We start from the raw sequence: 72,089 nt of genomic DNA, 5'->3' as shown, positions 1-72,089 counted from the left end.
TTTTGTTTCTATATCCTGGAGGTCCTTTCAATTAGCTTCATACTATATGGCCTTATGTATCTAGATTTTGCTCTATTGTAAATCTCTGCTAGGAGAGCCCAAGGTTTTACTGATTATGACAAATGAGGGAAACCATTGAGCCTATGATCCTTTGAGTCTGGCTTACTACAGTTAATATGATTTTTTCTAATTCTTTCCATTTCCTTACAAATGGGGAGATGTCATTCTTTCTGACAGCAGCATAGAATTCCATGATGTATAAATACTACATCTTGTTGATCCACTCATCAACTGAGGGGCCTCTGGATGGTTCTAAGGGATGATCTTTGATAGTCAATGTATTAAGCATTTGTCTGATATATTATTGGTAAATATCTTTTCCCAATTGGAAGTGCAATTCTTTTAGAACCATGTCTCCCCTTCTTTCATTCTCTCCCAGTTTTCCCTCCCATTCTACCCACAAAATGTTTGGTTCACTTTCAACATAGTTTCCAGTGAGTACCACTGTTGTATTTGTTCATCGTTGTTTCACCTTTTCTGTGCCCTCTTACCTTTCCAAATACAAACACACTAACAAACAAGAGAAAATAAAAGTTAAAACAGTAACAATGGCAACTAAAAATGTCTTGTTTCCTTTCCTTGAAGCTCATTTCATAAAATATTATTTTATATAACCATATGTATATAGCTACTTACTGAGCCTTTGTCAACCACTCCTATGCATATCCTCTTTTGACCTCAGTGTATGAATGAAATTCTACTCATTGTCCCATTCCTAAGGAAATGGAAAGACTTGGGAAAAATATATATCAGGTGAAGTAAGAAAGAGGAAAAGAAACATAGGCTGCACGGTTTCCCTCATTTGTGGTAACTAGAATGTGCCTTTAAAGCTACAAGTAAGCATACTGATATATGCCCCCCCACACACACACACACGGATATGATAAATTACATAGTAAAGTTTCATTTTAGAAGTCTATTTTTACAGGACTCTGGTGGTTTACATTTTTAATCCTAGATACTCAGGAGGCTGAAATCTAAGGATCACAGTTCAAAACCAGCCCAGCACAAAAAAAAAATATATATATATATATAACAAAAAACAAGAGAATTAATGAAAAATCTAAAGATATGTCAAGTGATAGAGTAACAAACTTGAGCAAATAACAGCTCAAGGCTCATATGATGGGTACAGGTTAAATATTTATAAAACTACAGAACTGCTTTCCATCTGTTTGCACTTGGCATCCCTCAGGCAATTCAGGAGCCCTCCAGGTGCTCTATAACGGTGCTTGTATTTGGTATGAATAGCCTTTACTTTTAGCCATTTTAAGAAGTATAAAATGGTGTCTCATGATGATTCCAAGTCTCATTTTCGTCATTTGCAGTTTATTATTGTGACATCAATTTGCAATTGCAATTTCCTTTTTTGTATCTTTACTTGCTGCTCATTTATCTCTTAGAAAATATGTGTTAAAATATTATCTTTATTTTCAAGTTAGGGCGTTTGTCTTTCATTACTGATTTCTTTATAGGTTTAGGATATAAATGCTGTTTTACATGTGTTGAAAGCATTTAAAGCCTGGGGTTTGCTTTCTTGTTTTCTTAGCAGCGTTTATAAAAAATAAGACATTTAAATTATCATAAGCAGTCTATATTCTAAGAGCAGAAATTAGCTCTGAACTAGCATCCAAGTTAATGAGCGATTGTAAAACCTCCCACTGCCCAAGAAAGGCTTCTGCTCTGGTGTTCTCAGGGGCAAGAGCATGAAAGACAAAACCCTTTTTGGGGCACAGAAAAGCACATGGGCAAGGGAATCCCTAGGAATTTTCCATTTTCTCCCTTATCTCCTCAGCCTGCAAGACTCTTCTCATTTTCCAATTCTTCCCTTTGTAATTACTATGCTGCCATTAGCCCCACAAGAATAATATCTGAGCCAACCAGTGATTCCCCATCTTGTTAACTAGGGATATTACAGTCTCTAATTAATAGACCTTTTCCCAGCAAACAGTATTAACTTCACAATGAGGAATTAAAACATTGAGCTCTTGTGATTATATAGGATCAGGTAACCAATCCACCGGGCATTTATTTCAGATTTTATAATCAGACACACAACTCATTTCCCTAAGAAGCTATGTGTTAGTCTCACTGGGAAGTTAACCACTTATAAACTGACAAGTAATTAGACCCATGGAAAATAAGATAACTGGTAAGTTTCCTAAGGATTCTGACTTAGTTTCCGTTAGAATGGGATCAGGAGATGATGCAATAATAACCATAAAGAAATATGTAACTATGATGTGAAGACATCACAGGAACAGCACATCCTGTGTCTAGCTCCCAATCCTAGAAACTAGCTTTCTTACAAGTTTAACACAAACAAAAACAACAGAACACTTTTAACAGCGGTCACGAGCATCAACCAATAAGGATGATGCCATCTAACAATTCATAAAATATCAAAATCAGTTTGCTTTATGTCCATAATAATGAAGTAACATTTTAAAATAATATACTTTCATCACTATTTCTGGGCAGAGACAAGAACAATAGTACTGACAACTAACGATATCCTTTTGACTATTATGAGTAACTACTGTTATCAAGCAAAGCTTTAGTTCTACTCCCTTCCCCAATTGAAAAATGAAAATACTCAATAACTGATTCATCCTCTCTCTTTGAAAGCAATGGTTTCTAAACATCACCAACAAAACAAGGCCCGATTCATTATCAGGCTCTTCCTCACAGTCCCTTAACTGGAGTCACCACCATTTCATCAGCACACAGTCTCCCTTCCTGCGGCCAGTCAAGCCCGAGAGCCAAAAAGGAAGAGAAGGAAGACAGCAGAAGATATAATGGCACTTGTCATAAGTCTTATGTGAAATAAGACCTAATCACTGACCAGGTCAGGGGCAGAATGTTCCTGGAAATTTCCCTCACACATCTATTTCAGCTGATGCAACGACAAAGAGGAGTTTCTTTCGCTTTAATAGAAACTTTACTAGTTTCTCTCTGGCACCAGGAGACTTTATGACTAATCACTCACCTCTGCACACTCACAAACACTTTATGAACATCTCTTGAGACACACTGCTGCTCCTTTGAAACCATTTACATACACATTTTAAAACTGGATACTCCATTGTTGTATGCCAAAGGAAAGAATTTTGGTAAGTCTTTGCAGTATGTGCTCAGGATTGTAATTTGGATTTGCAAAAATTAAGAACTAGATACTGTAGAGGGAAAATTATAGCCTACAAAATTAAGAGGAGTGAGGGAAGGGGTGGGGAAGCAATGGTGAGAATGTTAATAGAGATATGTTATATTCATAAACTGCTTTGTTAAATGGCAACTCCTTTGCACAACAACTTAAAGACACATTAAAAAAATAGTTTCACAAAGTTATCAAGAAATAAATGCTAGAGACTTAAAAATGGAACAAAATAGCATTAATGGTTTAGAGAGAGCTATGGGAGAAATAATTTGGAAAATTTGTTAGGCAGGAGACCTACACTGACTATTTTATGCGCTTAATTATTTTTCAGGGAGTGGCTCACATTGTTTTCCTACAGCCAACCTAAAATTGACTTTTCTCCTTAAAATTTTTTGTGTACCTAGAGTCTCAGTTATGTACCACCAAGCTTGGCTTATTTATTGATATAGATAGGGGTTCTTTTAGGTTGTTTTGGCCAAAACTGATCTCAAATCCATCCCTCCCATCTCTGTTTCTATTGGCAGTAGAGTTGCAATGACTGGGAAATACTATGCACAGTTGTATATAAAATTTTATACGAATAGGACGTTGAATGATGTAGCTTACCTAAGGTCAGAAAACTGGGAACAGATTCAAAACTCCACCCATGCCACAGTGCCAGTAGCAATTAATATCCTCTGCTTTTGTTCATTTGTCTATACGTACCTATTTTGAGTATGTATGCACAAAGTGAAAAAACAATAGTAGGCAAAGGACAGAATAATGATTTTGAACTCTGTACTTGGAGTGACATATCCTGCACATTTACTCTGGTATGAGAAAGGACACCATGTGGCTATCACTACTGATTCATCATTCTTCATATTTCAGAAGGATCAAAATGAACTCAAACTTCATTATCTAGAGACTTGCATATACAATATAATCCAGAGAGGTCACGATGAGGCATGGGGTTAAAAAATGAACAGTGACATTGTTTCTCTCTGTGGGTCTGGCTTACTCAAGGAGAAAAAGACAGATGAATAAAGAGGAGACAAACAAGAGAATGCAGTCACGAATCCAGTATATATCCTACAAAATTAAGACAAATGAGGGAAGGTTATAGTAAAAGAAAAATAAATGAAAATAGATAATGGTCAGAAAAAAGCTTCCTATAGAATGATGGGGGGAAATAACAGTAATAAATAACTGAATATGAATGAGCAAAGGTCCGGTAAAGAATTTGGCTGTGCCCGAAGAGTGATGTACCTTTTATTCTTTTGGATTCTGGAAGATCATCTCCATCATTTCTGTGAGAAGCGTCATTATTAGATATATCAGATCATAGGCTAGGGGCTGGTCATGTCATGAAGACCCAAGAATGAAACTGGAGTGAAGGAAGGCTTTTGGTTATGTGGCATCATTCTACCTGGAGACTTCATTGAGCCATGTGGGCAATCAAATAAGTATAAGGAAATCCCAACCAAAGTTCTGCATACTACTGCTTGGGTGAGCTTCAGTAGTTGATAATATCCCTTTGAGCATATTGCCATGTCTTAATGTCAGGGGCTAATATATCCTGACCCTACAGGAGGACACTGTGCTATCTGTAGTTGGAAACCTCACAAGTTCCCGATCATCTTGCTAATATTTTTTGTCATTGGTTTGTGTTTGGGGTCTAAATTTATTCAGTATCCTTTCCCTATAAGATATGATAATCATAAGGTTTTTTAATGGATCTTATTTTATTGTTAGAGTGATATATAGAGGGGTTACAGTTACATTCATAATGTAGTGACTTCTTGAACCCTTCCCATGTTTTCCTCACAGTTCCCTCCCCCCACTCTCTCCCAGATTGTAAAGTTCATTTCCAAGTAACTGAACTAGAGGCCATTTTGGAAATTTTCTGAGACTGCAGATATGTCGCATGTGAAAGCTGTCCCCTAATCTGTAACCATAAACTTGTCAATCTAGCTACCTCCAGGTAGCATATCAGATTAGGTGCAATCATTAAATAGTCCACCGCTTCACAATTCAGTAATGTTTTGCATGAGAACATCACATCAGGAATAAACATCTTTGGTTATCCCTTGCCCACCCCCCTTTTGGGGGGCCAACATCTGAAATTCTCACCTTGACATACCTTAATTTTGGATACCTGGCACATATACAATGTATAGATATGCTTTTAAACTCTGAATTCTGCCCACCACATTTTTCTATTCTTTATCTTTACGTTTAAGTATAATACATTGTTAGAATTATCTCACCATTATCAAAAGTCTCAAAATCTGCTACTGTAAATCCAGAAGATTTTTTGGAAAGATTTTTTTTTGTCCTTAAGGAAGTTTTATCTACTCAAGATATTCTTTCATTCCTTGTACTTTTTCTCTTTCTCTTTCCTTTCATGATTTCCATTGGCAACTATTATAAAGACAAATCCAAATTAATATCACATAGCCTTGTTAATGTCAAGGTATGATTTTTCTGTTTATTTGTTTTGTAAACAACAGAAAGTTTATTAACTTAGCAAAAACACTCTTCCATTAAAATGAATACACCAACGGAATTTGTGTCAGAGAATTATGCACATAATTAAATAAAATCCACGTAAACTATTATAGGAGCCATATCTTTAAAATAGTTGATGTGAAATTAATAGCAGTTGTTCTTATGGCTCTAAGATCATTTTTCTTTACTCCTCATCATGTATATTTCTTGACGAAGTAGACATGTCTATAAGACACTTCTAATGCCTAATTTCATTTCTAAACACTTCTAACAAACATTTCTTAGGTATCGTTCCTTAATCTGAAACAGTATTGCCTTTTGTTTGGCTGTTCAGCTACTCATATTTTTGGTTAATCGAGGGGTGTTATGAGACTCAAAAGCAGAAAGAAAGGAAGATTTGAAGGCCTTTAGAGAAACTTGTTCTTTTTTTGTTTTTTTTTCCTTTTTTTATTGTAATGTATAGAGGGTTCACAGTTACATTCACCCCCCATACCCCTTCCCAATTATCTTATATTCCCCCCTTCCCTTTCCTATTTCAAATAAACAAATAAACATATATACAATATACCAGGTAACAAATTCAGATACTGTAACAATTTGAGATTAACCAAAGGGCAACAAAAGAGAAGAGAAATAACATAGTTTGTTAAGAAAACAATGACATAATATAAGCTCTTGTTCCCATATCCTGGAGATCCTTTCATTTAACTTCGTCCTATATGGTCTTGTGTATCTAGGTTTTGAGCTATTGTAACCCTCTGTTAGGAAATTCCTAGGGGTGTACTAATTATTACAAATGAGGGAAACTATGGAGCCTATGTTCCTTTGGGTCTGGCTTACTAGCACAACGATGATCATTGCAGCACTATTTACCATAGCAAAGATATGGAACCAAACCAGATGCCCCCCAGTAGATGAGTGGATCATGAAGATGTGGTATTTATACACCATGAATTCTATGCTGCCATCAGAATGAATGATATTGCCCCATTTGTAAGGAAATGGAAAGACTTGGAGAAACATTCTTACTGTCAATTCTTTGTTTGAAGACTCTTCATTTTTAATTTCTGTAGCTCTCAATTGAGTCTGGATGAATTGCTCAATGACAACTGGCAGCTGGTTTTAATCGCACAACCACCATTAGCCAGCAGAGCAATGTCTTCTCCCAATGTCTCTGAGCTCCATCCTTCTTCCTTCCTGTTGCTGGGGATTCCAGGATTAGAGGCTGCACAGCGCTGGCTAGGCTTTCCCTTCTGTGTCCTGTACCTGACTGCTCTCCTTGGAAACATGATGATTCTGTTTGTGATTTGGACTGATCATAGCCTCCATCAACCCATGTTCTACTTTCTGGCTATGCTGTCTGTGGTGGACCTGAGCCTCTCCACAGCTTCTATCCCCAAGATGCTGGGCATCTTCTGGTTCAGCCTTCGGGAGCTGTGCTTTGGGTGCTGTGTCACTCAGGTCTTTTTCATTCACTTTTTCACAGTCATGGAAAGCATCATCCTCCTGGCCATGGGCTTTGATTGCTACGTGGCTATTTGCAACCCACTCCGGTACACCATGATCCTCACCAATCGACTCATCCGTGTGATTGCCATGGCAGTGGTTGTGAGAAGCTTCTGCATGATCTCTCCTATTGTTTTTCTCCTCCTAAGGCTGCCTTACTGTGGGCATAGAATCATCCCTCACACCTACTGTGAACACATGGGTGTGGCAAGGCTAGCTTGTGCCAGCATCCGTGCCAATGTATACTTTGGCCTTGGGAACATTTCTATCTTGTGTCTGGATATTCTTCTTATCATCATTTCCTATGCTAAGATATTATGCACTGTTTTCCACCTTCCTTCCCAGGATGCTCGCCTGAAAGCTCTTAATACATGTAGCTCCCATGTCTGTGTCATCTTAGCTTTCTTTGGGCCACTTCTTTTCTCTGTCCTCACTCATAGGTTTGGACATAATATCCCCCAGTATATCCATATCCTGCTGGCTAATCTCTATGTAGTCATCCCTCCTGCTCTCAACCCAGTCATTTATGGCATCAGAACCAAGCAGATACAGCAGCAGGTGAGGAGGCTGTTTGCTAAAAAACCCTGAGAAGTCATTCATTCTGATGATGAAAGTATAAAGTCTAAACAGACTAAAGTTTATGATGGAAAAAAACAAAAAGTTGATTTTTAGAATGTTATTGTTATTGCAGAGGTAATATACAGAGGAGTCACAGTTACTTGAGTCAGGTAATGAGTACAATTCCTTTTGAACCATGTCTCCCTTCCCTCCCAGTTTTTCCCTTTCCTTCCTACCCACAAGATATACAGCTCATTTTCCACATTGTTCTAGTGAGTACCACTGCTGTATTTATTCATCCTTTGTTCCACTTTTTATGTGCCCCTCTTACCCTCCCAAATAAAAACTAACGAACAAGATAAATAAAAGGACAAGATAAAAACAGTAACAATAGCGACTAAGATGAAATCTGCTTGTTTTCTGGAGTTCATTTTATAAAATATTATTTTACATAGCTATCTATTGAGCCTTTGTTATCCACTCCTATGCATATCCTCCTGTGGCCTCAATGTGTGAATATCTAGAGACCTATGTAATTTATCGTGTCTCATTGTGTTTGTATAGATATAAGTTATTTGCTTATAAGTTGATTTTTATCAATATTAATTGTTGGATTTTTTTTTTCTTTTCACTTGTTGAGACAGAATCTTTCAGGGTAGCCTAGGCTAGGTTCAAGCTTGATCTCTTCCTACCACCAATTGTTAGAAGTATGTGTTTCTATGCATATGTGAGTATGGATTTTCTATTGAACACTAACATAGACTATGGCACTGAAGAGTACAGTCCAGGGAAAAGCATTTTGACTCATTAAAGGAATAACTTACTGTTTAAACTATCTAGTTCTACAACTTTTTCAGGTAGTAGTTTCACTCATTAGAGATATTCAAGTAGAGGTCATATACAATGGACAGAAAAACTAGGGTTTGGGAAGTAGTCATATAAATAAAGGAATATTCTAGCTGTCAGTTAAGAGAGAAACATAAAGCCAGATATGGCCATACAATTAGAGAGACAACAAAGTGGGTAAATATTTAATTTTTAACAGGATAATTTTGACACAATGCAATGTATATGCAGAAAACAATGAGAATTATTCATTTCATGCACTTCAAAAGAGAAAATGTAGAAAAGGGAAAAAGGAACAAAATTCGTGTGGTAAAAGTATTTTGGAGTTGATAAATGTAAGGACCTCCAGGATAAGGAAACAAAAGCCATATAATGAATGACTGTTGTTCTTAATGTACTATGTTATCTCTCACCTTTTTGGCATCCCTTGGTTATCTCATATTGTTATAATATTTCAAATTGTTATCTGACATATTTTATATGTGCTTAATTGATTATTTGAAATTGAATAGGGAAGGAAGGAAATCAAGATAAGCAGGGGGAGGGAGGGAGGGAAATGGGGAACATGTCATAAGAAAGGGTATCAATGTTTGTGAAGTTATGCACCTTCTATCTGGGGAATATAATGTAACCCTTCTATTAATCACAACAAAAAAGTATTTTGGAGTTGAAAAAATTAATTTAATCAGAATATAAAAAATGGCCAAAATAGGTATGCAATACATAGATGGTTCTTTAATGTAGCAAAAAAGAAAGAGAAAGGGAGAGAGAGAGAGAGAGAGAGAGAGAGAGAGAGAGAGAGAGAGAGAGAGGGAGAGAGAGAGAGAGAGAGAGAGAGAGAGAGGGCGCAGTGGTTCACACCTGTAATCCTAGCTCCTCAGGAGGCTGATATCTCAGGATCAACGTTCAAAGCCAGCCCAAGTACAAAAGGACCTGAGATTCTTATCTCCAATTAACTACTAAAAAACTAGAAGTGGTGCTGTGGCTCAAGGTGTAGGGTAGTAGCCTTGAGCTGAAGAGCATGGACAGTGCCCAGGCCAAGTTCAAGCCCCATGACGCCCCCCCCAAAAAAAACCCCACATTTTAAAGGACTAAATGACCCAAGAAAATGTTATAAAAAAAAAGATCAACTTAATTTAACTTGCAAAGTTGCCACAGTGGCCATTTCACCAAATTCCATAGCATTTCTAATTTTTATGACATTTTAGTAGTTTATAATATGGAATAAGTATTTTCAAAGTTTGTCATTTAATTTCGAGAGAAGGCTTAGTGTTGAAAGAACTGTATATACTGAAGAATTAGAAATATTCCAAAAATTATTACAGCCACCAACTTAATTGTACCTATATTATCTATATTAAAATAATATTAAAAAGCAGTATTGTGAGAATAAATGATGAGAACCCTTCCTCAAGGTTGCTTGGAGATAAGTCCAGGGAATATATCTGATCTCTAAGAAGTATTTAAGAGATATAGTATTCTTAGGGAACACATACGTTTCTGTCTCAAAAGAAAAATAGATTATCAAACATGCTTTAAAAGAACATAATAAACTGGGTGTAGTGGCTCACAATTGTAATTCTAGCTACTCAGGAAGAAGAGATCTGAGAACACTGGTTCAGAATCAGTCTGGTAGGAAAGTCTGAGGGACTTTTATGTCTAACTGATCAGCAAAAAGCCAGAAGTGGAGCTACTGTAGCTCAAGTGGTAGAATGCTAATCTTGGGGAAAAAAAATTCTCAGGGACATTACCCAGCTCCTGAGTTCAAGCCCCAGGACCAGAAAAAAAAATGAAAGGAAATTCTGTTTTCTTCTATTTTGTTGCTGTTTGTTTCTTTTTTTCATTTTTTCTTTTCTTTCTTAAATTGGTATCATAGAAATCTCGTATATCAACCTCTCTCGTTTCTCTATATATTCTCCTTATTACTCTTCCTATTTTCATAAGTTTTATCGAAGTTCATCTAACCTTTCTACACAAATACTCTACCTGTCTACCACCTTTGGTCAGTTATCCTTACACGATACCCTTTCTTCATTACTATAATATTCTTATACTCCTGTATTATTCTTTTCGTACTTCCCTGGTTGCCTTTAATATAATTTTTCTATCTCTGGTCCTCTGTTCATCCTTCAACTCTTATAATGCATGGATCTACATTTGATGGTGGTTGAGCAATGCTGTGTATCTAGGTTCCAATTATACTCTAGGTCCAGGGAGACCTAAATAAAATAAAGATAGGATTGAGGGGCTTATTGTGTTGGTCATAAATTGGTCATCTGTGATTGTATTAGATTTGTATGTAAGTGTACAAAAAGAAAGAGTGTTAGTACCTATCTAAAAGAGCTAATATCTATTGTCAGCCAACTAAAAAGGTCTATGTTGGTTATATCTGAAAAATTATAATCTTGTTTAGTATTAATCTTGCTCCCATCCTCAAATGGGCAAAACAAGAAACTCAAGAAAAATGTCAAATCAAGGAATAGCATCTCCCACACAACATAAACAGGCAGTGGAGCAGTCAGTGGCAAATCTAGACGAGAGCCTTCTAAGTGCTGTACAAATGCAATTGATAAACATCATTAATGAAAAATTTGAGAACATAAAGAAAGAGATAAGGGAGGAAGCCACAGCTAAACAAGAGGAAACCATAAACAAGGTGATATGTGAAAAGGGGGAAGCCATAAAAAGGCCATAATAAAGGTTTTTCAAAGAAAAATGGACGAATTCATAGAATCCACAAACAAAAAGGTGACTGAACTCCAAAAAATGTCCAAAGAGAATAAAATTGCTGAGCTAACCACTCAAATGGAAATCAAGGAGCTAAAGAAATCCATACATGATCTAAAACAAGAGATGCAAGGCATCAAAAATGAGCAATTAGAAGCAAGGGAGATGAAGAATAAAGTAGATAGCTTTGATAGCAGGTTAGACAATGCAGAAGAGAGAATTTCCAGGGTTGAAGATAATTTAGTTGTTATAGAAAACGAACAGAAATTGAGTCAATTCAAATCTAGGAAATATGAGAAAAGGCTCAGGAGGTTCAAGATACAATTAGGAAGCCTAATTTAAGGCTAATTGGTATTGAGGAGGGTCTAGAGAAAGAGGTCAATGGTATTAGAAATATAATTCAGGGAATCATCTCAGAGAAATTCCCAAATATCCAGAAGGGCAGGCCCATCCAGATATAAGAAGCTTTTAGAACCCCAAACAGACCTGACCAGAAAAGGACATCCCACGGCCACATTATACTCCAAACTGGATCAATAGAGGCCAAAGATAGGATCCTAAAAGCAGCCAGGGAGAAGAGAACAATCACCTATAAAGGCAAACCGATCAGAAGAACCCCAGATTTCTCAGCAGAGACCATGCAGGCAGGAAGAGACTGGAACGATATATACCATGCCCTGAAGTCAAATAACTACCAACCAAGAATACTGTACCCAGCTAAGCTCTCATTCATAGCTGAGGGAACAATAAAAACATTCCATTCCAAGGAAAAGCTTCAACATTATGTAGCAACAAAACCAACACTACAGAAAACTCTCAAAGATGTTCTACACATGGAAAATCAACACAAATGTAATACAGAGAAAGACATGGCACGTAAAACTCATAACATCTAAGTACCACAAAAATTATCAAGACACAGGCCCTAATGAAAGCTTGTAAAAATGGCAGGAACTAATAAATATATCTCAATCCTGACTCTCAATATCAATGGACTTAACTCTCCAATTAAATGGCATAGATTATCTAGATTGGATCAAAAAACAGGATCCATCGTTCTGCTGTCTTCAAGAGACACATCTTACCCAAAAAAACAAAAACCTTTTGAAAATGAGAGGTTGGAATAAACTCTATCAAGCTAATGGTCCCCATAAAAAGGCTGGAGTTGCCATCCTCATATCAGATAAAATGGACTTCAAACTAAAATTAGTGAGAAAAGACAAAGAAGGTTACTACATACTATTAAAGGGATCTTTCCTCCAGGAGGACATAACCATCCTAAATACCTACACACTGAATCACGGAGCTCTGAACATCATCAAGCAAACTTCACTTTCACTGAAACCATAAATAGATCGAAACACAGTGATTGTTGGTGACTTTAACACACCACTCTCACCTTTGGACAGATCAACAAGGCAAAAACTCAACAGAGAAACCTTAGAATTGAAAAACCATATAGACCAACAACATCTAACAGACATCTGCAGATTATTCCACCCAGCAACAACACAATATACGTTTTTCTCAGCAGCACATGGAACATTTTCCAAAATAGACCACATTTTAGGCCATAAAACAAACCTGGACAGATTCAGAAACACTGAAATTATTCCCTGCACTCTCTCAGACCACAAGGGCATCAAATTGGAACTGAACACACATCTCCACCAACGAAAACCCTGTAACTCATGGAGATTGAACAACAGATTGTTGAATCACCAATGGGTCATCGAAGAGATCAGAACAGAAATCCAACAGTTTATGAAATTTAACAAAAAGGAGCACACAAAATACCAGCTCCTTTGGGACATGGCAAAGGCAGTACTCAGAGGAAAATTTATAGCTCGGACTGCCTACAACTCAAAGTGGATCAAAGACCTCATCGTCAGACCGGAAACCATAAAACTGCTACATGAATGATAAAGTAGGAGAGACACTGGAATTCATAGGCATAGGCAAAAGATTCCTGAACAGAATCCCAGGGTCACAACAAATTGGAGAGAGACTCGATAAATGGGACTACCTAAAAATAAAAAGTTTCTCTACAGATAAAAACATAGTCGCAAAAGTAGAGAGACAGCCAACCAACTGGGAAAAGATATTCACCAACAATACATCTGATAAATGCTTAATATCCAGTATCTACAGGGAACTCAAGAAACTAATCCCCCCCAAACCCAATAAACCATTCACTAAATGGGCAAGGGAACTAAAGAGAGACTTATCAGAAGAAGAGATTAAAATGGCAGAAAAGCATATGAGAAAATGTTCATCATCTATGGTCATAAAGGAAATGCAAATAAAAACAACCCTAAGATACCACCTTACCCCAACAAGAATGGCCAAGATTTTGAACTCAGACAATGACAGTTGCTGGTGGGGTTGTGGAGAAAAAGGAACCCTACTGCACTGCTGGTGGGAATGTAGACTAGTTCAGCCACTCTGGAAAGCAGTGTGGAGGTTTCTCAAAGAACTGAAAATAGACCTTCCCTACGATCCCACCATACCACTTCTGGGCATCTATCCTAAACATCATGACCCAAGATATGATAAGGACACCTGCTCAGCTATGTTCATCTCTGCACTATTCACAATAGCCAGGCTCTGGAAACAATGCATATGCCCTACAGAATACAGGATACAAAAAATGTGGTATATATACACAGTGGAATTCTACATAGCCAACAGACAAGATAAAATAATGGCATTCGCAGGAAAATGGATGAATCTAGAGTGAATCATGTTGAGTGAGACAAGTCAAGACCTAAGGAACAAAAGGCGCATGGTATCCTTAATATGTGGCTATTAAATCCAAAGAGTACAAGAGTGAGGACTCAATAACTGCATACCCAAAGCTATGGACATGGTAATGGAAATATAAACATAACTATATAGACATAAAAACCTATGACTGTATAGACATAATGTTTTATTTCTTAAATTAATATGTTCCTATGACATACAAACCCTTAGCCTAATTTTGAGTAAGTTCTAAATACTAAGTCCCAGTGATTGTAAATAGAGATTCCCTCCTTGAAGACTTGTTTGTTAAACTTGTCATTTAAAATATGATGTAAAAATCAACATTAATAAATTCTTTAAAAAAAATAAAATACACAAAGCCGTCAAAAAAGCTATGTGTTGTGAAGTCATGGAGTAAAACTAAATTTTAGAAATTGGATTGGATTCTGGGTAGAGGAGTTTGATATTGAGTAAGGACTTTGGCAGCAGCAGTTTGTATTTCTCAAATAAAGAAATTACTGTACTGTAGAGAATACAAGGACCAGAGGAAAAAGTTGTAAGAAGGATCTAGAGAAGTAAGCTTGATTTGAGAAATTAAATGTGGGTACATTGGAGAAATAGGGCCCCAAGGGAACAGATAGAAACCAGAGATCCTCTTATCAATCAAAGGAAAAATAATGAACACGAAATGTAGCAAACCAAACTATTATCTCTTGGGGACCACAGACAACATTGCTAACCACTAAAATAGTCTGGCTTTAGAAATCAGCTGGTTGTCTAATGTTGCCATTTGTCCCCCAGCCTCTTCTCATTACAATCAGGAAAACCAGGGCTCTGGCATGCTTTGATAGCACTTCTGGGCCTATCTTGTCATCCTCTAGGAAGGGAGAGTCAGCGAGCACCACATGTGTTGACTAGAAAGGACAACACATTTTCTCATGAAAATGTAGAGTATTCTCTAAGCATTAAACAAAAGTTAGGCACATCTCTCTCCAATGACTTTACCTTTCCACCATTGTATGTTATAAATTGAAGGACACTCAGGTTGGGTTAAAGTAAGCTGACGACTTTTTCTGCAGGCATGCACAGTGCCAATAAACAGAATCTAATGTTTGTATCTCGACAGTTTTTAGCTTGTTCCATTTCTAATCCTAAATCAGGATGAGTACATTTCAATTAAACAAAATAGAAGGTTTTCTAAGCATAGTTTTCAAAGGAATCACGCTTTGGTGATTTGCTGGCATGTATGCAATGTTCACAAGATTTCTGAAGAAGACTAACTCAATATCATCTCCCAGCTGGAACACGTTCCTCTTTTGTATTTCATGCTGCATCTCAAGGGAGAGCTGGGGGTTATGTTTGGGGCTGTGTTTCTCTGCAGATGCATTAGAGAAAAACTACGAAAGAGACTTAATGACCACTGGGCCAGGTTTATGCCCAGAGGATTCTGAAGACTAAACTCAGAGATTTTAGGAAAAGCCTGGCATGATTATAAAGTTTATCTACTATATATCAATGAGGCTTAGAGCCCAGAGGCTTAAAGGAGCCATGTACCGTCTTTAAGAACCTGGCATACAGATGTGCTTCTGCTACAACTAAGGGCTGGTTGGAAGAAGAAACAGAGAGATCATATACTTGGGCAGGATAGGTAAGAACCTACAGAGATGCAAATGCAAAGAAGTAAGAAGAATCAAAAGAGCTCTCTCTTGGCTGAGCATTCCTCCTGAGCATTGTCTCTTCACAGAGTCAAGAGCACACGGGACTGGTACAACACACCCAAGGTGAGGAATGTGGTATACCTCCAAATCACATGCACAATGTCTAGGGTTTTTTTTTTCTCTTTTGCAAGCCTCCATCATTTCTTTGTCTTTCTCTCTACCATATAATCACAGGTGCATACGTACATGTGCACTCATGAACACTTTATACATATACACTGTACACAGTATATTGATGTAGCCAGAACTTCACACATACAGTCATAAAGTCACATTATACTTGCTATCAACAAGAGTGAGGTTGTTCACATACTGACCCAGTACAAGGCCAGACTCATCTAAGACAGAAGGCACTGTCATGCATTTAGGACAGATGTGGAAATATGACTATAAATATGAAATTATTCTATATGGAACCAAGATGGAATTATTACTTTGAGCTCTAGGGATGGTCTTCAGATTATTGGTTGCACACTGGCTGTCCATGCTGATGTACACGGCTACAGCCAAAAGACAAACACTCAGACCAAAATAGTGAAGGGCTAGTTGTCCTGGTGGTTGGGCACTCTACTGTGAAAGACTAGTCCCCTCTGCTTGTCCCCAGGAAATATTTTTCTCTGCTAGTAAAGAATCTTGTTGAAAAGAGTGATGCCACCCTGTGGATAAGTCTCAGCCTGGACTTAAATCCCATGACACTTTTCATAGTGGTTCTTAAAGATATTCCCAAACAACATGGCATAAAAAATATCTCTGGGCCTAGGAGTTTGGCCCAGTGGAAGAGTGTTTGCTTAGCATGCACAAGGACCCAGGTTCAATTCCTCAGTACACATACAGAGAAAAAAGCCAGAAATGGTACTGTGGCTCAAATGGTAGAGCTCAAGCCTTGAGAAAGCCCATGGACAATGCCCAGACCCTGAGTTCAAGGCCCAAGACTGGCAAAAAAAAAATGCCTCTGACTTCTTAGTCTAGCATCTGACCTCAACATTTTCTGTTGTGTAGATAGTTTTTTCTCTAGATTCCATAGGGTAAAATATACTACTTTTTAAAATCTAGGACAGTAGATTATTAACTCCCTGGATATTTTACTGTGCAAGAACTACTTGGCAGAATTGCAGGACAACTGATATGTGCAACAAGATGCATATTAAACATCGTCTTCTCTGTTTCTGTCTCTGTCTCTCTGTCTCTCTCTCTGTCTCTCTGTCTCTCTCTCTCTGTCTCTCTCTCTGTCTCTCTGTCTCTCTGTCTCTCTCTCTGCCTCTCTCTGTGTCTCTCTCTCTGTCTTTCTCTCACCTACACACACCACACAATTAGGAATCAAATCTTCATATGTCAGCTGGACATACGACAATAAAATCTCCTTCTTTTTGTTCTGAGTAGCAGTTGTTATGCTGGCAGAGAATAATGTAATCAGACTACATTAGTAACTATAGAATTGTACTTTTATCATTCTCAAAATGCTAGGCTTCTAGTTCCATCTTCCAGAGATCAGTTTGAGAGCTGTCTTACATAGATACTCTTCATATTTATGGAAATGAAGACCATTCACTGGTGAGGGGGAGCACAAGTTTTTTAAAAGACTTGAAATGAGGTCATTTTCTTTGTAATTGTCAACAAATCCAGGAAGATCTCTTCCTGGCTTTTTAACAATAACAATTTAATTTGTCTCATTAAAATGTATTCTATATTTTGATTTGTACATACCCAAGCTAGCCATGATTTTAGGGCACAAATAAAATGGGGCATGTTATTAATTGATGTTGTTTCTAGTAGTGTAGGTAAAAAATAATTTAATGAGCAAAGGTATTTTTATAAATATTGTGGAATTATAGAATAAATAATAGGTGAAGATGTGGATTTGAAAACTAAGGCCTTTGCATAGGATTAAAGAAACAATACAACCTAGTAATGTTCTCATTGAATAAACAATCTGATCAGAGGAGCAGAGTTAAGATGAGGGTTACGCTAAGATATAAGCCTCACATGAATGTTAACTCTAAGACACTTCATATCATGTTTACTGAATCAAACCCAGGAGGCAATTGCCATAATTTGTATCAAATCAAAACACTGATGACAGCACAAAACCACAATTATTTTCCTGGATTTTAGTTTTAATGTCTTTTTTTAAGAGTTATAAAAGGGGGGTTCAATTTAACATGCCAGTTTAAAAGCAACCATTCTTATGTGGATTAAGAGCATTCTAATACTACAACACTAGGAATATTAGACAGAATAATTGTCCCCAAAGTAATGGCTGAAAAACGAATACCATTAGATAGGAGCTTACACTACATCAATTTGTAATATTTTCAACCTTCAAAGATCTCCTGAATTCCCAGAAGAAAAATGAAACTATGAACAATATTGCCTACAATAGATCCCAGAACAAAAGCCTATATGTAATTACTTGCTCAATATTTAGTATGTGTGTGTGTGTGTACGTACATGTGGGCACACGTGCACATGTGCATGTTTGTGTACATGCGTATGTGATCTGTACATGCCGGTACTAGGGCTTGAACTCAGAGCCTAAGGACCATCCTGTCAGGGGTTTTGTTTGTTTTTTGATTTTGTTTTTGTTTTTTCTCAAGGTTGGTGCTCTACCACTTGAGCCCCGGCCCTACTTCTGATTTTTTCTGCTAATTTATCTGGGCTGGCTTTGAATGTTAGTCCTCAGATCTCAGCTTCCTTAATAACCAAGAATACAGGTGCCAACCATAACTGCTGGATTTCATTTACCTTTTTAAAGAAGAAAAGACTTTTGAGTGCCAGTGGCTCACACTTGTAATCCTAGCTATTCAAGGAGCTGAGATCTAAGGATCTTGATTCAAAGCCAGCCTGGGCAGGAAAATCCATGAGACTCTCATTTCCAATTAACCAGCAAAAAAGTAGGAAGTGGCACGGTAGTTCAAGTAGTAGTGAGCTACCCTTGAGTAAAATCACTCAAGGACAATGCCCAAGCCCTGAGCGTAAGCCCCAGGACTGGCCAAAAATGTTAAATAAAATAAAAAAAATCCTTAATGTTTATGAATTAACTACATCTATCATTACATCCACCAAAGTGACATGTCACTATCTCTCCAGGGCCGGGATAAGAGAAGATCTGGATGAAAATTACTCAACAGAAAGTCACTGACACTTGCTAGGACAATGTCTTCTATCAATAACACCCACTTCCATCCCCCTTTCTTTATCCTGCTAGGAATTCCAGGACTGGAAAGTCTACATATCTGGATCGCTTTTCCCTTCTGTATGGTGTACCTCACTTCCCTCGTGGGGAACATCACCATTCTCTTTATGATCAAGACCGAACACACCCTCCATCAACCCATGTTCTACTTCCTGGCCACATTGTCTGTGATCGATCTCGGCCTCGCCACCTACACCATCCCCAAAATGTTGGGCATCTTCTGGTTCCATCTCCAAGAGATCAGCTTTAGGGGCTGCCTTACCCAGATGTTCTTCATTCACATGTTCACGGGCATGGAGACTGTTTTACTGGTAGTCATGGCTTATGACCGTTTTGTGGCCATCTGCAGTCCTCTCCAGTACATCACCATCCTCACCAATAAGACCGTCACCCTCCTACTCTCTATTGTGGTCGGGAGAAATTTCATTCTTGTGACTCCATTTGTGTTTCTCATTCTGCGACTGCCATTCTGCGGGCACCACGTCATGCCTCACACCTACTGTGAGCACATGGGCCTTGCCCGATTGGCCTGTGCCCCCATCAAGGTGAAAGTCATCTATGGGCTCATGGTGATTTCTAACATCATCATGGATGTCATCCTCATTGCCTCTTCCTATGTGCTCATCCTTCGTGCTGTGTTCCGCCTTCCTTCTCAAGAGGCCCGGCTAAAGGCTCTCAATACATGTGGTTCCCATGTCTGTGTCATGCTGTGCTTTTACACACCAGCATTTTTTTCTTTTATGACGCACCGCTTTGGCAGAAACATTCCTCACTATATCCATATTCTTTTGGCTAATCTGTATGTGGTTATCCCGCCTTCCCTTAACCCTGTGATTTATGGCATCAGAACCAAGCAGATCCGAGAGCGGATTGTGAAGATATTTGTGCCCAAAGAATAATTCTGTATAAAGTTTAGGTAACAACCCAATAATAATATGAGCTTTCCTTTAAAAACATCTATAGAACAAGGGGCTGTTGGCTCATACCTGTAATCATAGCTACTCAGGAGGCTAGGATCTGAGGATCTTGGTTCAAAGCCAGCCTGGGCACAAAAGTCCCGAGACTCTTATCTCCAAATAACCACCAGAATACCAGAAGTGGCACCATGGCACAAGGAGTAAGGCACTATCCTTGAGCTGAAGAGATCAGGGACAATGGCCAGGCCCAGATTTCAAGCCCCAAAACCAACAAAAATAAAAAAAAAATCTATAGCATTAGGTTATGACTCCCAGATTTTTCATCTAGGTGAAAGAGATTTAGTGAAGTATGAAGAACACTCAATGAACACTTAATATTGGTGGATATACTAAATCATGTTTACTGCTTAGTCTTACCTAACCTCACCTCACTCCAATTGCCGCTAACTTATTAAAAGCCTCAGCATAGGGGTAAACAAATAACTAATATGCTCAGAGTATCCCCTTGTATCTTGTTCAATAAGATGTATATATGTATTTTGAAAAATCTTTGATATTTATAAATTTACTACTATTATAGTTCAAAACATCAATATGATTTTTTTTTGCCAGTTGTGGGCTTGAGCTCAGGGCCTGAGCATTGTCCTTGGACTTTCTCAAGGCTAGAGCTCTACCACTTGAGCCTCAGCACCACTTCTGGCTTTTTTCTATATGTGGTACCGAGGAATCGTACCATGCTAGGCAAGCACTTTAACCACTAGGCCAAACTCCCGGCCACCAATATGATATTTTATGATAAGATATACCAAACTTCATAGAGAATATTAGTGGTCAAGGAAAGAAACCTGTGAAACACATCACATCAGGGAAATGGAAATCTATGCTGTAAATGGAGGCCTAACTCATGGCCCAATGCTCATTCCCTGGTCTTAGGACCGCACCTGGCTGAGATGGTTCCTGTCTCAGGGTTGGAAGGCATGGCTGTGATTAAGGCCACCTCTGGGATGGAAACTTTCCAACCTCTTGGACAGCATACTGAGAGTACCTCCCCCGCCCTGCCAACCTTTGTGATGATAGGCTCCTGCATCCTTTCTTAGCTGAATGGACTTCCTCAATAAATGAGTTCCTGCCTTGATTGGTCTCCCTGACCTGCCTAATTGTCCTCTGGAGAGGGAGGGTTGGGTGCGGTGGTCAGTGGGACCTCTCCTTCCTCAGTTAGTCTTAGTCAGGGCATGTTCTCCCTATCCCGCCTGCAGGTCCGGAGGGACCGAGTACTAAAACCTCCCTGACAGAAACCAACTTTGTATATGGGAAAGAGGGACTTTTACAAACTGCTGGTGGGAATCTGAATTTGTTCAATCACTGTGGGAACCAGTATTAGGTTTGCACATACAAAAAGAAATAAAAATGAATTTACCATATGATTGAGCTGTACTATTTTTTCAGTATGTTCCCAAAGGAATCAAAATCATCATCCAGTAGAGATGTCTGCACATTGGTATTTGTTGCTGCACTAGTTACAATAGTTAAGTCATACAATTAGCCCAGATGGCCATCAATAAATGAATGGACAAGGCCAGGAGTTTGGCCTAGTGGTAGAGTGCTTGCCTAGCATGCACGAAGACCCGGGTTTGATTCCTTGGTACCACATACATAGAAAAAGCCAGAAGTGGTGCTGAGGCTCAAGTGGTAAAGCTAAAGCCTTGAGAAAATCCAAGGACAGTGCTCAGGCCCTGAGCTCAAGCCCAGGGCTGGCAAAAAAAATAATAGATAGATAGATAGATAGATAGATAGATAGATAGACAGACAGATAAAGAAAGTGGTGTATAAAAGTAATGGAGTATGGTTCAGTCATAATGATGAAAAAAGTCATATACTTTTCAGGACAAAGTGTAGAAATGCATACCATCTCATTAAGGGAAAGTATCGCATATTTTTTCTCACATTTGAAATCCAGGGGGTAGGGAGAGGAAAGATAATGAAAGCAGAAGGCAATCTAACAAAGAGTAATGAATGGGTAATAAATGGAGGTAATGGTGGTGAATGTAATTGTTATTGAAAATACCAATAAATTATATTTCAAATAGAGGAAAATAATTTTAATGATCATTTGGATCTATTGTTAAACACAGTGATATGTTATGAAAAGTTATGAAAAAAGGACAATTCTTTCACTTAACTGGAAGGGAAACGTGAGGCCTGTGCATGGTCTTTTTTTCTTTTTTATCCCTGTCAGTCTATCTATAAGCAGAAGAATGAGACTCAGAGGTTAAAGAAATGCTTAATCAGCTACCAAGCCAGAAGTGAGTTTAACGTTAAGTTGCCTGACTCCAAAGTGTTAACTCTAGCAATAAGGTTACTAAAACTTATAAGAATGTCCAGTGCTTATTCATCCACTAGTTTCTAATAAATAGTTCCTAAACACTTTCAGGCAATATCTTTTTTATTGTTGGGGTGATGAGCAGAAGGGTTACAGTTACATTCATCAAGTACTGGGTACATTACTTATTGAACATTGTTACCCCTTCCCATGATTTTCTCCCACCCCCTCCCACTCATCTTGTTTTTCCCTTTTCTCCACTTTTTTAAGTAAACAAATAAACATATATACTATATACCAGGTTCAAAAGTCAGATGTAGTACCAACATGAGACAGACCTTAAGGGGAAAAGAAGAGAAAAGAAATAGCTTCACCTTCAAAGCAGAGCTCACACCAATACTCCTCAAGCTCTTCAACAAAATTGAAAATGAAGGTTCTTTAGCAAAGTCATTCTATAAAGCCAGTATAACCCTCATCCCCAAACCAGACAGAGATTCATCAAAGAAAGAGAACTATAGACCTATTTCTTTGATGAATATCGATGCAAAACTTCTCAACAAAATACTGGCCAATTGTCTACAACAACTTATCAAAAAAAATTTATACACTAGGATTAAGCAGGATTCATCACAGGGAGGCAAAGCTGGTTCAACATACGCAAATCAATTACTATAATTCAACAAATCAACAGGAGCAAGGACAAAAATCACATGATTTTCTCAATAGACGCGGAAAAGGCATTTGACAAGATCCAACACCCCTTTATGTTAAAAGCTCTGGAGAAACTAGGAATCCACGGAACATTCCTCAGTATAATGGAGGCTATGTATGACAAACCCACAGCTAGTATTATACTTAACGGCGAAAAGCTAAAATCAGGAATGAGACAAGGATGCCCACTCTCTCCACTCCTCTTTTACATAGTATTAGAATTTCTAGCCAGCTCAATAAGGCAAGAAGCAAGCATAAAGGGGATCCAAGTAGGGAAAGAGGAAATAAAACTGTCCCTCTTTGCAGATGACATGATCCTGTATTTAAAGAATCCTATAGACTCTACTCCCAACCTTCTTGAGCTGATTCAAAACTTTGGAAGGGTAACAGGGTATAAAATTAACTCTCAAAAATCAACTGCCTTCCTCTACGCCAACAGTGAGAGGAATGAGGCAACAATCAGGAAAGCAACTACTTTTGCAATAGCTTCAAAGTAAATAAAGTACCTAGGAATTAGCTTAACTAAGAATGTAAAGAACCTTTTTGATGAAAACTTTAAAACCCTGGAAAAGGAAATTAAAGCAGAACTGTGGAAATGGAAAAAACCTCCCATGCTCGTGGATTGGAAGAATCAATATCCTGAAAATGACAATCTTGCCAAGGGCTATCTACAAATTCAACATAATACCCATCAATATCCCAATGTCATTCTTTAAAGAAATAGAAGAGGCAATCCAAAATTTCATATGGAATAATAAAAGACCCCATATAACAAAAACACTTCTTAGCAGAAAGAACAGTGCAGGAGGAATTTCAATACCAAACTTTAGACTCTATTACAGAGCTATAATCATCAGAACAGCTTGGTACGGGCACAAGAACAGGCCTGAAGACCAATGGAATAGAACTGAGGACCCAGATATTAAACCACAGACCTATGGCCACATAATCTTTGACAAGGGAGCCAAAAAATAGAATTGAAGATAGATAGCCTCTTCAACAAGTTGTGCTGGCAGAACTAGTTAAGCACGTGCAGAAAACTAAAGTTGGATCCTTCTTTGTCACCCTGTACTAGAATTTACTCCAAATGGATCAAAGACCTGGAGGTAAAATCCAACACTCTGATAACTTTACAAGAAGGAATAGGAGATACGCTAGACCTCCTTGGCACAGGTCGAAACTTTTTTAATAAGGACCAAGAATCACAACAAATCAGAGAAAGGCTGGATAAGTGGGACTGCATTAAACTGCAGAGCTTTTGTATGGCAAAAGACATAGCTAGTAAATTAATTAGGAAGCCCACAGAATGGGAGAAGATCTTCACCAACCATACAACAGACAAAGGCCTCATATCTAAAATATATCAACAGCCCAAAAAATTGAACCACTCCAAAACTAATCTCCAAAATAAGAACCATCCCATTAAAAGATGGACCAAAGACTTAAAGAGAGTCTTCTCTGAAGAAGAAACAAAAATGGCCTATAGACACATGAAGAAATGCTCAACATCTCTGGTCATAAAAGAAAAGCAAATCAAAACAACTCTAAGATTCCACCTCACTCCAGTTAGAATGGCCAGGATGAAGAAAAGTAATAACAACAGATGATGGAGGGGATTTGGCCAGGAGGGATCACTACTACACTGTTGGTGGGAGTGCAAACTCATTCAACCACTATGGAAAGCAGTATGGCAGTTCCTCAAAAGACTAAACATAGAGCTCCCCTATGACCCAGCAATTCCACTACTAGGCATTTACCCAATTGTCCAGAAAGAAGGACATACTAAATCCACTAGCACAACGATATTCATTGTGGCACTATTTACTATAGCAAAGATATGGAACCAACCCAGATGTCCCTCACTTGATCACTTGATGAGTGGATCAACAAGATGTGGTATTTGTACACAATGGACTATGCGGCTGTCAGAAAGAATGACATGGCCCCATTTGTTAGGAAATGGAAAGACTTAGAAAAGATCCTATTAAGTGAAGTAAGCCAGACTCAAAGGAACTTAGGCTCAATGGTTTCCCTCATTTGTCATAATCAGTAGAAACCTTGGGCTCTCCTAGCAGAGACTTGCAATAGAGCAAAACCTAGATACATAAGGCCATATAGTATGACGCTAAATTAAAGGACCCTCAGAATATAGAAACATAAGCCATATAATGAGTGATTGTTGTCCTTAATGTACTATGTTATCTCTCATCTCTTTTGCTGTCCCTTGGTTATCTCATATTGTTACAGTATTTCACCTGGTTATCTGATATATTGTATATATGTGTATTTGGTTATTTGAAATCAGATAGGGAAGGGGGGAAAACAAGATGAGGTATGGGGGTGGGGGGAAGAAAAGGGGGACCAAGACATGAGAAAGGGTATCAATGTATGTGAAGTAATACACCTTCTATCTGGCAAATATAATGTAACCCTTCTATTAATTACAATAAAAATTATATGAAAAAAAGAAAAAAAATAGCTTCACATAGTACATTAAGACCAACAATCAGAAAGATAAATCTCTTGTTTCCATATCCTGAAGTTCATTTCACTTAGTCTCATCCTATGAGGATATCTGTACATGGCTTTTGAGCTATTGTGATCTTCTGTTAAGAGAATCCTAAATGTGTACTAATAGTTATAAATGAGGGAAATCATGGAGCCTGTTTCTTTGGGTCTGGCTTACTTCACTCAATGTAACTTTTTCCAAGTCTCTCCATTTCCTTATAAATGGGGCAATGCCATTCTTTCTGGTGGCAGCATCGAATGCCATGGTGTAAATATACCACATCTTCATGATCCATTTATTTACTGAGGGGCATCTGGGTTGGTTCCATATCGTACCTTTGGTGAATAATGCTGCAATGAACATGGTTATGCTGGCTAGCTTTAGTATGTTCTTGATTCTGGACATTTGGGTAAATGCCCAGGATTCAGATTGCTGAGTCATAGGGGAGCTTTATGTTTAGTCTCTTGAAGAACCTCCTTATTGCTTTCCAGAGTGATTGAGCAAGTTACACTCCCACCACCAGTGTAGTAGTGATGCCTCCTAGCCACATCCCTTCAGCATCTGTTGTTATTAGATTTCTTGATAATGGCCATTCTAACTGGGGTGAGGTGAAATCGCAAAGCTGTTTTGATTAAGGAATTATCTTATTATGTAATTGTAGCAACCCTAAAAGTTAATGTAATTCTAACTCATTTTCCATATCAGAAAACCAAGATTTGGAATGGTGTACTAACAACCCAAATGATCAAATAAATAAGTGGGTTGAAAGCTATGCCCTTATATTAGAGAGAAAAAGGTATCAGTCCTTCAAAATAAATCATTTTAGCCATTTGTACAATGTATCCATTATACATCTTTATTTTACACAAACACATTTTCCTAATAATTGATACTATATAGGATTGGGGACATTAAACCTTTGATATAATTCTGAAACTATTGCAGCAGACATAGTTCAAGGAATGGAATCCTGAAATGATATCTGTCACTTATTCAATGTTTCTTAGGTGACTTTGAGGCTACGATAGGGTGAAATTTAAAGTGCTAGAATGAGTGAGGCCATTAGCCTCTTGGGAGCTGTCCAGGGAAAATTACTCATAAGTACATCATTAGACAACAGAGGTGACTTGAACCAGAAAACATAGACCTCCAGCCTCAGGGATACGGGCATTTTATTTCATATCCCAGATCTAAGCCTGGTGAGGCTTTTCTCTCAGGAGACAAGCATGTTTTCTTATAACTCCTTGCCTTTAGCTGGTGAGAACTCAGTCTCACACAGGTTGCAGGTAGTGGTATCCAACTTCTCAGATGCAGAGCCAAGGTAGGTGAGTTAGCTTGAGGTTATCCTAGCAAATAAAGATAATTTTCTAAATAATCAAGTGTTTAATCTATGAAACATGAACATGATGATGGATAGGCAGGGATAGAGATTAACAATATTCTTTGCTAAGGAGGTTACATCTCTTTACAAGGACATTCTGAACCCATAATATTTTTAGATACCAAAGGGCCTTTTAGATAGTTTCTGACAAATAACAGAAAGATTATAATGATAGTTGAAACCTCATTTGAGTCCAGGAAGCAAAATATTTTGCTACTATATGAAGTTGAGGACTTTGATGCCATGGTTTCTGTTTGCCTACACTTGGACCAGTACCTACCACTAAGCGAGAAGTCATAAATACTTGGCAGACGTCAGATGAGGTAAGGGATTATTAACCTGGCACTCCTATAATATAATAAACAAAAGTTGAGCTATAAAACTGTTTATCTATTTGACAATTCTGTATACAGAAGAGATGTCACTAGCAGTCTTTGAGATTTTATGTTTCATAGATATGTGACTTTATATCATGTCTTGCAAGGGTAATATAACAAATGTACTAAATAATCTTCTTCCTGCTTATCCTAAAGGCCACCTTGAGGAATAATGGAAGATATTTTTCAAGCTACATATGAATCTCAAACTCCTTCCTTAGTCCTCACAGAGTCTGCTCCCTTTTCTTGGAATATGAATTAATACTTCTAAATCTCATTTTATAAATGTGATGTCTGTGCTCCATCCATGGTGCAGAGCCTAGCACAAAATATACCCTCTAAAGATTCTAATCATGTCCTGGTTTCACTAGCACATTAACCATGTGCAACATCAAGCCACAAATTTCATTTGGGCCATAGCAGCAGTTGTAGGCCAGTAAAAATCAAAAGGCACTAAACATACTGAATTTTACAGTAAAGCAGCCTGGCAGACAGCAACTTGGTCTATTACTACATCAGGAAGCTAGCTGCAGCATAAAAACAAACTACACTGCTCACAAGTTAAGGTAAAATATCTGGCTCAAGTATTGCTCTGCCTTTCAAACAGGTGCCAACATTAGTGCCTCCACTCACTCGACAGCATAAAGAAATTGTTTATTCACATACCATAGCATAAATAAAAGTCATAAACCACAAAGACCATGAAAGAAAACTTAGTGTACCAAGTTTATAGTATTTCTGGTTTGGGTAGTATAGTCTTTCAGTTCTAGGAGGGAGAATTGTTCTTTTAGAATTATGTAATAATCTCCAGTTGTGACTAAACTTCTTAACTTCATTTAATATTTCAGATCCAAACACTAGCCATCTACTCTTTGACTTTGAGTAGTTCCACTCACATAGAAACTTCTTCATGTCTCAGGTTATTTTCAAGAATGTACAATTATTTAACGCAACTACCAGACTCTTCAGGCCTTTCCTATCTAGTGATATTTTACACACACACACACACACACACACACACACACACACACACACACACAGGTGCCCACTCCATCCTAGTTAGTAAGTATGAGTAGCAATATAAAGAGTTGCTAATTTATTGGGAAGGGGTGAGGGTAGGAAAGTGGGAGAGAAATGTAGGAAGGAGTAACAATGTTCAAGAAGTAATGTACTCACTACCTAAAACCCCTCTGTACATCACCCCAATGATAAAAAAAATAAGAATAAAAAGAGTTGCTAATTTAACAACATACGCAAGTTCTTCCTCAGAGCCAAGGACATGAGAAGTCTTAGCTTATTGTCCATTTCAAACTTTCTACATAATTTTTTCTACATGAGGTGCAAATATTTCTGAGTGAAAGTGTCTGTTTCGCTGTGTCTCACATTCCCCCCCTAGGTCTCCCCTGCTCTATTATGGAGTTCAAGAATGGGCTTTCTGTTCTACCAAGACACCATCCACATATCATGAAAGAAGTTCGAATCTCTCACTGGAAGCAAGAAAACTCCTATAAGAAATGTGTCTGTAGCCAGTTCGCACCAATATGTTTCTTGCCAACAATACAGAGTTCCACCCTTCCTCCTTCCTTTTGATGGGGATCCCAGGGTTGGAAAACGCACACATCTGGATCAGCTTCCCCTTCTTTGCCATCTATCTAATAGCCGTCCTGGGGAACATCATTATCCTGTTTGTGATCCAGACCGAGCACAGCCTCCACCAGCCCATGTTTTACTTCTTAGCTATGTTGGCCTGCACGGACTTGGGCTTATCGACAGCCACTGTTCCCAAGATGCTGGCCATTTTCTGGTTCAATCTCAAGGAAATCTCATTTGGAGCCTGCATCACACAGATGTATGCCATCCACATCTCCACCGGCCTGGAGTCTGTGGTGCTGACAGTCATGGCCATCGATCGTTATATTGCCATCTGCAATCCGCTGAGATACGACATGATCCTCACCAACAGAGTCGTGGCCATTCTGGGCTTAGTGATCGTAGTTAGGACTTTGGTGTTTGTCACTCCATTTATCTTTCTTATCCTGAGGTTGCCTTTCTGTGGTGTCCGCATTATCCCCCACACGTATTGTGAACACATGGGGTTAGCCAAGTTAGCTTGTGCCAGTATTAAGACCAACATCATTTATGGCTTAATTGCTTTCTCGGTGGGATACATTGACCTTTCTGTGATTGGATTCTCCTATGTCCAGATCCTCCGAGCAGTCTTCCGCCTCCCATCCTGGGATGCCCGGCTCAAGGCCCTCAGCACCTGTGGCTCTCATGTCTGTGTCATGTTGACCTTCTACCTGCCAGCCCTCTTTTCCTTCATGACGCACCGCTTTGGCCACAACATCCCCCATTTCATCCACATCCTTTTGGCCAATCTGTATGTGGCTGTGCCCCCTGCCTTTAACCCTGTTATCTATGGTGTCAGAACAGAACAGATCAGAGAACGCTTGCTGAGGATGTTTAACCCTAAAAGCCATTAACGTTTACCTCCAAGCAGATCTTCCAAGACAGTCCAGTGAGACACAGTTAACAGAATCATCTTCCACACACAACTTTCTTTCGATCCCTTCATGATTGTCTATTGCTCAGTAGCATGTCTCTTGCCTTCAGATCCTACTAAACAGATCTACTGTCAAACTGAGTCACCTTTCCAAGATTAACAGAAATTCCTAACTTGACCCCAGAAGAGGTGTGATGTCTGTGCACAGGTGTGTCTCTTCCCGACACCAAGAGCAACGATTTTCCAATCACCAGCCATTGTCTCCTTTGCAAGAGTGCTTTAGAAGCTTCAAGTCTATGAGCTGCAAAGAACATGAGCAGAGAGACAGTGTTACCCTGAATAAAGGAACCTGGCCATGTGTAAAAAGAAGGAATAGATAGGATTATGTTAGGAGAAGAAAGAGGAGGATGCTTGAGAGTAAAGTTAGCAAACATGCAACTCTGAATCTGGAATTCTAGGACAAACAGCCTTGTGATTTTGTCATAATTTTAATAAGTTTTCTTTGCCTTTAGTGTCTAAAAGTAACCTATAACATGATATCCACATTCATATTTAAAAGACTATAAACATATCTAACTATACATCTACTTTCTCTAATTGATATTTCTTAAGGTTTTTTTAATTCGATGGTTGATGCATAGTAATTCTTCTAAAACAATTGTTCAGATTTGGTGCATCATCTCTCTCTTTCTGAATCTGGGACACTGATCAGATATGTGTTGGATAATTTTGCTGTAGTCTCTAGCTCTCCTACAATAGCTTTAATATTTTCCATTGATTTTTGTTTTTCTCCATCTCCCTCATTGGTAGACTCTTCTAACCTCCCTCCTGACAATTTACTGATTCTCTTTCATTATCTCTAACCTATTGTTTAAAATGTCTCTTGAGTTCTTGTTTATTCATATGGCATTTTTCAAATCTAGTCTGTTCTTTTGTATGGCTTCCAGTACTATGAATAAGACATTAGAATTCATATTTTATCTTCTAAATTCCAGTAAAACAAAAAGAGTATCCAGCCAAGGCAGAATCCCTTCTCCTCCCTCTTATCTATACTTATGCATTTTCTGTGTATCTGTTTGGAACTTAAATCTAAATATTTTTCCAGTTCTATCTCCTAGTGCATCATCTCTTAATTGTGATTTATTAAACTTATCTCTCAGGGACAATGCCCAGGCAGAGTTCAAGCTCCATGACACCCTCCCACACACAAAAGAGTGATAGTGGGCCAGGCATTGGTGGCTCATGCCTATAATCCTACTTATTTAGGAGGCTGAGAGATGAGGATCATAGTTCAAAGCCAGTCTAGGCAGGAAAATATATGAAACTTTGAGCTCCAATTACCTCAAAAAGCTGAAAATAGAGCTGTGGCTCCGCGGTAGAGTGCTTGTCCAGAACAAAAAAAGCTAAGGGATAGCTCCTAGGACTTGAATTCAAGCCCCAGAGCTGGAACAAAATAAAGAAATAAAGACAGACAGAAAAAAAGAAACAAAGAAAAAGCATCAAAATGATTACTACGCTAGAACTGTATTTCTCCTGGTCAAACTAGTTAAATAGTGACAAGGAAGATATTTAGGAAACAAACGTGGAACTTACATAAATGAAAATTATGACATCTCAGATGAAAAATAGGTTGATGTGATCAAGAGAATATTGTGAATCACTTGAAGAAAGAAATAGAATCTGAATTCATTCGATTAAAAGGTTTCCACTGAATAATAGAATGCCTACATACACAAAAATATATTCTCACAAGACTTCATTCTCATTTTTTCTTACATTTTAATGATGATAATGCCACGATAAAACTCCTGGCAAATTACCTTTGATTCCCTCCATTTTATAGGTTGTATCTGCCTAATAAGAATGCTTAAGGGGGGCCGGAGTGAGCTGGGCCGGAGCGAGCGGGGCCAGGAGCGTGCGGGAGCGAGCCTGACCGGAGCTAGCAGGGCCGGAGCGAGCGGGGCCAGAAAGAGAGAGAAGGGGGCCAAAAATAAAAAAAAAAATAAAAAAAAAGAATGCTTAAGGGCTCTGCAAGAACTTCTGAGTGAGCTTGGAGAATGCATGGAAAGTTCTAAGTGTGCACATGCATACGAACAGAACATAACTGGCTGTAAAGGGACGCTCACTGTAGCCAACATACACACTGTCTATAGGATACAGTCAAATCAGGAATGGGAAGCTTCCTTCTAGAAAAACAGTTTCTCTTCCTGTGGCTCCCTGGGGCCCTTTTTTATGTTCCAAGGGATTAAGGATTAAGAAATTAGCAAAGGAGAGAGTCCCCAGGAACTCTAGCATTATATGTGCCCTGGATACTTCTGAAACTGACCAGAGCTCCAGGGTCCCTGGATCCGGCCCTGTGCTTCATAGCCTCTGTCAGTGAATCAAGTACAGGATGCTGAGGAGGGGCTGGACCAGCATCAGCCAGAAGATGAGAGGTCAGTCTCTTAATTCTAGATCTGCATTTTCCTTCCCTGGATCAGTACTGCCCGAACTGATGTATTAAAGAATATACCTGTCAGCTGGGCAGGGTGGCTCACACCTGTAATCTTAGCTACTCAGGAGGCTGAGATCTGAGGTTCGTGGTTCAAAGCCAGCCTTGGCACTAAAGTCCATGAGACTCTTTTTTTTTCTTTCCATATATTGTTTATTGTAATTAGTAGAAGGGTTACATGATATTTGCCAGATAGAGGTGCATTAATTCCCATACATTGATACCCTTTCACATGTCTTCGTCCCCTTTTCCCTTCCCCCACCTCCACCCTTCATCTTGTTTTACTCCATTCCCTATCCAATTTCAAATAACCAAACACAATTGTATCCGATATATCAGGTAACAAAGTGAGATACTGTAACAATATGAGATAACCAAGCGACAGCAAAAGAGATGAGCGATAACATAGTACCTTAAGAACAACAATCATTCATTATATGGCTTATGTTTCTATATCCTAGAGATCCTTTCATTTAGCATCATACTACATGGCCTTTTGATCAAGGTTTTGCTCTATTGCAAATCTCTGCTAGGAGAGCCCACGGTTTCTACTGATTATGACAAATGAGGGAAACCATTGAGCCTAAGTTCCTTTGAGTCTGGCTTACTTCACTTAATAGGATCTTTTCTAAGTCTTTCCATTTCCTAACAAATGGGACAACGTCATTCTTTCTGACAGGAGCATAGATTTCATTGTGTACAAATACCACATCTTGTTGATCCACTCATCAAGTGAGGGACATCTGGGTTGGTTCCATATCTTTGCTATGGTAAATAGTGCTGCAATGAACATTGTTGTGCTGGTGGATTTAGTAGTCTTTGTTTCTGGATGATTGGGTAAATGCCAAGTAGTAGAATTGCTAGGTCATAGGGGAGCTCTATGTTTAGGCTTTTGAGGAACTGCCATACTGCTTTCCATAGTGGTTGAATGAGTTTGCACTCCCACCAACAGTGTAGTAATGATCCCTCCTGGCCACATCCCCTCCAGCATCTGTTGTTATTACTTTTCTTCATCCTGGCCATTCTAACTGGAGTGAGATGGAATCTTAGAGTTGTTTTGATTTGCTTTTCTTTTATGACCAGAGATGTTGAGCATTTCTTCATGTGTCTATAGGCCATTTTTGTTTCTTCTTCAGAGAAGACTCCTTTAAGTCTTTGGCCCATCTTCTACTGGGATGGTTCTTACTTTGGAGATTAGTTTTGGAGTGATTCAATTTTTTGAGCTGTTGATATATTTTAGATATGAGGCCTTTGTCTGTTGTATGGTTGGTGAAGATCTCCCACTCTGTAGGCCTCCTAATTAGTTTACTAGCTATGTCTTTTGCCATACAAAAGCTCTGCAGTTTAATGCAGTCCCACTTATCCAGCCTTTCTCTGATTTGTTGTGATTCTTGGTCCTTATTAAAAAAGTTTCGACCTGTGCCAAGGAGGCCTAGTGTATCTCCTATTCCTTCTTGTAAAGTTTTCAGAGTGTTGGATTTTACCTCCAGGTCTTTGATCCATTTGGAGTAAATTCTAGTACAGGGTGACAAAGAAGTATCCAACTTCAGTTTTCTGCTGGTGCTTAACTAGTTCTGCCAGCACAACATGTTGAAGAGGCTATCTATCTTCCATTCTATTTTTTTTGGTCCCTTGTCAAAGATTAGGTGGCCATAGGTCTGTGGTTTAATATCTGGGTCCTCAGTTCTATTCCATTGGTCTTCAGGCCTGTTCTTGTGCCAGTAACAAGCTGTTCTGATGATTGTAGCTCTGTAATAGAGTCTAAAGTTTGGTACTGAAATTCCTCCTGCACTGTTCTTTCTGCTAAGAAGTGTTTTTGCTATACGGGGTCTTTTGTTATTCCATATGAAATTTTGGATCGCCTCTTCTATTTCTTTAAAGAATGACATTGGGATATTGATGGGTATTATGTTGAATTTGTAGATAGCCCTTGGCAGGATTGTCATTTTCACGATGTAGATTCTTCCAATCCAGGAGCATGGGAGGTTTTTCCATTTCCTCAGTTCTGCTTTAATTTCCTTTTTCAGGGTTTTAAAGTTTTCATCAAAAAGGTCCTTTACATTCTTAGTTAAGCTATTTCCTAGGTACTTTATTTACTTTGAGGCTATTGCAAAAGTAGTTGCTTTCCTGATTGTTGCCTCATTCCTCTCACTGTTGGCATAGAGGAAGGCAGTTGATTTTTGAGGGTTAATTTTATAGCCCACTACACTTCCAAAGTTTCAAATCAGCTCAAGGAGCTTGGGAGTGGAGTTATAGGATTCTTTAAATACAGGATCATGTCATCTGCAAAGAGGGATAGTTTTACTTCCTCTTTCCCTATTTGGATCCCCTTTATACTTGCTTCTTGTCTTATTGCACTGGCTAGGAATTCTAATACTATGTTAAAGAGGAGTGGAGAGGGTGGGCATCCTTGTCTCGTTCCTGATTTTAGAGGGAATGGCTTTATTTTTTCACCATTAAGTATAATACTAGCTGTGGGTTTGTCATACACAGCCTCCATTATACTGAGGAATGTTCCGTGGATTCCTAGTTTCTCCAGAGCTTTTAACATAAAGGGGTGTTGGATCTTGTCAAATGCCTTTTCTGCATCTATTGAGACAATCATGTGATTTTTGTCCTTGCTCCTGTTGACGTGTTGAATTATATTAATTGATTTGTGTATGTTGAACCAGCTTTGCCTCCCTGTGATGAATCCAGTTTGATCATAGTGTATAATTTTTTTGATGAGTTGTTGTAGACAGTTGGCCAGTATTTTGTTGAGAAGTTTTGCATCGATGTTCATCAAAGAAATAGGTCTATAGTTCTCTTTCTTTGATGAATCTCTGTCTGGTTTGGGGATGAGGGTTATACTGGCTTCATAGAATGACTTTGGTAAAGAACCTTCATTTTTAATTTCGTTGAAGAGCTTGAGGAATATAGGTGTAAGCTCTGCTTTGAAGACCTTATAGAATTTAGCTGTGATTCCATCTGGCTCTGGGCTTTTCTTAGGTGGAAGTTCTCTAATTGCCATTTCTATTTCAGTGCTTGAAATAGGCCTGTTTAGTTGGGTTAGTTCTTCTTGGTTCAGTGTAGGTATGTTAATATTGGCTAGGAATTCGTCGATTTCTTCTAGATTCTCAAATTTGTTGGCATAAAGTTTTGAGAAGTATTCCCTCATGATACTCTGGATCTTGGTAATTTCCGTAGTGATATTAACATTTTCATCTGTGATTTTGTTTATTTCGGTATGCTCCCTTCTTTTTTTGGTAAGATTTGCTAAGGGTTTGTCAATTTTGTTAATTCTTTCTAAGAACCAACTCCTTCTTTTGTTGATTCTTTCTATAGTTTTCTTGGATTCCAATTCATTTAATTCTGCTTTGATTTAAATAATTTGCTTCCTTCTAGTGGGATTGGGGTTGGTTTGTTGCTCTTTTTCCAGGAGCTTAAGGTGACACATTAAATTGTTGGTTTGTGATTTTTCCAATTTGTTATTGTAGGCAGTCAGAGCTATAAATTTTCCTCTGAGTACTGCCTTTGCCATGTCCCAAAGGAGCTGGTATTTTGTGTGCTCCTTTTTGTTAAATTTCATAAACTGTTGGATTTCTGTTCTGATCTCTTCGATGACCCATTGGTGATTCCACAATCTGTTGTTCAATCTCCATGAGTTACAGGGTTTTTGTTGGTGGAGATGTGTGTTCAGTTCCAATTTGATGCCCTTGTGGTCTGAGAGAGTGCAGGGAATAATTTCAGTGTTTCTGAATCTGACCAGGTTTGTTTTATGGCCTAAAATGTGGTCTATTTTGAAAATGTTCCGTGTGCTGCTGAGAAAAACGTATATTGTGTTGTTGCTGGGTGGAATAATCTGCAGATGTCTGTTAGATGTCATTGGTCTACATGGTTTTTCAATTCTAAGGTTTCTCTGTTGAGTTTTTGCCTTGTTGATCTGTCCAAAGGTGAGAGTGGTGTGTTAAAGTCACCAACAATCACTGTGTTTCGATCTATTTATGGTTTCAGTGAAAGTAAAGTTTGCTTGATGATGTTCAGAGCTCCGGGATTCAGTGTGTAGGTATTTAGGATGGTTATGTCCTCCTGGAGGAAAGATCCCTTTAATAGTATGTAGTAACCTTCTTTGTTTTTTCTTACTAATTTTAGTTTGAAGTCCATTTTATCTGATATGAGGATGGCAACTCCAGCCTTTTCATGGGGACCATTAGCTTGATAGAGTTTATTCCAACCTCTCATTTGCAAAAGGTGTTTGCTTTTTTGGGTAAGATGTGTCTCTTGAAGACATCAGAATGATGGATCCTGTTTTTTGATCCAATCTAGATAATGTATGCCATTTAATCAGAGAGTTAAGTCCATTGATATTGAGAGTCAGGATTGAGAAATATTTATTAGTTCCTGCCATTTTTACAAGCTTTCATTAGGGCCTGTGTCTTGATAGTTTTTGTGGTACTTAGATGTTATGAGTTTTAGGTGCCATGTCTTTCTCTGTATTACATTTGTGTTGATTTTCCATGTGTAGAACATCTTTGAGAGTTTTCTGTAGTGTTGGTTTTGTTGCTACATAATGTTGAAGCTTTTCCTTGGAATGGAATGTTTTTATTGTTCCCTCAGTTATGAATGAGAGCTTAGCTGGGTACAGTATTCTTGATTGGTAGTTATTTGACTTCAGGGCATGGTATATATTGTTCCAGTCTCTTCCTGCTTGCATGGTCTCTGCCTTTATAGGTGATTGTTCTCTTCTCCCTGACTGCTTTTAGGATCCTATCTTTGGCCTCTATTGATCCAGTTTGGATTATAATGTGGCAGTGGGATGTCCTTTTCTGGTCAGGTCTGTTTGGGGTTCTAGAAGCTTCTTGTATCTGGATGGGCCTGTCCTTCTGGATATTTGGGAAGTTCTCTGAGATGATTCCCTGAAGTATATTTCCAATACCATTGACCTCTTTCTCTAGACCCTCCTCAATACCAATTAGCCTTAAATTAGGCTTCTTAATTGTATCTTGAACCTCCTGTAGCTTTTTCTCATAGTTCCTAGATTTGAATTGACTCAATTTCTGTTCTTTTTCTATAACAACTAAACTATCTTCAACCCTGGAAATTCTCTCTTCTGCATTGTCTAACCTGCTATCAAAAGCTATCTACTTTATTCTTCATCTCCCTTGCTTCTAATTGCTCATTTTTGATGCCTTGCATCTCTTGTTTTAGATCATGTATGGATTTCTTTAGCTCCTTGATTTCCATTTGAGTGGTTAGCTCAGCAGCTTTATTCTCTTTGGACATTTGTTGGAGTTCAGTCACCTTTTTGTTTGTGGATTCTATGAATTCGTCCATTTTTCTTTGAAAAACCTTTATTATGGCCTTTTTATGGCTTCCCCTTTTTCACATATCACCTTGTTTATGGTTTCCTCTTGTTTAGCTGTGGCTTCCTCCCTTATCTCTTTCTTTATGTTCTCACATTTTTCATTAATGATGTTTATCAATTGTGTTTGTACAGCACTTGGAAGGCTCTCCTCTAGATTTGCCACTGACTGCTCCATTGCCTGTTTATGTTGTGTGGGAGATGCTATTCCTTGATTTGACATTTTTCTTGAGTTTCTTGTTCTGCTCATTTGAGGATGGGAGCAAGATTAATACTAAGCAAGATTATAATTTTTCAGATATAACCAACGTAGACCTTTTTAGTTGGCTGACAGTAGATATTAGGTCTTTTAGATTGGTACTAACATTCTTTCTTTTTGTACACTTACATACAAATCTAATACAATCACAGATGACCAATTTATGACCAACACAACAAGCCCCTCAATCCTATCTTTATTTTATTTAAGTCCCCCTGGACCTAGAGTATAATTGAACACCTAGATATACAGATGCTCAACAACCATCAAATGTAGATCCATGCATTATAAGAGTTGAAGGATGAACAGAGGACCAGCGATAGAAAAATAATATGAAAGACGACAAGGGAGGTAGGAAAAGAATAATACAGGAGTATAAGAATATTATAGTAATGAAGAAAGGGTATTGTGTAAGGATAACTGACCTAAGGTGATAGACAGGTAAAGTATTTGTGTAGAAAGTTTAGATGAACTTAGATAAAACTTATGAAAATAAGAAGAGTAATAAGAAAAATATATAGAGAAACGAGAGAGGTTGATATACGAGATTTCATTGATACCAATTTAAGAAAGAAAAGAAAAAAAAGAAACAAAACAGCTACAAAATATAAGAAAACAGAACACACACACACACACACACACACACACACACACACAAAACAAAAACAAAAACAGAAAAAAAAAGAAAAAAGGTAGGGGGAGATTCCTCACTGTTCTGAGTTCTTACCCAACAGATACCTGGAGTTTAAAAAGCAGGTGCCTATCAATATGGTTATTGTTTTTGTTCAGACTGTACCCAGAGCTGTCACTGTGTTTCTAGGAACGACCACAATGACCGCAGGATTGCAGGAAATGAGAGGAGAAAAAAAGAAGAAAAAAAAAGGAATGAATCATAACATTAGAAAAAAGGTGTAGGTTAAATGGCAAAGAGAAAAATAAGAACATTTAAAAATGCAAATGAAAAAAGATTAAAAAAAAAGGGTATTCTTCAGGGGTTTTTTTGGTGGGGGGAGAGGTTAGGAAACTTGTGTCTCCACTAAATTTGGGATCTAAACACTTCACAAAGTCTTTTTCTCTTGTTATTTGGCTTTGCGGTTTTTCGGATGAGATTGCTTGTTTGGTAAAACAAAGCTGAAAGATCCACGGGCGGCTTTGTTTACCAGGTCTATTGGCGGCGCAGGGGGATGGACTTCAGCAGCGCTGGGACCGGATTTCTGGCTAAGGGATCTCTGGGAAATCCTTTGCCAGTTAGGTGGCGCTTTCAGCAACACCTCTCAGGCTCCAATTGCCTGGACTGCTGGTCATTGCCAGCAGTCAAGATGATGCTGCTCTCAGGTGATAGGGGAGGGGCTCCCTCCCAATGCCGTTCCCGGAGCAGAAGTGGAAACTTCTCGGTTCTGTGAAGCTGGCAGGTCCGTGCTCTGCCAGGTGTGGGCTCTGGGCTCGCGCAGGCTCCGTATGGCTCTGTCTGCAGCCGGCGGGTCTGCGCTGCTGTGGAGCACTGTCTCTGCTCTGATTCAGAAGAGCCTTTGTCTCCCAGCCGCTCTGCAGTGGAGCTCCACACTCTCTTTTTGTGCTGGTATTCTTCCTTTTTTTCCTCTCTGCCTGTGTTCTCTGTGGTCCTAAAGCTTACTTAGGATCAATTTCTGTTAGAGGACTGTCTCCTGCACTGCCAGTACATGAATCTTGGCAGGAGCTCAGTATGTCTCACCCTGAACCACCGCCATCTTCCAATGAATCCTCCATGAGACTCTTATTTCCAATTAGCCATCAGAAAACCAGAAGTGGTGCTGTGGCTCAAGGGGTAGGGCAGGAGCCTTGAGCTGAAAAGCACAGAGACAGAGCCCAGGACCAGAGTTCAAGGACCAGGACTGATAAAAAAAAAAATACCTGTCACAGAATAAGAATATTATGTCATTTGCAGGGAAATGGATGGACCTGGAACAAATCATAGTAAGTGAGATAAGCCAAGCTCAGAGAGATCAAAGGCACATGTTTTCCTTTCATATATGAAAGTTAGATCTAATAACTGGACAAGATGACTTATATAGGACTCTAGGCAGGGACACACAAAGAGTCAGACTAAAGGAAGATACTCTCTGGGAAAGAACCCAAAGGTATAACTCCTCTGAACATTTAACATGCAGGTACTACTTATCAAAATGAATTCCAGAGAATGGAAACTGAGTGCTTATGTTGTTAATGGCGGTGCTGATTGTGGTGGTGACTGTTTTTGCTTCTAGGGTTTTTTGGGGTTGTCTTTTTAAAGGAGCAAAAGGGAACACACAGAGGATGGATAGAAAAATGCAGGCATGTTATTCAGTATACACTATATGGAAAATGAACTATTCAACTTGTGGGAGGAGATGAGAATTGGAACAGTACAAGGTGAATATGGAAGTACCAGGATCTGCAGATGTTTCCATGTTTGTAAATGGTGACAAGAACACACATCTCAGAAGGCTGGGTGGTCAAGCGAAATGAAACACTAAAACACTTGTCATCCGATGAAAAAAAAGAAGTTTTTAACTTCAGAATTTGGGTTCTATTCCAGAAAGTAGATTTAAGTACAGAGGCTATACAATTTGAACATTTCACTTTTGCCTATAGTCCTTAGAATTTTGCACAATGCAATAGGAGATAAATATTAATTCTAATCTTTACTTTTTGTGGTGCTGGTCCTGGAACTTGAACTTAAGCTTTTACCACTTCAACCCACTTCCGTTGTTTTGGTGATTAACGAGAGATCAGAATTTCACAGACCTTGGCTGAGTAGCTAGGATTGCAAGATATGAGGACCAGTGACCTGGTCAAATCCTTACTTGTAATGTCTATGAGTGTGCCACCTTAGTTTATTAACAATTCTTTTTCTTCAGCTACTTGTTCAGTCCAAGCTGTTCAGCTTGCCCTTGAGTCTTCATAATAACTTATGTGACTCTTTACTCATGATTTATTCTGATTATATCACACATCATCCCACAGATCAGCCACAGCTTCACTTCTTTGGGAGTCTGGATAGTCTCTCATTCAGTTTGCAACCCTAAGAGCTAATAGGATGCTGGGGGAAAACTAAATGAGAACAAAATAACAGTAATATTGAACTGTTGTCCAAAGGGTAGAAGATATATATTAAGATCATTATAATTAGTATAGGAAAGAAAAATAAAATGGCAGATTCCATTACACACACACACACCATTGCAATCAAAATCTGTAACAAGATTGGGAGGGGTAGAGGAGGAAAAGCGAGAGAAAAACATGAGAAGGGCTATCAGTGTTCAAGAAATACTGATGAATGTAACTGTAACATCTCTATACGTTACACCGACAATAAAATACAATAAAAAAGGAATTTTTAGAAAGATGCAACTGGGCTGGGAGTTTGGCCTAGTGGTAGAGTGCTTGCCTAGCATGCGAAGGCCCAGGTTCGGTTCCTCAGTACCATATACATAAAAAAAAAGCAAGAAGTGGTGCTGAGGCTCAAGTGGTAGAGCTCTAGTCTTGAGAAAGTCCTGAGCTCAAGCCCAGGATTGGCAAAAAAAAAGATGCAACTATTTTACATAATGGATAGTGATAGTTATTGCTCCCTTATAGCTCTGGTGAATTGTTCATGTTCTTTTTATGCTTCTTTCTTTCAAAAGTTAAGAATACTATAAATATGAAGATCTAGTTACAATATAAGTGGGGGGGAAAGCAATTGTTGGATAGGATTTGTTTGCATCAAATATGACATTTTAGACAACATAGGCAAATTTTTAAATAATAAATAAAAACTTCTAACTACAGTAAAAAAAAAAAATAAATACAAGTGGGGAATGGTACAGGGCCTAGGGACATTTGAGCCCATTCTTTGTGCCATTCTTTTACCATACTGTAACAGTTAAAATGCATACAAGGAAGCTTATGAGGACAATAAAAAGAAAACAAAGAGAGGGAAACATGTGGGTCAAAAACAAATCTGAGTCTCATCTGACTACAAAAATAATTTCCTAAGAAGTTTCTCCTTTTTACATTCTGCAAGGATATACTATCTCTGTTGAAAGCAAACATTGTTTAAATCAAATGTATAGATAAATCTTATCATACTTTTCTACAATGTAAAATAATAGGAATATTTTAGTAATGTGGCACCAAGGGAAAAACAGATTAACCCACCTGGAAATGCTATTTATGTTGTTCTACACCCCCTGATTTCACCCTAATTTTACAGATCATTAAAAGAGGTTTGAGGGAAGCTATGATGCAATATGGCAGCATACCAGAATGACACCATCTCTGCTGAGATTTCAGACTTCTTCCTGAATTGTTTTGTCAGACATCCCAGCTGGCAGCTCTGGCTGTCCCTGCCCCTCGGCTTCCTCTTCCTTCTGGCCATGGGAGCCAATGCTCTTCTTCTGATCACTATCTGGCTGGAGGCCTCTCTTCATGAACCCATGTACTACCTCCTTGGTCTCCTTTCCTCGTTGGACATTGTTCTCTGCCTCACTGTCATCCCCAAGGTGATAGCCATCTTCTGGTTTGACCTCAGGTCTATCAGCTTCTCTGCCTGCTTCATTCAGATGTTCATTATGAATTGCTTCCTGGCTATGGAGTCCTGCACATTCATGGTCATGGCCTTTGATCGCTGAGATACCCATCCATCATCACTGACCAATTTGTGGTCAAGGCCATCATGTTTATTTTGGCCAGGAATGTCTTTATCACTCTACCCATCCCCATTCTCTCAGCGCAACTCCATTACTGTGAAAGAAATATCATTGAGAACTGTATCTGTGCCAATATGTTTGTTTCCAGACTCTCTTGTGATGATGTCACTATCAATCGCCTTTACCAGTTTGCTGGAGCCTGGACCCTGCTGGGGTCTGACCTCATCCTCATCTTCCTCTCCTACACCCTCATACTGAGAGTTGTGCTGAGACTCAAGGCAGAAGGTGCTGTGGCCAAAGCTCTAAGCACATGTGGCTCCCACTTCATCCTTATCCTCTTCTTTAGCACCATCCTTCTGGTCTTTGTCCTCACACATGTGGCTAAGAAGAAGATCTCCCCTGATGTGCCAGTCTTGCTCAATGTCCTCCACCATGTCATCCCTGCAGCCCTTAACCCTATTGTGTATGGGGTAAGAACTCAGGAGATTAAACAAGGAATCAAGAGATTGCTGAAGAAAGACTGATAAGAAGGGCTTCTGGATCTCAGAAACAAAATGCAAAGGAGAAAAGCACAGAACACTCTCTCCTCTTGAAAACACAATGTGTTCTTTGACAACATACCTTTGATATTTTTGCTACTTTTTAAATTTTGGTCCAATTTTGTGATTCTATTTTATCTAGAATTTGAGCACTCACTAGGATAAATTTTATCATGGAGCAATAATGCCCAACTACCTTTGGTGCTCAGAAATGGAGCTCAGTGGTAGAATAAATGATGGATTTAAAAATAATAGTTGAATGTAAAACACATAACATTGAGATTCCACTCACCCCAATAAAAAGAGACAAGCATTGGGGTCAAGAGTTTGGCCTAGTGGTAGAGTGCCTGCCTAGCATGCACAAAGACCCAGGTTCGATTTCTTGGTACCACATACATAGAAAAAGCCAGAAATGGTGCTGTGGCTCAAGTGGTAAAGCTCTAGCCTTAAGAGAGCCAAATGACAATTCTCGGGCCCTGAGTTCAAGCCCCAAGACTGGAAAAAGAAGAAAACAATTATCAGGAAAACAGACAAGAATAAATGATGGTGAGGATGTCGGGGGAAAGGAACCATTACACACTAGTAATGGGAATATAAAATAGTCCAGCCACTAAGTCAATACAGAAGTCAGTGAAGACTTTTGGGATAGGTTAAAGATAAACAAAGTCAAGGAGCATCACATGATCAAAATATACCCCACATACGTGTGCATCAGATGGACTGGAAAACATCTTGTAATTAGCAGACCTGAACACTTGTGGCATTGCTCATGGTGGCCGGGTTGCAGGATCAGCCTGAGTAGCCACCAACGAATAAAGAAAATGTGATAGAAATACATAATAAAAAAAATCACATCAAGGTTCTTTGCAAAAAAAAATGTGAAACTGGAGATCATGTTGAGAAAAATCAACAAGACTCAAAAGGTGGTTAATATCATGCTCTGATATGAGAAAAAAATCTACAGGAAGCAGCCTGAAAAGCTGATGGACTTCATGTCGAACCAGACATGATGAGCAGGACCAGAAGATGAGCAGGACCTGTCAGAAGCATTATCCTAAAAAATTCTGTATATCCATTACCATCCTAGGGTATCAAACCTTAGGAAACCCCTCTGATGATTAAAATCATGCATATTCCCAAACCACATCCCCAGAATGCCATCAATACCTTCTATACAATCTCAGTTTCCAGAGTTTACTTCAACCCATTCCTAAAATCTAGAGACCATTCTCTCTCATTTATTTTTGTGCTAGTCCTGGGACTTGAACTCAGGGCCTGGGTGCTGTCCCTGAGCTTTTTGTTCAAGGCTAGAGCTTTACCACCTGAGCTCCATTTCAAGCATATTGGTAATAAATTGGGAGAGAAGAGGCCCGTGGACCTTTCTCCTGGAATGACTTTGAATGTTCCTCAGATCTCAGCCTCCTGAATAGTTATGATTACAAGTGTGAGCCACCAGCACCCAAGTTTAACCTTTGTTTTAAAAGTGAGTACATTTGGGGTTGGGAGTTTGGCCTAGTGATAGAGTGCTTGCCTAGCATGCACGAAGACCCGGGTTCAATTCCTCGGTACCACATACATAGAAAAAAGCCGGAAGTGGTGCTGAGGCTCAAGTGGTAGAGCTCTAGCCTTAAGAAAGTCCAAGGACAGGGTTCATGCCCTGAGCTCAAGCCCAGGACTGGCAAAAAAAAAAAAAAGTGAGTACATTTGTATTACTATCCTATGTAGACTCCCACAGTTCTTACCCCAAATTAACTGGGCTGATCTGGTTATCACAAGATACATGTATCAGACAAACATCAAACCCAATAAGTCTAATATTTTTAATTAGACACTCTCCAACCCATCTCCATGCATAAGAAATCTTTACCAATCATGCTTCTTAATTCAGTATGTGATGTGAATATTTTAGTAAGCATATTCTAGAGTGCTATGGTCTAGAGACAGACAAGAAAAATTTCCCAAGTAGTAAGAAGAAATTTGAAACTTGAAATGGCATTAATACAAGCATTGAGAGAACTGGGAAGTCATGGAAGATTAGAAAGACATGGGCATTAAGAATGAGAGGTTTCAAGTGTGGTGGAACACCCTTGTAATCTCAGCACTTGGGAATCTAAGGCAGAAGGATCATGGTTAAGCCACTCTGGGCTATATATAAGTTCAAGGTCAATCTGAGCTGATCTTTTCTTAAATATGTAAGTATATATGCCTAATATATGTAATACATATTATATCTTATATACCAGATATAAGATATATACCCACATATAATATATAAATATATTATATATCTATATTCAAGAATGAGAAAGCCAGGCACTGGTAGCTCATGCTTGTAATCTTAGCTACTCAAGAGCCTGCTATCTGAGGATTACAGTTCAAAACCAACACAGGCAGGAAAGTCCAATGAAACTTTTATTTACAACTAAGTACCAAAAAAATCCAAAAGTAGAGCTGAAGCTCAAGTGGTAGAAAACTAGCTTTAGCAGGGCATGGCTGCTCACACCTGTAATCCTAGCTACTCAGGAGGCTGAGATCTGAGAATCATGGTTCAAAGCCAGCCTGGGCACAAAAGGGCCTGAGACTCCAATTAACCTCTAGAAAACTAGAAAACGGGAAGTGGGGCTTGGCTGAAGGGTAAGGTAGTAGCTTTGAGCTAAATTGCTCAGGGACAGTGCACAGACTGAGTTCAAGCCCCATGACCCACAAAAAAAAAAAAAGAAAAGAAAAGAAAACCAGCTTTAAGCAAAAAATTTCAGGAACAGCATCCATGACGTAAGGTCAAGCCCCAGTACTGGTAAAATTCAAAATAAGAAAGGACACATCTAGAAATTGTGAGGAATCTAGAATGATGGCATAGGTGACTCACTGAGACATTTTTCTTCAGGGATGTGAGAATTACTTGCAGAAGGAAAGGAAGGCAGTTTACAAAAGGATGATTGAGTGTCTAGAAGAGAATCCATGGAGGGCCTGACCTTAGGGATGACTGTGAGGCAGAGGATAACATCCAGCACAGAGAGAATGGCAAGCAGGTAGTACATGGGCTCATGTTAGAGATGCCTTCTGCCAGATGGTGAGTAATAACATGAAGCTGGCCCCCAGGGCCAAAAGCAGGAGAGGAACCAGCACTATGGATAGCCAATGTTGTGTGTCTTGCATTCATGGAGAGAAGATCATGAGGAATTCGGTCACCTGGGTCCCTGTGCTGTTAGTGGATAACAGCATGACTGGTAGGTGGAACAAGAAAAGGCTGAAAAGAAAAAGGCAAAAACATTAGGGGTCTTATGATTTGTCTGCCTCCAGTTGAGAGTCTCAAGATTATCTATAAATCAATTGAATAGTATGTCATTAAAATTTTCTATTATTATTATGATTATTTGATAGTAATGTGGTTTGAGCAAAGGACCTCATGCTTTTTAGGCAGCCGTTCTAACCCTGAGGCCAAGGCCCCCAGGTCTTTTTTGTGTCTAGTTATTTTTCAGGTAAGGCTTTGTATTTTTGCCCAGGGCCAGCCTCAGACTGCAATCTTCACTACTGTGGTCTTCCACATTGCAAGGATCACACGTGAGTCCCACTTCACCTGGTATATTCATAAGGTCACGTCTCTTTTTGTCTGAAATAGTCTTGAACCACGCATGACCCTCCCAAGTATCTAGAATTACATGCAGAAACTGTTACCTGTGGCCACCTAAGTTTTAAACCGTACATCATCCCCACTAACATAATTTCGAAAGCACTCATAACTTTATGAGTACAGAACAGCTCCCTCTCTGTAGGAGTAGATTCTAGCCCTAGCTTTATAGTTCATTCACATTCCAGCCACACTTAGAAGACAGGATTTTTTGTGTATAATATGTGTATTTCATCATATCAGAAGCTGTGAATCAGAAACATCAAATCCTCCCCTCAGAACCCATTCTTTTGTGCCCAACTAGGTAATTTCTGTTTGTTCCAGTCTTATCTGTACAATGAGCTTCACTTCCCAGGAATCCTTTCTTGCTATTATCTGAAGTCTCTTCCTCCCATCACTGTCCTATGATCCTCAAATATGGTAAACAGGGTGCTACTAAAACATTAATAAAACTTTCCTAAGCTCTTCAGTGTTTCCTATTTGTTTGTCAACAAGTTTGTGGTGGAAAAGTTTTAATGATAGCACAGAGAAATATACTAGGGACCTGGTGATGTAACAGTATTCATTATGTACACCAAAGGTATTTATTACTGATAATCTATTGAAGGCATCGTACACAATTATTATCCTGTATTTACCATCTCCAAATCTTGCTATAAACTGCTGCTGTTCTTGCTTAGCACTTGGAGAATGTTGGACCACATCAGGAGAGCAGAAAATAATTTCATCGCAGGAACAAAATAAAACAACTCAATAGTAAAAACACAAAAACCAAAGACCTAGCTATGCAGCAGCTTTTTTGAGTGGAAGTACTAAAATATAACAGGAATTTTCTGAGAAAAGTAAGGAAATGAGGTTTCCAAGACAAGAAAAAACTGAAGGAATACCTAAATATACTAGGGACCTAACACTGCACAGAAGAAATGACTGTTTCCAGTATATTTGTATACTGGAAGACACATCTTTTTTTAATTTCTTTTTTCATATATTTTATTGTAATTAATAGAATGGTTACATTATATTAACCAGATAGAAGGTGCATTACTTCACCAATATTGATACTCTTTCTCATGTCTTGGTCCCCATTTCCCTCCCCCTGACCCCCACCCCTCATCTTGTTTTCCCCTTTGGAAGACACATCTTCACCACCCAGGAACGGGCTGGTGAGAAAGTGGTCAAGCTGTGCTCTGTTCTCCTTTGAAGTAAAGAAAAGAAATCATCTCTCTTTTTAAAGTGTGTTGTTGAGGTATTTAGGAAATAGAATGCAAAAAAAGCTTCCAATCAAGTGGGTGCTGATAGCTCAGGCCTGTAATCCTAACTACTAGGGAGGCTGAGATCTGAGGATCTTGGTTCAAAGCTAGCCAGGATAGGAAAGTCTAGAAGAGTCTTAGCTTCAATTAACCACCAGAAAGCCAGAAGTAGGGCTGTGGCTCATTTGACAGACTTCTAGCCTTGAGTGAAAAAGCTATGGGATAGTGTCCAGGCCCTGAGTTCAAACTCCAGTACTGACACTAAATAAATAAATAAACAAATAAATAAATAAGTAAAGCTCCCAATCAAGGTAACTTTTTCTTCTTGATATGTATTATAGGATTCCTAGCAGGACTGACTTTTTGTCAAGACCACAAGATGTTAAACAGAATTATGTATCCCAATCACCCAATAACTTGCTAAAACACAGATTTCTAGTCATAGCCTAATTCTGTATGTCTGGGTTCATTTACCTTCTAATAAATAGCCATGTAATATGGATGCTGCTTTTCATAGGTAAGAACTCCAATAATTAAGGGTGAAGAGTAGACCATGGTGCCGTGCACCAGTAATCCTAGTGACTCAAAAGGCAGTGATCAGAAAGATCATGGCTCAAGACCAGACAAAAAGTGAGAGAACCAAACCCCACCTCCACCATTTTAACCAACAAGCTGGGCATGCCATCTCATGGGAGGACCACAATCTGAGCCTGCCCACCAAGGCAAAAAAGTAACACAAGATTCTACTCAACAATAATACTAATAATAACTAAAGCCCCAGATAAACTGGCTATTTCTCTCATCATCTTCAGTTACTTAAGCACAGTCCTGGCCAATCTCCCAACCTTTCAGCTTGAAAGCTTTCTTTCTCACATAGATTCTTTTTCCAGAGTCTTTCTTTCTCTGCTCATTAAATCAGTAACAAAGTAGTTGGCTGTTCTTGTTCTTTTTGGTAGTTTCTATAAATGATGTCTCTGAGAATCCAGCCTTGCTAGCATATATACATTCTTCTAACATCAGCAATCCTCGGGATTGTCTCAAACTACCATCTGGAGAGTACGAGCATACCCTTTGGAGTCAATACTGCATAAGGTCAAAGAAAGCAAGCTTAAAATGTCACTTGTGCTTGGTGTTCTAACGTGAAGTTCCCACAAATACCAAGTTTTCTCCAAACCACACTTTTTGAAAGCTCAGTGGTATGGAGTGGCATGTGGCTTCTCCATGGCTTTAGTAAGATACTGTCTGTGTAAGAGCCAATCCTCCTGTGGCTAGACTCCTGTTCCCCTGGGCTCTCCCCTACCTGCAGACGGGATGAGCTTTCCTGTGTACAGTGGAATAGTTCTGCATTTCCACTCCTGAAGCAAGGGTGGTAATCTAAATGTAGTCTCTAGGGTGACGACTGAGATATGCATAGACTGCATGTGTGGCATGCAGTGGGAAGGATTAGCACTCAGGGGCATAGAAGATGTCTCCTTTTATATTAAGTGAAGCAAGTCAGATCCAAAGAAAAACAGGATGCATGGTTTCCCTCATTTGTAATAATGAGACTTTGTCTATGGTATTTCTTAGCAAAGAATTACAATAGTTCAATAGCTATGTTCATAAGATACTATTCACAATAAGACTATTCCAAGGCTTCAATCAACCTAGCTACCCATCCATACCTGAATAAAAAGAGGTATTGTACAGTTGTATCCAGACATAAAAGAAAAAAATCATGTTGTTTGCAAGAAAAATGGATAGAACTTAAGATCGTCATGTTAATCGTTTTTAAAGAGTATTTTAAAATCATTTATTTTATTATCTTTATTAAGTTTAGAGACATCTTCATACGGAGGAAAGTGAGTCACTGAAAATAAGGTTTAGAGAGTCCAGAACAAACGTTGCACATATTTAATTAGATTGGAATTAGGTTATCTCTAATTACCAAAAGACTACATTAAAAGTTGATTGAGCCGCCTGACACTGGTGGTTTACACCAGTAATCCTAACTGCTCAGGAGGATGAGATCTGAGACTCACAGTTCAAAGCCACACCGAGGAAGGAAAATTTATGAGACTCATATCATCAGAAAACTGGAAGGGGAGCTGTGGTTCAAAGTGGCAGAGCACTAGCCATGAGTAGAAAAGTTCAAGAACAGCACCCAGGCCTTGAGTTCAGACCTAAGACTGCCAAAAACACAATTTTTGATTAATCAAGCTAGGCCATGGTGGTTCATGCCTGCAATCCTAGATATTCAGGACACTGAGATTCAGAGGATCACAATTTCAAGCCAGCCCATGGAGAAAAGTCTGTGAGACTCTTGAGATTCTTTCCTCAATTAGCCAGCCAAAAGCCAGACTAGAGACATGCTCCAAGTGGTAAAACACCAGCCACGAGCAAACAAGCCCTAAGTTGATGCTCAGCAAATCCAAAACAACAAAAACTAACTAACCCAAAACAAGGCAAGTATAAAAAGGAAAGAAATGAGTTAAATATAAAAATATAAGACGGACTGGGGCCGGGAATTTGGCCTACCGGTAGAGTGCATGCCTAGCATACACGAAGATCTGGGTTCAATTCCTTGGTACCACATACATAGAAAAAGCTGGAAATGGTGCTGTGGTTCAAGTGGTAGAATGCTAGCTTTGAGAAAGTCCAAGGACAGTACTTAGGCCCCAAGTTCAAGCCCCAGAACTGACAAAAAATTATACATATATATATATATAACTGACTAAAAACAATTAGCAGTTGAATTTATGTAGATGGAACAAGTATTTCAAGCAAAGAGTAAGACTATCAGGTTGAATATATTCACAATTTTATCTTTCTGGTAAGCATCTTTGGATCTAGCACAAATATAACTATTACCTATGTCTATGCACATATTTTCCCAAATCTACACACCTCAGAAATAGAGTATTTATTTACAAAGGAAAGAGAAAACAGAGGCTTAAAATTCTGTCCTTTCTTTTCTCAAGAATGTTTATTGGTGATGATCTATAGTCCTCTTATAATCCATTGCATACATACATAATTCCATATATCATTCTATTTTCCCATTCTTTTGCCATCTACATTGTATTAACCTATCCTATAAGTATTTCATAAACCTCTTTTATTTTTAGTTGTTTTGCTGACAGTACAGAATGCTAAACTGAACTTATGAAATACTGACAAAGTAAAAGTTATTAGCTACTAGAAAATCTACAAGTTAAGGAAATAAAAAAAAAAACCCAAAAGAGAAATAAGCAACATTACAACTCTTAGAGAAACCAAGATTATCATATCTTCAATGAAACGAACATTATTAAAATAAATGAAGATAGCACTAAATTTTCATTCAGTAGGAAGTATTTCTAGACTGTATTGAGGAAAATGCCAGGCAAACAAAAAGGAACTTGGAAAAACATCTATGGCTGTGTATATAACTTGATAATGGAGTGCTTGCCTAGTAGAGATGATGTACTCCATTCAATACACAGCAATGGCAGGAAAGGACGGACAGTTGGAACACATGGCCATACAGGAAATGATAGTTTAAAAATAGAGAAGAGCCGGGAGATTGACCAAGTGGTAGAGTGCTTGCCTGGCATGCCTGGAGCCCTGGGATTTACTGCTCACTACCACATATACACAAAAACCCAGAAATGATGCTGTGGCTCAAGTGGTAGAGCTCCAATCTTGGGAAAGCCCAAGGAAAGTGCTCAGGCTCTGAGTTCAAGCCCCAAAACTGGCAAAAAATGGAGAAGAATTTGAAAGTATTGGAATTCACTGGGAACAACAGGTTTTTTCTTTGTTGTCAATTTTGTTTTCTTTTCTTTTTGTCTTCTCTGTCTTTGAGAAGACAAGGGAAGACACAGAAATGGACAAGAATGAACAAATGCGAAGCGATTTTCACTGTGTTGAGAATGAACTATATGACTTGTGGGTGGGATGGGATGGGGAAACTGGGAAAGAGAGAGAGCGGACAGAAGTGACATGGTCCAAAAAGAAATGAATTTTGTACCTGACATATGTAACTGTAACTCCTCTGTTCATCATCTTTATGTTAACAATAAAAAATCAAAAGCTAAAAAATGTGTTGGAATCCAATTGATTCTTTATTTGACAAGAAATATCAGTCAAGATACTTGTAATGAAGACTTGCTAAGCCCTTCTCACATAAATGAGGTTGGGAGCACTCTCAGACAATTTCAGAATGTAAAAGTATAAGGTTCTATGCATCACAATAGTATTCAGGCTGAATGTCCCACAAGCAACACTAAGGAAAATAAAATCCAAATGGAAATAATATGAACAATCCAAATACAGTAACTATTCAAATTTGCTATGCCTCGTGAAAATTATTTCCCATTATCAATCTGTACTCCCAAGGTCAGGTTGCACCCATTTTACATCTTACAGCCTCCTCAGTAAGTTCTGCATTCCCTGCTTGATCTCTTTGGTTCGCACGCCATACACAATGGGGTTCAGAGCTGGGGGGACCAGGTGGTGCAGGATGTTGAGCAGGATGGGGACATCAGGTGGAATTCTCTCCTTGGCCAGGTTTGTGATGACCAGAACGAGGAGCACCGTACTGAAGAAGAGGATGAGGATGAAGTGCGACCCACAGGTGCTCAGGGCCTTGGCCACAGCCCCCTCGGCCTTGATCCTTAGCACAACTCCCAAGATGAAGGAGTAGGAGATCACAATCAGGATAAAGTCAGACCCCAGCAGCATCCAACCTATTACAAACTGGTAGAGCCGGTTGAAGGTGATGTCATCGCAAGAGAGCTTGGACACAGACAGGTTAGTGCAGATGCAGTTCATGACGATTCTTGCACAGTATCTCAGCTGGGAAGAAAGGATGGGGATGGGCAGAACAAGAAGGCCATTACGAGCCACAACAAAGACAGAAGCCCTGACCACAAATCGATCAGTGATGATGGATGGGTAGCGAAGAGGGTGGCAGATGGCCACATAGCGGTCATAGGCCATGACCATGAACGTGCAGGATTCCATGGTGAGGAAACCGTTCATGATGAACATCTGCACAAAGCAGCCTGAGAAGCTGATGGATCGATTGCCAAGCCAGAAGTTGTCTAAGACCTTGGGGATGACGGCAAGGCAGAGCCCCATGTCCAGCAGGGAGAGGAGGCTGAGAAGGTAGTACATGGGCTGGTGTAGAGATGTTTCCAAGCGGATGGTGAGGAGGAGGATGGCGTTGGCTCCCACGGCCAGGAGGAAGAGGACGCTGAAGGGCAAGGACAGCCAGTGTTGCCAACTCTGGTAGTTGGGGAAACAGATGAGAAGGAAGTCAGAGACAGGACCACTGGAGAAGTTGCTGGTTGATGCCATGGAGAGTATCCCCAAGAATCTGGAAATCCGGAGCAACTTATCATGAAAACTGAAGTATAGGAGCACAGAATATGTCATGGAACTTACTTTCTTTGAGGCCTTGAATCTGTCCCAGTGCACAATTCTGAATGGTTCATGTGCGTTAGCTCATCTCATCCTTTCAAAAAGAAAACTGAAGAGGAGTTAGTATTGTTATGAGAACTTTACAAAAGAGGAGACAAGGGGAAGCAGAGTAGTTTGATGACAGGAAATGGTGAAGCAAGTACTGTGGACCAGAGTCTACACTGAAGTCTCTACACTACTAAACCTCAATAGGCACAGTTACTTACCTAGTCCTTCCTCCCTCCCTTTCTACTTTCCCCCTTCATCCTTCCATTCCTTCTTCCTTTCCTCCCTCACTGCTCTCCCCCTTTCAGTGTTTAGAAATGTTACCTACATGGCGAGTTCTGTATAGCTCACTCCCTCTAAGTCCAGGAAAAGCCTCAGAATTTGTGATTTTCATTCTTCCAGAAGGGTTGGATGAAGAGCAGTAAACATGTACTAACTACTTTTTGCACAAGGCAACGTGATCCAAACTGAAGAATGATGAATGAAATAAGGTATGCAATCTCACATTATAGTGATATAGTTAGGACTTCCTATTCTTCAGCTTTCATGACAGAAAGAATGAGATGGTGGTAGGCCAAGCAGAAAAACACTGGGCATAGTGACTAGTGCTTGTTGTAAGCACAGTATTTGGGGAGCCTGAGGAAGATCGTAGTTTAAGGTACTGATAAAGAAAACAAAGCTGCTGGCATGGTCACTCACATTTGCAATCCTGGCCATGTAAGAGTTCATCATGAGAGGATTGCAGTCTGAGGCTAGCCAAAGACCAAGTATGTTAGACCATGTCTGTCTGGAAGAAAAACAGCCAAAACAAAAGGGTTAGAGAAATTGCTCGAGTAGTAGAGTGCTTTCTTAAGAAGCATGAGGACCTGAGTTCAACCCTCAGTTCTGCTAACACAAGAAAAAAAAAAAGCTAGAAGGAAGAGAGGGCAAGAGGAAGGGAGGGAAAGGAGGAAAGAACGGAAGGAGGAAGGGAGAGAGGAGGGAGGGAAAGAGGAAAGAAGAGAGGGAAGGAGCCTTAAATATTTAGTTTTCCATATTCAGGATGGAAGTATATATTTGTAAACAGACGGTATTTGACAAAACTAGACTCTTCTATTTAGTTCAGAAGCTAACCTTGTTTTCAGGCCTTCTTCTCGACCCAGGCCTACCTCTTTCTCTTTTCCAATATCTACTTTAGGACATCAAGATTGTTTTCTTTTTATTCATTATCTTTAAGTAGTTGTACAAAACAGCTGATATTTAACAATCCAGTTCATAAATATAATGCCTCTTGATCAATGTCATCCCTTTCAGCATGCTCACCTATCCTTCCCCTACCCTGCTCTTCCCTCAGTCTGACCGATTTGGTAAGATATCTATTGAATTATTGACTGCATCTTCCCTCTCTTCCCCTCTTCATTCACATACCCTTTACCCCTTGACCCTGTGCAACCCCTTTACAGTACCTACTTCCTAGTGTTTATTTTGTTGAACTTTGACTTCACCTTTCTAAGAAATTACACCATTTGAGTTTTCTCTTGAGTCTACCACATTTCAGTTAATACATTTGTGCACACTTCTGTACCTCCCAACATATTTGATGCTTTATTTAGAATTATCTTCACACTTTTGAAAAGCAATCATGGTAAAGATGAAGAACCTCTAAATTTGCAGAGTCACAAGTTTACAAGTGACCTCTAAGAATTTGAACTGGGTAACTTGAAAGAAAGTAATCAGAATAGGTTAAGTTCCCCAAATATAGAATCAAAGCTAATTAACTGGTAAGTTTTAGGCAAATAAACCTATATAGGAACCCATTTACTTAGTAAATAAAATTGGAATCTGTGGGATTTGTGTTTCCAAAGTGTTCCTGCTGTCAGTACTGTCTGTGCTCTCAAGCATCTACAGAGGTCCTGGAGCATCTCCTAGAAGGGACTACTATTAAAACATTCCTTGTAAGTTTGTACAGGGTTTTGGAAACTGACTGCCACTATTTCATCTCATCAGTTCATACTCACCAATAGCACCTGCAGTGATTCTCAGGTGTGGACATCAATGCACAGGAAGCATGACTTCTGACAAGGAGGCACTGGAAGTTCAAACAAACCCAACAAACAACAAACTAATCAGAATGATAGTCCAAGATCCAAAAGTTCAAGCCCAGCTATGATTGACTAGAAGCAAGAGCCATCATCTTGCTTCACAGATGAATCTAGACTCAGGTATAATTAAAGGAAGATTTTTGACCCAGGCATTTACAAAGTCTTGCTTACTTACCCATGATGCATGTACAGATCTAAGCCTGTGGGAGTTTGAGACTCTTAAAGTCATAGAAGACTCGACCACAGCTCTGAGGGAAATCAGAATCTTGTGTCCCAATGATGAGACTCTTGGCAGTCTCTGTATCTACTAGAGTTTTACTTTCTTGCTCTATGCTAGCTCCTGTACTTCCCCTCAATTTTCAGGGACTCCTTCCTCCTATTTTCTCTGGATCCATACTGAGATTCACCACTGCAGAAATCTGTACTGCTAATGGTTCTCGATGCCTGATGAGCGTCCTGTTGTATACTCTGTTGTGACTTGTCCTTCCCTATTTCTCTTCTTAGGTAGGAGCCTGGACCCTGGGGGCCATTTCTCAGGAGAGTAGGCTCTAAAGTGCTTAATTCAGTAATGAGAATAAAATGAATGTGAGAGGAGCCAAAGGCCATGGGAGTCTCCATAATGAAAAGGATGATTTGCAAGCTGAAATTAAACTGAATGTGGGAAGAAATGTAGTACACAAGCACACTTAATGTGTCTGATCTGGCAGATGTTGGTCAGAGAATACAAAGCTTGGGGCTGGAGTTGGGCCTACTGGTAGAGTGCTTGCCTAGTATACATGAAGCCCTGGGTTTGACTCCTCAGTACCACATACATACACACACACACACAAAAAAAAAACAGAAGTGGTGCTATGACTCAAGTGGTAGAGCTCTAACCTTGAGAAAGCCCCAGGAACTTACAAAAAAAGAAAGAAAGAAAAATACAAAGCTTCAATTAGAAAGAATGAACAACACTGCTGCACTATTCACAATAGACAAGTTGTGGAAACAGTCCATATGCCCTACACTAGACAGTGGATCCAAAAAAGAAGGGACTTATACACAATGAAATTTTATACAGCCATTAGAAAGAATGATACGCTGTCATTTGCAGGGAAATGTATGGTCTTCGATCAAATCATGTTAAGTGAAGTAAGCCAAGCTCAGAGAGATAAACAACGCATGTGTTCTCTCATATGCTAAAGCAAGATTTAAAATACACCAAAACATGATAAATTGTACAGGACTCTAGGCAGTGAGTCAGAAGGAGGATATTCTTAGGAGAGGAACACAAAGGCACAATGCCTACGTGCTTTTGATTATACAGAATAGTCTCTATCGAAATGAACTCCAGGAAATAGAGGTGAGAGGGTTTTTATTTTGGTGTGCTGTTTCTATTTCTTTTTCTTTTGTTATTTATTCATTTACATGTATTTGGAAGTGTAAGGAGAGGCACAGAAAGGAAGGAACAGCCGGTGAACAAATGCACCAATGGTTTGTATGTTGAAAATGAATTATGCAACTAGTGGGTGGGGATGGAGGGAAAAAACTGGAAGAGAGCAAGGGAAGGAGTGGCATTTTCCAAAACGAAATGTACTCTTTACCTGACCTGTGTACCTGAAACCCCTGTGTAAGCCACCTTTACAATAACAACAATAAAACAAACTTTTAAAGAAAGGATGAACAAATGTAAGAGATCATTGTGCAGATAAGGTATTTGTACAGCTGGAATTTCATAGAACCATAGATCTTAAGTGTTCTCACTACAAAAGAAGGTAATTATGTGAAGAAATGGACACATGAGTTAGCTAAAGCATAGGATTCTGTTCACTATACATACTGGTACTAAAACATCACATTGTACATTTTAAACACACAATATTTGTAGTGCTAGGGATCAAACTCAGAGCCTCTTATCTTCCAGTAGCTTAAAAATAAATAGTGTTAAGAAAAACAGTTGCATGTGGATAGGAAATTTTTTTTTAAATGTTGCTATTTTGTCAAAGAAAATCCTTTCAGAATGAATTCAGGTATATGGACTTAACCTGAAATAAATAGATGAGGAATCCATTAGGGTTGTTTTTATTTATTTATTTATTATCATTATTATCTTTAAATAGTTGTACAAAGGTGTTTCAATTACATGGGTCAGTTTATGAGTACAGCATATCTTTATGTCACATTTTCCCTCATTCTCCCCCCTTCACTCCCAACCACACCCTTCCCCTCCAGGTACCTAGCTCCAGTCCATGTTCACACATATACATGAATATGACTGCATTTACCTATGCTCTCTCTGTTCATCTGCATCCTCCTTTTGACCTCCCCCATCACCTGACCATACATGTTTCAGCTTCCTGGCATTTCATTTTGAGTAACTGTAAGTTAGTCATTCAAAGGAGTGTTATTATTGGAATCCTGCTCTGTGCATTCCATACTTTGATCAGTTTATTTTGATATAAATGCACATAGTGGGCCAGGAGTTTGGCCAAGTGGTAGAGTGCTTGCCTAGCATGCGAGAAGACCTGGGTTCAATTCCTCGGTACCACATACATAGAAAAAAGCCGGAAGTGGTGCTGAGGCTCAAGTGGAAGAGCTCTAGCCTTGAGAAAGACCAAGGACAGGGCTCATGCTCTGAGCTCAAGCCCAGGACTGGCAAACAAATGCACATAGCCTTATATAGTCTCATGAATGTTTATAATGTAGATCAGACTTCTACATATGAAACAGTGTTCTAGGTCCTCTTTCAAAAATTGAGCAAAGGTTGAGAATGCCAGGATTGTCATTCCTACTCATATACACAAGGAGGCACTCTAGCCTTGCTAATAATGGAAAATTTGCTAATTCTTGGTGACAATTGGCATTGTTCGGGTTCTGGCGCTGCTTGACATCCACACTGGATCTCTGAGGTCACAATGCTTGTTTGGTAACAAATATAAATTTACACGATAGCCTGAAGCACAATGGAGTACCAAGATGACAACATACAGGTGTGGGAAAACATAATGTTCCAGCAAATACCTTTGGGTACTTTTGTTTTGCTCACTGGCCACTAAATATAGACTTCCCTTTTTTTCCCTCTCTTTTCTTTACTGTTATTATAAAGGTGATACACAGAGGGATTACAACTATATGAGTCAGGTAAAAACTACTTTTTTTTTTTAACAATGTTACCCCTACCACCACCCTCTCCCAGTTTTCCCCTATAGACTTCCTCTCAACTCCAGCTTGAGTCCCGGAAACTTGTTACTCATCCCTGCCACTGAATCATGATATACATGTTCTGTGGTACTGAATAACAGTATTCTGTGATGCTGGATTTTCTTTTTCAAAAGGCCTTTGCTTTCCTCAAGTCTGTTCTACTTCAAATACGTTCAACCTGAAAAGAGGAGAGACAGGGTGGAGCAGGGAGGGGAGGGCTTATTGGAAAGCCATTCCCCTCCCACTTCTCTCAGTCTGAACTGCAGTCTCTTCCAGCCCAGCTACAGCATGGTACAGTATCCCTGTACCTTTCCAATTTAAAATGCCTTTAATGCTCAATGACAGATGCTGGTGGGGTTGTGGAGAAAAAGGAACCCTACTGCACTGTTGGTGAGATTATAAGCAGTGGGGAGGTTTCTTAAAGAACTGAAAATTGACCTTCCCTACGATCCTGCCATAACACTTCTGGGCATCTACCCCGAACATCATAACCCAAGATATGATAAGGACACCTGCTCAGCTATGTTCATCTCTGCACTATTCACAATAGCCAGATGATGGAAACAATCCAGATGCCCTACTGCAGATGAATGGATATAGAAAATGTGGTATACACACACACACACACACACACACACACACACACACACACACACAATGGAATTCTACATAGCCAACAGACAAGATAAAATAATGGCATTTACAGGGAAGTGGATGTTTAGAGCAAATTATGTTGAGTGAGACAAGTCAAGACCTAAGGAACAAAAGGCACATGGTATCCTTAATGTGTGGCTATTAGATCCAAACAGAACAAGAACAAGGACTCAATAGTTGCGTACCCAATGCTATGGACATGGTACTGGAAATATAAACACAACAACATAGACATAAAAACTTATGACTCTAGAGATATAATGTTTTATTACACAGATTAATATGTATCTATGACATATAAACCCTCAGCCTATTTTTGATTATGTTCTAAAATCTAAGTGCCAGTGATTGTTATATAGATTTCCTTCTTGAATACTTGTTCGTTAAACACATCATTTGAAATATGATGTAAAAATCAATGTTAGTAAATTCTTTAATAAAAAAAAACAGAAAAAATGCCTTTAATGGATTTTTTTCATTCTCCCTTTAGTGTTCAAGGATGTCTTCAAAGAAGACATTTCCATTTTATATGGAAACTTCAGGACAGAAATGAATTTGGAATTTAAGACTTAGCTTCTTGGGCTATTCCCACCACCCCCCACACACTTCTCACCTTCTTCCCTAGACAGGCATTGCTGGCCTATCTAGAACCTCTGCGTCCAGCTGCTTCCACACCTGCACTGGGCTTGAAAATTCCATTGGAAATCTGTGAGACACACCTTTGTCATCACTTAAGCTCCAACTGTTAGTGCTCATTTCTTCATTACTTAACATTGCACAACAGGGGTGAGGATCAAAAATTTAGTGTAGGAGAGAGAGAAGAGAGAACAGACCCCGCTTAGATGTTCTGCGATGTGCAAGGGCATATGTGAACACAGGTTTCAAGAGAGAAAATGGGGCCTGGTGTTTGGCCTAGTGGTAGAGTGCTTGCCTAGCGTGCACGAAGACCGGGGTTCAACTCCTTGATACCACATACAGTAGGGAAAAAAAGCTAGACATGGTGCTGTGGCTTCAAGTGGTAGAGCTCTGGCCTTGAGAAAGCCCAAGGACAGTGATCAGGGCCTGAGTTCAAGGCCCAGGACTGGCAAAAAAAAAAGAGTGAAAATTGATTTGTGCATTCTATAACTGGACTTGACTGCTAGCTGAGTGGTACCAAGAATCTAGTATAGATCCGATATTCTGATATATGCCAACCACAAAAAACCATGGAGATCTATTTTGACTATGTTCTGGTTAGGCTACCTGCAATGCCTTAGCCACTAAGACTACTGTGGGCTAATTATGAGATTTTAATCAAGTAAATTTCACATTCTCACAGAGGAGACAAACATTTATTTGTAGATAATCACAGTTTGGGTTATCCAAGTAACTATGCTTCCATAATTAAACACACATACAGAGAAAAAGAGACAGACAAACTGAGAAATCAACTCCCTTCCCAAGGAAGTCATTAATGCTAGGCCATACAACTAAGCTAGACAAGGAAAACCATCAAGAGAGGAGAGAGGGATTATAGGGAGTCAGTTAAGCCCTGGTGGAGTTGATCAGTATCCTTCGAGGAATAAATGAAAATGAACCCTGAAGCCACAGGTGACAATTCAACTATGATGTTTAGAGGTCAGTTAGCACTGACAACTCACATCTGCAATCCTAGCTACTTGGGATGTAGAGAGGTGAGCATCCCAGTTCAAAGCCAGCCTGGGAGGAGGGGGGGAAGTTTGTAAGACTCTTTTCTCCAATTAATCAGCAAAAGTCCAAAAGTAGAGGTATGGCTCAAGTGGTAGAGAGCTAAGAGCAGTTCAAGCCCCAGTACCAAAATCAAAAAATAAAAATAAAAATATAAGAAGTAAAAAAAATGGAGGGTATGCACACACACACCCCAGAGGCTAAAGTCAAGACTAAGCAAAGGATGTATTACTTGGCATTCCTAGCTATGAGACTCCCAAGCAATGTCCTCATATCACATGGCATTCTGAGGAGAAATAAATGCATGCAAATGAAGTAATAAATCATTATAAGAGGAGCTACATATATCATATTCACTTAATTTAAGACAAATCTGAGCGGAGTTTGGGGAAGATTTAAATTTCAAGTGAAAAAATACGTTGAGGGGCCGGGAATTTGGCCTAGTGGTTAAAGTGCTTGCCTAGCATGCATGAAGACCCGGGTTCGATTCCTCGGTACCACATACATAGAAAAAAGCCGGAAGTGGTGCTGAGGCTCAAGTGGTAGAGCTCTAGCCTTGAGAAAGTCCAAGGACAGTGCTCAGGCCCTGAGCCCAAGCCCAAGACTGGCAAAAAAAAAAAGAAAAAAGAAAGAAAGAAAAAATACATTGAAGAGAAAGAATTGGAAATGTGTTAACTATGTAGCCAGTAGTGTCTTCCAATTTTAGATAATTTAATTAGGTGATAAGCAATTCATTTCATTTCCTTGTTGTCTTAGCTGGCCCACCTGCCCTCCTCATTGTCTAAAAGGTGATAGAACTAGAAAATAAGCATGAACTTATTCTACTGGTGTCCTGGGTAAATGTATTTGGGATCTGTGTCATTGTAGCATCCTGCTGTTAGTTGTAACTCTATCTCTTTCTATTGCACAGAAGGAGTGGGTGCAGCCATAGATAAGAAAAACAAATAGATAAGAGCTCCGTGGGAAAGCAGGACATGAGCTGTTCTTGCTGGGGACATAGGAACACAGCCCTATTCATTTCTTTCTGGGAGGTGAGTGTCCAGGACAGAATCTGGCTGGGCAAAGATAGCTCAGGAACACACTGAGCCAAAACTTAAATTTCTAAAGGGATGCTCAGTCAAGCCACTGAAAAGGGACAAGGTTCTTTGTTGGTCCTGATCTTCTCATTTCCTTTAGTCCTATCTACTTCCCAATCATTACTTCCCATAGAGCTCTGTGTGGGTTATTGTTTAATATACACCCCATTAATACGTATCCCATTTGGAAGTGCTGACATGAAAACCCATATATTTCTTAAGTTAGAGATCAGTTGGCTTCAACAAAGACTCCCCAAAACACAATGGCTTAATCCAGACTTGTTACTTCTGTTTCAGGTTTGTCAGGTTGATAGCCTAAGCAGAGTCAGGCACACAAGCTCTTCTGTATTTCACCTTCAACTCACAATTTCATCTAATGGTGACGAAAGCTGCTGCAGATCTTACCACCATTCCAGTAAGTTGTGTACATGGAAATAGAAAACGACTTCTTTTTATAGCCTATCCAAGCAAAATACCTCTGGGGTCAAGAAAGATATTTTCCAGCAGATGTAATACACCACAGTCCAGGCTTGTCAGGACAACTCACCAGAGTTAAAGTCCTAGACATGGAACATGTATGATCAAAACATGCAAGTCAGAAGTAGCACTGTGGCTCAAGTGGTAGAATGCTAGCCTTGAGCTAAAGATCTCAGGAACAGCATCCAGGTCCAGAGTTCAAGCCCCATGATCAAAAAAAAAAAGATTCTGGGGAAACATGCAAGTCGTTCTGCAATAAGAGTAATGCATGCCATTCTTCCTACCACATCTACATGGGCCAGCCAAACTAAAGATGAAGATCTGGGAGCTAGGGGCTCACACTTATAATCCTAACTGCTCTAGAGGCCAAGATATAAGATCATAGTTTGAAGTCAGCCCAGGCAAAAAAAAAGTATGTAAGACTGATCTCCAATTGATCATCAAAAAGCCAGAAGTAGAGCCATGGCAAAATGGTAAAGCACTAAAGCCCAAGCACAGTCCCTAGGTCCTGAATTCAAACCCCAGGCCTGACATACCTAAAAAAATTCAAGATGGATATCTAATCTCGCTAAGAAAAAAAAGTGTGTGTGTGTGTGTGTGTGTGTGTGTGTGTGTGTGTGTGTGTGTGTGTGTGTGTGTGTACTGGGTTTGTGTTTCAGGTGAGAGCCACATTCTTAATACGCTGATTCTCTACCACTTAAGCCAAGCTCCCAGCCCAGAAATTATAGTTTACGAAGAATGAAGAGAACAGAAACTTCAGCACTTCTCTATCTCTTCTACTGCAGAAACTTCCAGAATAAGGCATCATACTTCAGCACAGCAATGGCTTAAATTCTTCAAAGAATCTGACCAAAATGTTATTTTCTAGGAATACAAAAGGGTTAAACCAGATCTTACAACAAAATCCAACTAACAGGTTGCAACATCAACACTGACACTCCTCTTACAAGCTTTTACCCAGTTGCTACCAAAAGGAATAGATTTGATTGACAGCACCCTATTTTCAGAAGCCATAATTACGTCTACATTTACTATTTCTTTTATTAAACAATAATCCTGGCACCCAAACTTAGCACATTTTGCTGATTTTGTTAGATGTAATAAAAATCAATTAGCTTCTTTTGTTTTGCTAACACTTAGAAAACACATAGACACACTCAGATAGATATCCAATACTTGATCTTATTTCATCTTTAACCCTAAGCAGAAAACACAAATAAATTTAAAAGTAAAATCAGGTTTTTTAAGAGAGTCCAGGACACGCACACACACACACACATGCACACACGTGTGTGTGCAGATAGATAGATAGATAGATAGATAGATAGATAGATAGATAGATAGATAAAATCATCTCTTGGAAATATGATCCTATATTATTCTTCCTATGACTGATATTTAAAGTACTTATCTGCTTATGTTAGCTTTAAATAAAAGAACATTTCTCATATTACACTAAGTGGGGAAGGATTTTTTTTTTCATATCGTTGTCTTTGCTGCCTTGAAGTCTGTTGCTACGCAAGAGTCCAGGAGTCTGTAGTCTTTCTTAACTAACCTAGAGGTTTTGAAGACACAAAACCAAAGATTGGCTCTCCCTTCCCCATTCCCAAATATGTTATACTTATCAGTTATTGTTGGAAAGTAGAAAAGATAACATATCCACAATCTCACCTATATGTCTCTTATCACCCAAAACCCCTGACAAACAGATAGGAGAATTGTTTGAACTTGAAAGGGGTGGAAAGATGATGAAGACAACATACACAAATTGAACCATCCAGATGTCTACAGACTCAAACGCCCGCACATAGCCTAGTCACCCAGAAGGACTGCTCATCATGGTATGGCTACCCTACATGTAATCCATCCCAGCCATGGGCTCTCGCCTGTGTCCACGGAAGGAGCTTCCAGAGAAGACACTGAGGAGCTCTCTGCTCAGCTCCATCCTTGGACATAAAACACCCTGAGCACTCGCTGGCGGATCTGCTGCGTCTTCACCCCGTAGACAAGAGGATTGAGGGCAGGCGGCACGAGGAGATAGAGTGTGGCCAGAAGAACGTGGACGTGATGGGGGACCTGATGGCCAAAGCGGTGCGTGAGGAAGGAGAACATGCCGGGGACGTAGAAGATCAGGATCACACAGACATGAGAGCCACACGTGCTGAGGGCCTTCAGGCGGCCCTCCACCCCCGGTGCCTTCAGCACTGCCCGCAGGATGAGGGCGTAGGAAACGCCAATGGCCAGGACGTCTAGCCCAACCACAAACAAGGCCACGGAAAGCCCATAGGCTCGGTTCACGATGGTTTCTGAACAGGCGAGTTTTACCACAGCCATGTGTTCACAATAGGCGTGGCCAATGACAGTGGCCTGGCAGAAGACCAGATGCCGCAGCAGGATGGGGAAGGGGATGAGGAGGAGCGCACCCCTCACCAGGACCGCTATTCCAAGGCGCGCTATGACCCCCGCGTGCAGGATGGTGGAATGGTGCAGAGGATGGCAAATGGCTACGTAGCGATCCAGAGCCATGGCCACAAGGACCCCGGACTCCATGGAGGAGAATGCATGAATGAAGAACATCTGGATCGAGCAGACAACGTATCCAATCTCGCGAGCCCGAGCCAGCAGCACCGCAAGGGCTTTGGGTGCGGTGGAAGAAGCCAGTACCAGGTCAATGGCAGCCAGCATGGCCAAAAAGATGTACATGGGTTGATGCAGTGATGAGTCACTCCAGATAATGAAGAGAATAGTAACATTACCCACGAGAGCAAGGCAGAAAAGGACACCCAGGGGCAATGCTATCCAGTGCTGACTTTCCTCTAAACCTGGAATACCCACTAAGAAGAACAAAGGCTGGGGTAGCCTCCAGCTGGAATTGCTAAGGGCCATTATCAAAGGCCGAGACAGGAAAGAGGGGAAAGAAACCAGCTTCAGGATCTGCCCATTCTCCATACGTGTTCATGTTGTCCAAAGTGGGCTACCATCTTCATCCCCAGAAACAACTGGCTTAAAACTGCAACACAGAAGAATAAAGTCATGTAAAGAGGACAAAAATCTCCTCTTAGGTGATGTTTATGCAGAGGGTCTTTTACATGTTTGAGTCAGGATAAGTCGATTTTAACTTAGAAGGGTAAACACACGCTTGCCTTCGGAGAGATGCTTAAATGTTACTTCAGAACTGTCGATATTTTAAAAGGAATCGCTTGATTGATTCTCTGGATATCACTGAACACTTCAAGTCCATTTGTTACTTTTGAAAGTAGCCTGCCCTACATCTTTGCCACCTTATTCCAGGTTAATTCCAGGTTTCACACTCTTCTTTTCTCTGTTCTACCCATTATCTCAAAACTGATTTTGTCCAATCACATGGTTTCAACTGTCTGCACATTTTCATTCATTCTGAACTTATCTTTGGGACCCAATATCTCTCTGAAAAACAAGGGAACTTTCCTACTTTTTCCATTAACACTCAACGTGTTTAAGGCTGGAGAACCTGACTTGCCCTTCTCAAATCTCTTCACCTATTTTGTGTCAGTATTTCAGTGATCTACCTACCCAGTTTGAACTAGAAACTTAATAACTGTAATTACTTATTCTTATCTATCATTTCTTTCATCAGTTCCCATTTGACTTTTTTTTTGCCAGTCCTGGGCTTGAGCTCAGGGCCTGAGCACTGTCATTGGGTTTTCCTCAAGGCTAGTGCTCTATCACTTGAGCCACCGCACCACTTCTGGCCTTTTCTATGTATGTGGTACTGAGGAATCGAACCCAAGTCTTCATGCATGCTAGGCAGGCACTCTACCACTAGGCCAAACTCCCAGCCCCTTGACTTTTTTTTTGCCAGTCTTGGGCCTTGAGTTCGGGGTCTTGGCACTGTCCTCGGGCTTTCGCAAGGCTAGAGCTCTAGCACTTGAGCCACAGCACCATTTGTGGCTTTTTTTTCTGTGTATGTGGTACTGAGGAATCGAACCTGGGTCTTCATGCATGCTAAGCAAGCACTCTACCACTAGGCTAATTTCTCACATAACCACTTCTTTTCTCAGCCTCCAAAGTAGCAATTCCATGGCATATTCCAGTTGCTCTTACTTAGAGTATTTTATTATGCTTTTTTATATATGCTGGAAGCCCCTTTCAAACCCACTTTCAACCCAGAGGCCACAGGTTCTTCCTAAAACAGAAATCTTCTTCTGTCACCATGATGTTTATAATCTTTCCATGAATTTTTCAATGCATAGAGGAAAAATTATGCTTTTAGGGCAAGCATCAGGTTTTCAAAGATTATCTTTGTATGCTTAAGACTAAAATATTCCTATATATGCTTTATTTTACCATTGCACCTCCTCAGAATTATGTGATTTCACTATCCTGTTTTAGACACCTATTTGTTCTCTTTCTTCCTCTTTTGTGTTAATTGATTCTTCTCATTCATCAAAATGAAGAATCCACTCTAAGTTTCTTCTTTCCCTTCAAAGGAACTATGGTATATCAGCATGAATTATGCTGAGAATTCTATCTTATGATAATCCTTAACTTGTGAATTTCTACTACTTTAAAAGCTTTTCAGTGTCTTAGTGACTTTTTTCCAGAGATAAGATCATATATTATTGAAATTGATTGTGAAAAGTTAGCATGGAGTACATTTCCCAATATACTGGAAGATTGTAAAGATAACTTTGGAACTAGACAGACATGGGTTTCAATTCTATCCATTTCTTGACCCGTGAATAAAATTTTAATAGGCTACTTATACTCCACAAGCCTTGATTTTTCATCTGATAAAATAGAATAAATTGTTTCTGTTCAGTATTGGTGGCTCACAACTATAATCCAAGCTATTCAGAAGGCTGAGATACAAAGAATCGAAGCCAGCCAGGCAGAAAAGATCATGAGAATAAAATTACAAAAATAACCAGCAAAACAGATGGACTGGAGACCTGACTCTAGTAGTAAAGAGCCAGCCCAGCAAGCAAACCAAGCCATAATAACAATATCGATCCCGTTAAAAATGTAATTAACTTATATTTGCAAAGTCTGCATATATAGTTTATTCTATAAACTACGCTTATCTTTATCTATTAACATTAATAGATAATAACTAAATATAAAATTACAAATTTCGCCTGTACTTTTTGCTTCAACAGGTGCCCTGGGCACCAAAATACTGGTATGTCTGACTCTTATATAGCATTAGTATAACTCAGTATCTCAGCGACCATTCCATTAATATCAACCAAGTACAAACACATAAGTGCTTCATTTAACGTTATCCATATAATTCATCCCTTGAAATTAAAACAAATTCTAGAAACCAGATATGTTTGCATCTATCCATTTGTCTCTAAAGACAGATGTCCTCTAAAGCAACATTTTTCTGCACTGGAGGATGTACATGCACAAAGGTGGTCATAAATTACTCAGTTCTTGTAGATGATTCCCATACAGATCACCAGGGCTTTTTCACAATTGATCAACAATGATTATAATATTGTCCAAAAACTCTGAGGATCACAACTCTAATCTGAAGTGGCTGGCGGGAATATATCTCCCAGCTTTTCGTTTTGGTTTTGTTTTTCCTAGAGACAACTTAAGGTATCAGTACTATTTCTACTAAGAGTTCCAGAAGACTGCATTAAAATGCAGAGCTTCTGTAGGGCAAAGGACATAGCTAGTAAATTAAATAGGAAGCCTACAGAATGGGAGAAAATCTTCACTAACCATACAATGGACAAAGGCCTCATATCTAAAATATATCAACGGCTCAAAAAATTGAATCACTCCAAAACTAATCTCCAAATTAACAATCATCCCATTAAAAGATGGGCCAAAGACTTAAAGAGAGTCTTCTCTGAAGAAGAATCAAAAATGGCCTATAGACACATGAAGAAATGCTCAACATCTCTGGTCATAAAAGAAATGCAAATCAAAACAACTCTAAGATTCCACCTCACTCCAGTTAGAATGGACAAGATCAAGAAAAGTAATAACAACAGATGCTGGAAGGGATGTGGCCAGGAGGGATCACTACTACACTGTTGGTGGCAGTGCAAACTCGTTCAACCACTATGCAAAGCAGTAAGACTAAACATAGAGCTCCCCTATGACCCAGCAATTCCACTACTTGGCATTTACCCAATCATCCAGAAAAAAGGGCATACTAAATCCACTAGCACAATGATGTTCATTGCAAGCACTATTTACCATAGCAAAGATATGGAACCAACCCAGATGTCCCTCACTTGATGAGTGGATCAACAAGATGTGGTATTTATACACAATGGAATTCTATGCTGCTGTCAGAAAGAACGACATCGCCCCATTTGTAAGGAAATGGAAAGACTTAGAAAAAATCATATTAAGTGAAGTAAGCCAGACTCAAAGGAACATAGGCTCAATGGTTTCCCTCATTTGTCATAGTCAGTAGAAACCTTAGACTCTCCTAGCAGAGATTTGCAATAGAGCAAAACCTAGATACATAAGGCCATATAGTATGACGCTAAATGAAAGGACCTCTAGGATATAAAAACAAAAGCCATATAATGAGTGATTGTTGTCCGTAATGTACTATGTTATCTCTCATCTCTTTTGCTGTCCCTTGGTTATCTCATATTGTTACAGTATTTCACTTTGTTATCTGATCTATTGGCTAAATGCGTATTTGGTTATTTGAAATTGGATAGGGAAGAGGGGAAAACAAGATGGGGGGGAATGGGGACCATGACATGAGAAAGGGTATCAATGTATGTGAAGTAATGCACCTTCTATCTGGTGAATATACCGTAACCCTTCTATTAATTACAATAAAAATGTATTAAAAAAAGATTTCCAGGAGACTTTATAATCTTAACAAAGAAAAATCACTTTTAAGTGGTAAGAAAGTATTCCCCGTGGTAAGAAAGCTGGTCTTCTTTCTTAGCTAAACTCCTTTTGATACAAGCTTCAACCCATTTCCTGGTTTCCTGTGTGAAAGTCAGGGGGCAGCTATGAATGTATGGAAGGAGCCCATGGCTTTTGGGAGGAGCTACTGAGTTGAAACTAACTTGAGTAAAGAAGAAAAATAGAGTCACTTACTCCTAAACATAAACTGACTCTTCATGTTCTTATGATAGAGTAAAAGCCTAGCACTGCATGTTAAATACAAATTATAGAAAAAACAAGACAAGCCTCTATGATCCTTAGTGGACAGGCAGAAGAGACTTTATTCTCAGGATCATAAAAGGTGAAGATGTATGTAATTCTCTGTCCTCGAAGCAGAGAGCTATCAGCAAAGACCATGTGCTTCTCAACACTAAGCTGTCCATATAGAGGCAGCCCAACCATTAGTTTGTCATGAAATTATGCTTCCATTCTATACAACAATAAGACATGTTTGCTTTTCTTCTAGATCATACTTCCTTTACTGAAACATCACCATACTGATTTCCTTGCACTATAAAACCAGCCACTATTTCAGTCCTTGAAGGGTTTATGCCTTATTTCCTGGCCAACATTCCAGGGAGACTTCTAAAAGTACCTGGAATCTGATTTGTAATCCCACTATTGGCTAAGCAACTAAGCAAAAATATGAGTAAATAAAAAATGAATAAATAATATATGAGCATCATAAAAGAACTAGGAATTATATGTACTTGACATAGTAGAGACTGAGCTTTAGGGATAGAAATGACATAACATGCAGGGAATTTCTCTTGAGACAGTACTGAACCAACCTCTATGCAACCTATGGCACAATGGCCTCTGCTGAGTGTTTCTACCACAGATGCTGGACTGAGTCCTAGATGTGCTTCAGAAAGGATGCAGGTCATCTTACAGTCTCTAGAAGACAGCCCAGCACTGCCTCTCCTGAGCAGAAGGGGGTTCTGTCTGTGCAGTGACTGATGAGGTCTCCTTTACCTTCTTCTTCACAGTCTAGATTCAATGAAAATATTTAATTTTTCCCCTTTGGTTTACTCCCTGTTGTCATTGTTATTTATTTCAGTACCCTTTGTTTTGTGTCTAAGTTTATCTGATTTGGGGATGGGAAGGGGACTCACAGAAATGGTAAGACAGAGGGCAAAGGGCGATCTAATACAACAGTGATATAAGACACTATTGTTGCAAATTAACTTTACAACTTTTGGGGCAGGGAGTTAGGGAGGGAAAGCAGAGATAAGGAAGGAGAGAGTTACAATGTTCACCAAGCATTGTACTTCTTTCTTTACTTAGGTAAGAGGTTAGAGAACTCCTCTAAACATCAGCTTTACAATAAAAAGAGAAAGAAAGAAAAACATCAAGAACATAGAAAGAGATTAGAGAAGGCACAGGGTAATACCGAATGAGATCCAAAGAATAAAAGTTGAGCACTGAAAAGAACTCCAGATTGTAAATCTGACACATACACACACACACACACACACACACACACACACACACACACACACACACACGCAGAATCAGTACAGTGTGTCTTTGCACTGTTTTCGAGGATACAGCCTTCAAAATCTTGAGTCCACTTTGAGAATGATTCAACAACAAAGACAAAACAGGGAAAAGAGAAAATTCCCAGACTTAGAAAGGTGCCATAACAGTCCCTCTGCTCAGCTCCACCTGCGCTGTTCAATCTCCAGGATCACTTTGTGCCCTGAGATGGGAGCAACAATGATGAGATTTTTTTTAAAAAAATCCAGAATAGCTGTATAGCAGTCTCTACATATAGCAAATGAAATTAAACACATAACTCAAGTTCTTTGCAGCTAAAGTTTTCCAAAGATATGAAACCCAACTAGTAGCTCTGGAAAGACTTAGATAAAGGGAATAAATCTTCATGTGCTACATGTGACAGTGAGAATCTCTTCTTTAGACCAGGCTGAATGTCCTTGTGATGCCTCAGGCTGGCCATGAAAGAGCCATGAGATTATTCCATGTTCCTAGACTCCGAGGGTTAGCTTGTCACAACACGTCTTCCTCTGTTTCAGTGTGTCCTTCATTCTCCCTTGACAGTGCTCAAGTTAAAACTGGACAAAATAACTGCTCTGACTCAGAAAGAGATAAATTTTTAAGTATTAAAATATGTTAAACTAGACCAATACTACACTAACCAAGGCAAGAAACAGCCCTGGGACTCTTACCAAAACTGGAAGGGGTGAGGGAAACAAAGCATCAGATATGAATAGACTTCCCACAGCAGTTAATCCCAAACCTGATCATGGCTGGTTCTGAGCACCAAAGCAAGCAAGGTGACTGTGAGCCAGCACGGGGAGGGTAGGGTGTTATTATCAACTGTCAAGTCCCACAGGACTCACAGACACACGTGGACAAAGCCAAGTGAGCCTCTACAGACATGGGTGGTTGGACAATGAGGCAGAGCAAGTAAAGCCACCTTCACCTAACCACGTGGCTCACCATTAACTACCCTATGGTATCCCTCAGCACTGGGTATCCTGGTGGCTCTGCTAGGAATCCTCATCCTCTATGAGCTCAGAAATCTAAACCTGGTCTAAGACTCAGACTTTTCCTTCTCACAGAACCATCTTACAGCCCAGGAAATTCTGTAGTGAGGGCTGTTGCTACATGTTTCTGTCTTTGTGCGCTGAACGTATTGGCTATTGGAAGCTCATAACTGAGTGATTTCTATAGCAACAGAGGGCTGCCTTCTCCACATTA

General features: G+C 39.3%; 6 protein-coding genes across 6 annotated transcripts; 4 read left to right on the top strand and 2 right to left on the bottom strand.

Moving 5' to 3' along the window:
* The first annotated feature begins 6,862 nt into the window (after positions 1 to 6,862).
* LOC150053318 (olfactory receptor 52E8-like) lies at positions 6,863 to 7,801 on the top strand. Its single transcript, XM_090348600.1, has one exon. The coding sequence runs from the start codon at positions 6,863 to 6,865 to the stop codon at positions 7,799 to 7,801; it is 939 nt and encodes a 312-aa protein (XP_090204726.1).
* Positions 7,802 to 18,960: 11,159 nt separating this feature from the next.
* Positions 18,961 to 19,899, top strand: LOC150053317 (olfactory receptor 52E4). The gene has a single exon (XM_090349026.1). The coding sequence runs from the start codon at positions 18,961 to 18,963 to the stop codon at positions 19,897 to 19,899; it is 939 nt and encodes a 312-aa protein (XP_090205152.1).
* Positions 19,900 to 28,756: 8,857 nt separating this feature from the next.
* Positions 28,757 to 29,698, top strand: LOC150053316 (olfactory receptor 52E5). Its single transcript, XM_090349025.1, has one exon. The coding sequence runs from the start codon at positions 28,757 to 28,759 to the stop codon at positions 29,696 to 29,698; it is 942 nt and encodes a 313-aa protein (XP_090205151.1).
* Positions 29,699 to 42,056: 12,358 nt separating this feature from the next.
* On the top strand, positions 42,057 to 42,979 carry LOC150053315 (olfactory receptor 56A3-like). Its single transcript, XM_090349278.1, is given in 2 exon segments — positions 42,057 to 42,432; positions 42,435 to 42,979. Coding segments are annotated over 2 exon segments (921 nt in total).
* A 9,273-nt stretch (positions 42,980 to 52,252) lies between these two features.
* LOC150053314 (olfactory receptor 56A4-like) lies at positions 52,253 to 53,191 on the bottom strand. Its single transcript, XM_090349024.1, has one exon. It carries the CDS (start codon positions 53,189 to 53,191, stop codon positions 52,253 to 52,255), a length of 939 nt encoding a protein of 312 aa, XP_090205150.1.
* An 11,197-nt stretch (positions 53,192 to 64,388) lies between these two features.
* Positions 64,389 to 65,378, bottom strand: LOC150053313 (olfactory receptor 52L1-like). Its single transcript, XM_090349022.1, has one exon. It carries the CDS (start codon positions 65,337 to 65,339, stop codon positions 64,389 to 64,391), a length of 951 nt encoding a protein of 316 aa, XP_090205148.1. The 5' UTR covers positions 65,340 to 65,378.
* Between the last annotated feature and the right edge of the window lie 6,711 nt (positions 65,379 to 72,089).

The sequence above is a fragment of the Megascapheus bottae genome, chromosome 16, assembly GCF_031878675.1.
Source record: "Megascapheus bottae isolate mThoBot1 chromosome 16, mThoBot2.hap1, whole genome shotgun sequence".
In the NCBI taxonomy this organism is placed as follows: domain Eukaryota; kingdom Metazoa; phylum Chordata; class Mammalia; order Rodentia; family Geomyidae; genus Megascapheus; species Megascapheus bottae.
Note: the sequence above shows the minus strand (reverse complement) of the source record. Positions and strands in the feature narration are given on the sequence as shown.

What these genes read in the sequence shown, in the direction of transcription:
- LOC150053318 (XM_090348600.1), top strand. Translation starts at nt 6,863, where the DNA reads ATGTCTTCTCCCAATGTCTCTGAGCTCCATCCTTCTTCCTTCCTGTTG.
- LOC150053317 (XM_090349026.1), top strand. Translation starts at nt 18,961, where the DNA reads ATGTCTTCTATCAATAACACCCACTTCCATCCCCCTTTCTTTATCCTG.
- LOC150053316 (XM_090349025.1), top strand. Translation starts at nt 28,757, where the DNA reads ATGTTTCTTGCCAACAATACAGAGTTCCACCCTTCCTCCTTCCTTTTG.
- LOC150053314 (XM_090349024.1), bottom strand. Translation starts at nt 53,191, where the DNA reads ATGGCATCAACCAGCAACTTCTCCAGTGGTCCTGTCTCTGACTTCCTT.
- LOC150053313 (XM_090349022.1), bottom strand. Translation starts at nt 65,339, where the DNA reads ATGGCCCTTAGCAATTCCAGCTGGAGGCTACCCCAGCCTTTGTTCTTC.